General features: G+C 46.1%; 2 protein-coding genes and 1 long non-coding RNA gene across 3 annotated transcripts in view; all 3 read right to left on the bottom strand.

The window, feature by feature from the left end:
- The window catches only part of LOC128471423 (uncharacterized), a 14,303-nt gene extending 1,809 nt beyond the window's left edge, over nucleotides 1–12,494 (bottom strand). The window contains exon 1 of the long non-coding RNA XR_008346108.1: nucleotides 12,393–12,494. This is a non-coding gene — a long non-coding RNA (uncharacterized LOC128471423). The remainder of the gene's footprint in view (nucleotides 1–12,392) is intronic.
- Nucleotides 12,495–35,274: 22,780 nt separating this feature from the next.
- LOC128470938 (pancreatic secretory granule membrane major glycoprotein GP2-like) lies at nucleotides 35,275–38,229 on the bottom strand. Its single transcript, XM_053452788.1, has 8 exons — nucleotides 38,139–38,229; nucleotides 37,795–37,983; nucleotides 37,398–37,591; nucleotides 36,974–37,152; nucleotides 36,466–36,708; nucleotides 36,147–36,300; nucleotides 35,678–35,798; nucleotides 35,275–35,418 (listed from the first exon to the last, which is right to left on the bottom strand). Exons 1-8 carry the CDS (start codon nucleotides 38,227–38,229, stop codon nucleotides 35,309–35,311), a joined length of 1,281 nt encoding a protein of 426 aa, XP_053308763.1. The 3' UTR covers nucleotides 35,275–35,308.
- A 9,367-nt stretch (nucleotides 38,230–47,596) lies between these two features.
- On the bottom strand, nucleotides 47,597–53,140 carry LOC128471637 (1,25-dihydroxyvitamin D(3) 24-hydroxylase, mitochondrial). Its single transcript, XM_053453599.1, has 11 exons — nucleotides 52,865–53,140; nucleotides 52,488–52,678; nucleotides 51,780–51,873; nucleotides 51,182–51,278; nucleotides 50,562–50,653; nucleotides 50,019–50,130; nucleotides 49,695–49,840; nucleotides 49,303–49,469; nucleotides 49,131–49,209; nucleotides 48,013–48,210; nucleotides 47,597–47,716 (listed from the first exon to the last, which is right to left on the bottom strand). The coding sequence occupies exons 1-11, from the start codon at nucleotides 53,099–53,101 to the stop codon at nucleotides 47,606–47,608; spliced, it is 1,524 nt and encodes a 507-aa protein (XP_053309574.1). The 5' UTR covers nucleotides 53,102–53,140; the 3' UTR covers nucleotides 47,597–47,605.
- Nucleotides 53,141–72,089: the final 18,949 nt, after the last annotated feature.

The following is a 72,089-nucleotide window of genomic DNA, read 5'->3' as shown; positions in this document are numbered from 1 at the left end:
TTCTCATTCCCTCATAATCCAGACATGTCTCCTCACTCACTCATACAGACATGTCATCTTGCTCCTTCATATACCAGACACTTCAGCTCGCTCCCTCATACATCAGACACTTCAGCCAGCTCCCTCATACATCAGACATGTCTTCTTGCTCCCTCATACATCATTCTTGTCTTCTCGCTCCCTCATCCACCAGACAAAGCTTCTCAGTTCCTCATACACCAGACACGTCTTCTGTCTCCCTCATTAACCAGCCATGTCTTAAATCCCCCTCATTAACCAGACACGTCTTCTCTCTCCTTCTTTAACCAGACTCTTCTGATCACTCCCTCATAAACCAGACACCACTTCTCTCTCCCTCATACACCAGACACGGCTTCTCAGTCCCTCAGTCCCAGACACGTCTGCTCGCTACCTCATACACCAGATATGTCTTTTCCCTTTCTTATACAACAGACGTCATCTTGCTCCCTCAGACACCAGACACATCTTTTATCTCCGTCATACACCAGACACGTCTTCTCGTTCCCTCATACACCAGACACTTCAGTTCACTTCCTCAAACATCAGACATGTCTTTTCGCTCCCTCTTACACCAGACACATCTTCTTGCTCTCTTATACACCAGACATGTCTTCTCACTCCCTCATCCACCAGACATGTCTTCTCCCTCTCATACAACAGACATGTCACCTCGATCCCTCATACACCAGACACGCCATCTCGCTCCCTCATACACCAGACACGTCATCTCGCTCCCTCATACACCACACATGTCTTCTTCCACTCTAATACAACAGACACGTCAACTCGCTCCCTCATACACGTCTTCTCTCTCCCTCATACATTAGACGTGTATTCTCTCTCCCTCATACATGAGACACTTCTTCCCTCTCCCTCATACACAAGACACTTCTTCCCTCTCCTTCATGCACGAGACACGTCTTACCTCTCCCTCATACACCAGACACGTCTTCTCTTTCCCTCATACACCAGACATGCCTTCTCTCCCCCCCAAACACCAGACACGTCTTCTGTCTCCATCATACAGCAGACATGCTTCTTCCTCTTTAACACAACAGACTTGCCATCCCGCTCCCTCATACCCCACATACATCTTCTAGCTCCCTCATACACCAGGCATGTCTCCTCACTCCCTCGTACACCAGACACGTCACCTCAATCCCTCATACACCAGACACATCTTCTCTCTCCCTCATACACCAGACAAGTCTGCTCGCTCACTCATACACCAGACATGTCTTCTCTCTCCTTCATACACCAGACATGTCTTCTCTCTCCTTCATACACCAGACACATCTTCTCTCTCCCTTATACAACAGACATGTCTCGTCACTCCGTCATACATCAGACACATCTATCTCCCTCATACACCAGACACGTCTTCTCAATCCCTCATACAACAGACACATCAGCTCTCCCTCAGATACCAGACATGTCATCCCGCTCCCTCATAAACCAGACATGTCTTCTCTCTCCCTCATCCATCAGACATGTCTTCTCCCTCTCTTATGCAACAAATACGTCATCCCGCTCCCTCTTACTCCAGACATGTCTTCTCACTGCCTCATACAACAGACAAATCATTTCTCTTTCTCATACATCAGGCATGTCTTCTCTCTCCCTCATACACCAGACACGACTTCTCTCTCCCTCATACACCAGACACGTCTTCTCTCTCCCTCATATACCAGAGACGTCTTCCTCCCTCATAAATCAGACATGTCTTCTCACTCCCTCACAACCCAGACACGTCTCCTCACTCACTCATACACGTCTTCTCTCTCCCTCATCCACAAGACACGTCATCTCGCTCCCTCATACACCAGACATGTCTTCTTGCTCCCTCATACACAAGACACATCTTCTGTCTTCCTCATACATCAGACATCTCTTCTCGCTCCCTCATACACCACACATCTCATCACTCCCTCATACACCAGACACATCTTCTTGCCCCCTCATACACCTGACACATATGGTTGTTCACGTACATAACAGACAAGTCATCAAGCTCCAACATACACCAGACGTCTTCTTGCTCCCTCATATATCAGACATGTATTCGCCCTCTCTTATACACCAGACACATCTCCTCACTCCCTCATACACCAGACACGTCGTCTCTCTCTCTCTCATACACCAGACACATCTCCTCACTCCCTCATACACCAGACACGTCGTCTCTCTCTCTCTCTCTCTCATACACCAGACACGTCTTCTCCTTCACTCATACACCAGACGTGTCTTCTATCTTCCTCCTTCAGCAGACACATCTTCTAACTTCCTCATACACCAGACACGTTGTCTCGCTCCCACATACACCAGAGACGTTGTGTTTCTCCCTCATATTTCAGACATCTCTTCTTACTCCCTCACACACCAGAGATGCTGTCTTCTTCCCTAATGAATCAGACATGTCTTCTGACTCCCTCATACACCAGACATCATCTCTCTCCCTCATACACCAGACATGTCTACTCACTCCCTCATACACCAGACATGTCTTCTCATTCCCTCATAATCCAGACATGTCTCCTCACTTACTCATACAGACATGTCATCTTGCTCCCTCATATACCAGACACTTCAGCTCGCTCCCTCATACATCAGACACTTCAGCCTGCTCCCTCATGCATCAGACACTTCAGCCAGCTCCCTCATACATCAGACATGTCTTCTTGCTCCCTCATACATCATTCTTGTCTTCTCGCTCCCTCATTCACCAGACAAAGCTTCTCAGTTCCTCATACACCAGACGCGTCTTCTGTCTCCCTCATTAACCAGCCATGTCTTCCATCTCCCTCATTAACCAGACACGTCTTCTCTCTCCTTCATTAACCAGACACTTCTGATCACTCCCTCATACACCAGACACCACTTCTCTCTCCCTCATACACCAGACACGGCTTCTCAGTCCCTCATACACCAGACACGTCTTCTCTCTTCCTCAGAAACCAGACACGTCTGCTCGCTACCTCATACACCAGATATGTCTTTTCCCTTTCTTATACAACAGACATGTCATCTCGCTCCCTCATACACCAGACACATCTTTAATCTCCGTCATACACCAGACACGTCTTCTCGTTCCCTCATACACCAGACACTTCAGTTCACTTCCTCAAACATCAGACATGTCTTCTCCCTCTCTCATACAACAGATATGTCACCTCGATCCCTCATACACCAAACACGTCATCTCGCTCCCTCATACACCAGACATGTCTTCTTCCACTCTAATACAACAGACACGTCATCTCGCTGCCTCATACACATCTTCTCTCTCCCTCATACATTAGACATGTCTTCTCTCTCCCTCATACACGAGACACATCTTCCCTCTCCCTCATACACGAGACACTTCTTCCCTCTCCCTCATGCACGAGACACGTCTTCCCTCTCCCTCATACACCACACACGTCTTCTCTTTCCCTCATCCACCAGACATGCCGTCTCTCCCCCCAAACACCAGACACGTCTTCTGTCTCCATCATACAGCAGACATGTCTTCTTCCTCTTTAACACAACAGACACGCCATCCCGCTCCCTCATACCCCACACACATCTTCTAGCTCCCTCATACACCAGACATGTCTTCTCACTCCCTCATACACCAGACATGTCTTCTCCCTCTCTTATACAACAAAAATATACCAGACATGTCTCCTCACTCCCTCGTACACCAGACACGTCACCTCGATCCCTCATACACCAGACACGTCTTCTCTCTCCCTCATACACCAGACATGTCTTCTCTCTCCTTCATACACCAGACACGTCTTCTCTCTCCCTCATCCACCAGACATGTCTCCTCTCTCTCTTATACAACAGACATGTCTCATCACTCCGTCATACACCAGACACATCTTCTCAATCCCTCATACACCAGACACATCAGCTCTCCCTCAGATACCAGACATGTCATTCTGCTCCCTCATACACCAGACATGTTTCTTCTCGCTGACTCATACACCAGACATGTCTTCTCTCTGCCTCATCCACCAGACATGTCTTCTCCCTCTCTTATGCAACAAATACGTCATCCCGCTCCCTCTTACTCCAGACATGTCTTCTCACTGCCTCATACACCAGACAAATCTTTTCTCTCTCATACATCAGGCATGTCTTCTCTCTCCCTCATACACCAGACACGTCTTCTCTCTCCCTCATACACCAGACATGTCTACTCTTTCTCTTATACAACAGACACGTCTCTTCTCTTCCTCATACACCAGACACGTCTCTTCTCTTCCTCATACACCAGACACGTCTTCTCTCTCCCTCACAAACGAGACAAGTCTTCTCTCTACCTCATACACCAGACACTTCTGCTTGTTCCCTCATACACCAGACATGTCTTCACTCTCCCTCATATACCAGACACGTCTTCACTCTCCCTCATACACCAGACATGTCTTCTCTCTCCCACATACGCCAGACACGTATTCTCCCTCTCTCATACACCGAACATGTCTTCTCTCTCCATCATACACCAGACACGTCTTCTCTCACGTATACACCAGACACTTCAACTCTCTCACTCATACAACAGACATGTCTTCTCCCTCTCTTATACAATAGACACGCCATCCTGCTCCCTCATGGACCAGATACATCTTCTCGCTTCCCTCAGACATCTCTTCAACCTCTCTTACACAACAAACTTCATCCCGCTCCCTCATACACCAGATATGTCTTCTCCGTCTCTTATGCAACAAACACGTCATGTCACTCCCTCATTCACGTCTGATCGCTTCCTCATTTACCAGACATGTCTCTTTACTCTCTGATACACCAGACACATCTTCTGTCTCCCTCATTAACCAGACACGTCTTCTCTCTCCCTTATTAACCAGACATCTTCTCTCTCCCTCATTAACCAGACATGTCTTCTCTTTCTCTTATAGTACAGACATATCATCCTGCTCCCTCATGCACCAGACATGTCTTCTATCTCCCTCATACACCAGTCACGTCTTCTCTGTCCCTTATACACCAGACACTTCAACTCTCTCCCTCATACAGCAGACATGTGTTCTCCCTCTCTTATACAATAGGCACATCATCCCGCTCCCTCATGCACACGTCTTCTCTCTCCCTCATACACCAGACACATCTGTCCTCTCCCTCATACACCTGACATGTATTCTCCTTCTCTCAAACACCAGACATGTCTTCTCTCTCCTTTATACACCAGACTTCTTCAGATCACTCAATCATACACGTCTTCTCTCTCCCTCATACACCTGTCACGTCTTCTCTCCCCCTAAAACACCAGACACATTTTCTCCCCCCCTTATACAACAGGCAAGTCTTCTCTCTCTCTCATACACGGCTTATCAGTTCCTCATACACCAGACACATCTTCTGTCTCCCTCATTAACCAGCCATGTCTTCCATCTCCCTCATTAACCAGACACATCTTCCATCTCCCTCATTAACCAGACACATCATCTCTCTCCCTCATTAACCAGACACGTCTTCTCTCTCCATTCCAAACGAGACACGTCTGCTTGCTCACTCATGCACCAGACACGTCTTCTCTCTCCCTCATTAACCGGAAACATAATCTCTCTCCCTCATTAACCAGACATGTCTTCTCCTTCTCTTATAATACAGACATATCATCCTGCTCCCTCATACACCAGACATGTCTTCTCTCTCCCTCATACACCAGACACTTCTGCTCGCTCCCTCATACACCAGACACTTCTTCTCTCTCCCTCATACACCAGACACGGCTTCTCAGTCCCTCATACACCAGACACGTCTTCTGTCTCCCTCATTAACCAGCCACGTCTTCTCTCTCCAATACAAACGAGACACGTCTGCTCGCTCACTCATACACCAGACACATCTTCTCTCTCCCTCGTTAACCAGACATGTCTTCTCCTTCTCTTATAATACAGACATATGATCCCGCTCCCTCCTACACCAAACACGTCTTCTCTCTCCCTCATACACCAGTCACGTCTTCTCTCTCCCTCATACACCAGACTTTTCTTCTCTCTCCCTCATACACCAGACACGTCATCTCGCTCCCTAATACACCAGACACGTCTTCTCTCCTCCTCAAACACCAGACACGTCTTCTCTCCCCCTCATACACCAGACACGTCTTCTCTCTCCCTCATACAACAGACACGTCTGCTCTCTCCCTCATATACCAAACATGAATTCTCCCTCTCTCATACACCAGGCATCTCTCTCCTTTATACACCAGACACTTCAGATCACTCCCTCATACACCAGACATGTCTTCTCTCTCCCTCATACACCAGTTACGTCCTCTTCTCTCCCTCATACACCAGAAACTTCTTCTCACTCCCTCATCCACCAAACATGTCTTCTCTCTCCCTCATACACCAGACACGTCTTCTCTCTACCTCATACAGCAGACATGCTTTCTCCCTCTCTTATACAAAAGGCACGTAATCTCGCACCCTCATACACCAGGCACGTAATGTCGCACCCTCATACACCAGACGTGTCTTCTCACTCCCTCATACACCAGACATGTCTTCTTCCTCTCTAATACAACAGACACGCCATCCCGTTCTATCATACACCGGATACATCTTCTCGTTTCCCTCATACACCAGTCATCTTTTCACCCTCTTTTATACAACAAACACGTCATCTCGTTCCCTCATTCACGTCTGATTGCTCCCTCATATACCAGACATGTCTCCTCGCTCCCTCATATACCAGACAGTCTCCTCACTCCCTCATATACCAGACACGTTTCCTCGCTCCCTGATACACCAGACACGTCTTCTCTCTCCCTCATATACCAGACACATCTGTTCTCATCCTCATACACCAGATACGTCTTCTCTCTCCCTCATACACCAGACACTTCAACTCTCTCCCTCATACAGCAGACATGTCTTCTCCCTCTCTTATACAATAGGCACGTAATCTCGCACCCTCATACACCAGACATGTCTTCTCTCCCCCTAATACACCAGACATGTCTTCTCTCTCCCCCATACAGCAGACATGCCTTCTCCCTCTCTTATATCATAGGCACGTAATCTCGCACCCTCATACACCAGGTACGTAATCTCGCACCCTCATACACCAGACATGTACATACACCAGAGGACTTCTTCCTCTCTAATACAACAGACACACCATCCCGCTTCCTCATGCACCAGATACATCTTCTTGCTTCCCCCATACACCAGACATCTCTTCACCCCTCCTTTACAACAAACACGTCATCCGGTTCCCTCATATACCAGACATTTCTCCTTGCTCCCTCATATACCAGACATGTCTCCTTGCTCCCTCATATACCAGACATGTCTCCTTGCTCCCTCATACACCAGTCATGTCTTCTCTCTCCCTTATACACCAGACATGTCTTCTCTCTCCCTCATACAGCAGACATGTCTTCTCCCTCCCTCATACACCAGACATGTCTTCTCCCTCCCTCATACACCAGACATGTGTTCTCCCTCCCTCATACACCAGACACATCTGCTTGCTACCTCATACGCCAGATATGTCTTCTCCCTTTCATATAAAACAGACATGTCATCTTGCTCCCTCATACACCAAACATGTCTTCTCGCTCCCTCATAAACCAGACACGTCTTCTCTCTCCCTCATACAACAGACACGTCTGCTCTCTCCCTCATATACGAAACATAAATTCTCCCTCTCTCATACACCAGACTTGTCTTCTCTCTCCTTTAAACACCAGACACTTCAGATCACTCCCTCATACACCAGACACGTCTTCTCTCTCCCTCATACACCAGACACGTCTTCTCTCTCCCTCATATACCAGACACGTCTTCTCTCTCCCTCTTACACCAGACACGTCTTCTCTCTCCCTCATACACCAGACACGTCTTCTCTCCCCCTCATATACCAGACACGTCTTCTCTCTCCCTCATATACCAGACACGTCTTCTCTCTCCCTCATATACCAGACACGTCTTCTCTCTCCCTCTTACACCAGACATGTCTTCTCCCTCCCTCATACACCAGACATGTCTTCTCGCTCCCTCATATACCAGACATGTCTTCTCTCTCCCTCATCCACCAGACACATCTGCTTGCTACCTCATACGCCAGATATGTCTTCTCCCTTTCTTATACAACAGACATGTCATCTTGCTCCCTCATACACCAGACATGTCTTCTTGCTCCCTCATAAACCAGACACGTCTTCTCGCTCCCTCATACAACAGACACGTCTGCTCTCTCCCTCATATACGAAACATGAATTCTCCCTCTCTCATACACCAGACTTGTCTTCTCTCTCCTTTATACACCAGACACTTCAGATCACTCCCTCATACACCAGACACGTCTTCTCTCTCCCTCATACACCAGACACGTCTTCTCTCACCCTCATACACCAGACACGTCATCTCGCTCCCTAATACACCAGACACGTCTTCTCTCCCCCTCAAACACCAGACTCGTCTTCTCTCCCCCTCATACACCAGACACGTCTTCTCTCTCCCTCATACAACAGACACGTCTGCTCTCTCCCTCATATACCAAACATGAATTCTCCCTCTTTCATACACCAGGCATCTCTCTCCTTTATACACCAGACACTTCAGATCACTCCCTCATACACCAGACATGTCTTCTCTCTCCCTCATACACCAGTTATGTCCTCTTCTCTCCCTCATACACCAGAAACTTCTTCTCACTCCCTCATCCACCAGACATGTCTTCTCTCTCCCTCATACACCACACACGTCTTCTCTCTACCTCATACAGCAGACATGCCTTCTCCCTCTCTTATACAAAAGGCACGTAATCTCGCACCCTCATACACCAGACGTGTCTTCTCACTCCCTCATACACCAGACATGTCTTCTTCCTCTCTAATACAACAGAAACGCCATCCCGTTCCATCATACACCGGATACATCTTCTCGTTTCCATCATACACCAGTCATCTTTTCACCCTCTTTTATATAACAAACACGTCATCTCGTTCCCTCATTCACATCTGATTGCTCCCTCATATACCAGACATGTCTCCTCGCTCCCTCATATACCAGACACGTTTCCTCGCTCCCTGATACACCAAACACGTCTTCTCTCTCCCTCATATACCAGACACATCTGTTCTCACCCTCATACACCAGATACGTCTTCTCTCTCCCTCATACACCAGACACTTCAACTCTCTCCCTCATACAGCAGACATGTCTTCTCCCTCTCTTATACAATAGGCACGTAATCTCGCACCCTCATACACCAGACATGTCTTCTCTCCCCCTAATACAGCAGACATGCCTTCTCCCTCTCTTATATAATAGGCACGTAATCTCGCACCCTCGTACACCAGGTACGTAATCTCGCACCCTCATACACCAGACATGTACATACACCAGAGGACTTCTTCCTCTCTAATACAACAGACACACCATCCCGCTTCCTCATGCACCAGACACATCTTCTTGCTTCCCCCATACACCAGACATCTCTTCACCCCCCCTTTACAACAAACACGTCATCCGGTTCCCTCATATACCAGACATGTCTCCTTGCTCCCTCATATACCAGACATTTCTCCTTGCTCCCTCATATACCAGACATGTCTCCTTGCTCCCTCATACACCAGGCACGTCTTCTCTCTCCCTTATACACCAGACATGTCTTCTCTCTCCCTCATACAGCAGACATGTCTTCTCTCTCCCTCATACAGCAGACATGTCTTCTCCCTCCCTCATACACCAGACATGTCTTCTCGCTCCCTCATATACCAGACATGTCTTCTCTCTCCCTCATCCACCAGACACATCTGCTTGCTACCTCATACGCCAGATGTCTTCTCCCTTTCATATACAACAGACATGTCATCTTGCTCCCTCATACACCATACATGTCTTCTCGCTCCCTCATAAACCAGACACGTCTTCTCACTCCCTCATCCACCAGACACGTCTTCTCACTCCCTCATCCACCAGACACGTCTTCTCGCTCCCTCATACAACAGACACGTCTGCTCTCTCCCTCATATACGAAACATAAATTCTCCCTCTCTCATACACCAGACTTGTCTTCTCTCTCCTTTATACACCAGACACTTCAGATCACTCCCTCATACACCAGACACGTCTTCTCTCTTCCTCATACACCAGACACGTCTTCTCTCTCCCTCATATACTAGACACGTCTTCTCTCTCCCTCTTACACCAGACACGTCTTCTCTCTCCCTCATACACCAGACACGTCTTCTCTCTCCCTCATACACCAAAAACGTCTTCTCTCTCCCTCATATACCAGACACGTCTTCTCTCTCCCTCTTACACCAGACATGTCTTCTCCCTCCCTCATACACCAGACATGTCTTCTCGCTCCCTCATATACCAGACATGTCTTCTCTCTCGCTCATCCACCAGACATATCTGGAGTATGAGGTAGCAAGCAGATGTGTCTTCTCCCTTTCTTATACAACAGACATGTCATCTTGCTCCCTCATACACCAGACATGTCTTCTTGCTCCCTCATAAACCAGAAACGTCTTCTCGCTCCCTCATACAACAGACACGTCTGCTCTCTCCCTCATATACGAAACATGAATTCTCCCTCTCTCATACACCAGACTTGTCTTCTCTCTCCTTTATACGCCAGACACTTCAGATCACTCCCTCATACACCAGACACGTCTTCTCTCTCCCTCATACACGAGACACGTCTTCCCTCTCCCTCATACACGAGACACGTCTTCCCTCTCCCTCATACACGAGACACGTCTTCCCTCTCCCTCATACACGAGACACGTCTTCCCTCTCCCTCATACACGAGACACGTCTTCCCTCTCCCTCATACAGCAGACACATATTCTCTCCCCCTCATACACGTCTTCTCTCACCCTCATACACCAGACACGTCTTTTCTCTACCTCATACAGCAGACATGCCTTCTCCCTCTCTTATACAATAGGCACGTAATCTCGCACCCTCATACACCAGGCACGTAATCTCGCACCCTCACGCACCAGATGTGTCCTCTCTCCCTCATCCACCAGACACATCTGCTTGCTACCTCATACGTCATCTATGTCTTCTCCCTTTCTTATACAACAGACATGTCATCTTGCTCCCTCATAAACCAGACACGTCTTCTCGCTCCCTCATAAACCAGACAAGTCTTCTCTTTCGCTCATACACCAGATACTTCAGCTCACTCCCTCATACATCAGACATGTATTCTTGCTCCATCATACATCAGACATGTCTTTTCGCTCCCTCGTACACCAAAGACTTTATCTTGCTCCCTCATACATCAGACATGTCTTCTCATACCCTCATACATCAGACACGTCTTCTCTCTCCCTCATATACCAGACACGTCTTCTCTCTCCCTCATAGACCATACACACCTTCTCTCTCCGTCATACACATCATCTCTCTCCCTCATACACCAGACATGTCTTCTCTCTGCCTGATACACCAGACACACTTCTTCTTGCTTCCTCATACATCAGACATGTCTTCTCGCTCCCTCATACACCAGACACATCTTCCCTCTCCCTTATACACCAGACACGTCTTCCCTCTCCCTCATACACCAGACACGGCTTCTCAGTCCTTCATACACCAGACACGTCTCCTGTCCCCCTCATACACCAGACAAGTCTTCTCTCCCCCTCATACAGCAGACATGTCTTCTCCCTCCCTTATACAATAGACTCGTAATCTCGCACCCTCATACATCAGTCACGTAATCTCGCTCCCTCATACACCAGACATCCCTTCTCCCTCTCTTATACAACACGTCATCCCACTCCCTCATACACCAGACGTGTCTTCTCTCTCCCTCATACACTAGACATGTCTTCTTGCTCTGTCATACACCAGACATGTCATCCCATTCCCTCATACACCAGAGATGTCTTCTCGCTTCCTCATACACCAGACACGTCTTCTCGCTTCCTCATACACCAGACACATCATCTCTCTCCCTCATACAGCAGACACGTCTTCTTGCTCCGTCATACACCAGACACGTCTTCTCTCTCCCTCATACACCAAACACATCTTTTCTCTCCCTCATACACCAGACACGTCTTCTCCCTCTCTTATACACCAGACATGTCTACTTCCTCTCTTATACAACATGTCCTCTCACTCTGTCATTTATCAGACACATCTATCTATCTATCCTCCTGAATGATCAAAGTCTGACATCTCAAACGCTTGTCATGACATAGAGTATTCCAATGTACCTCTGGATTGATGAATAAATATCCGTGAACTTCTCTGAGACCTCTTTAAGCAACTGGTCAGCCGCCGGCCGACATGGTCAACCTATAACCCATTGCGTGTCAATAGTGAAGTGCATTAATGACCGTGAAATGCGTGTGTTATTCGAGCAATGGAACTCACCTGGGTATTTGAGAGACGGCGGAATAGTGTTTTGTATCCCATTCATCTTCATCCAGCACAGCGACCTTCCCAATCTCTGCTGATGACCACCCGGCTGTTTTAAACAAGAAAAAATGGTAAGACATTCATAAGTATGTCTGCATTCGTGCCCATCTGTATTTTTAATAATTTGTCCTACATTCTGCTGTCAGGAACTGTACAATATACGATCAGCATGCCCTGCCGGAGAATTAACGAGGACTAATTTCCAATACGTCCCTCCTGTTTAGCTCAGTTAACCGCGGAATGAAAATAACTGACAGCCATTAACGTTGGCTAAAGATTATTCGTTCACTGTTGCTGCTCACTTTCACTTGGCGGCGTTTGCCAGGAGGGATTTTTGGATGTAAACTCATTGTGCAGATTTAAAGCGATCTAATAAATATCAACTCTTATATTTTACATGTCATTAGCCTACTTAAAAAATGTAAAAAAAATAAGAGTGGGCCTGCGTGTCTGTCCTTGACAAGGAGATTCATTATTTTTTCCTTTGTTTCGATCTCTCGTATGCTTAAATTATTCATTCGTTTTATGTACAAATATAAAATTCATATTTATAAATCTTCTAGCAAAAAATGACGTGTCTAGAACGACCTTTATCTTACAGCCACCATTCGCCGTGGGTCTCTATAATCAATTTAAAAACAAACATTATTCCTGCCTCTTTATCAAGAGAACGTACGTATAACCAAACTGATGTTCGGGGGGGGGATAGGAAGGGTTATTAAAGACTTGGAGCCAAAACATGTAAAATAATGCATCTGGGACAGAGAACGTAAAGATATAATTAATAGCTACAATACTGGTCACAACAGCAGAGAAGAGACTATTGAGGCTACTCACTTACAATGTTTTCCCAAACAATAGGTTTGTACAGAGCAGCCAATGCTGGCCCGTTGTCGTTAACATCCAGAAGGTCTAGAATGACAGTTGCGCTTCCTGTTTGAACTGGGATACCCCGGTCTGAAGCTACAATGACCAGGAGGTATTGGGAAGTCACCTCCCGGTCTAGGGCTTTCACCACTTTGACAGCCCCACTTTGGTCAACATAAAACTGACCGAAGACATCAGACTCCGCGTGAATGCCATAAACAAACTGTCCATTTAATTCGGATTAGGCAGTGGGAAACTAAAGTAAAATCACAGTCCTGGACCTCGATGGTAAGGTTAAATCTCCGTTCCTCAGGGATCTCATAATCCAGCTTCTTATTAAGTTTAATTATCGCGTGTTTCTCCTTTTGGTTGCTTTCAATAGTGAATGCGTGGCCTGGGTCTCCTCCAACGATGCTAAATGACAATAAAGCGTTTTCTCCGTCATCTTCATCTACTGCCACCACCTGAAGGACGTTATAGTTGATTTCACTTGTCTCCCAGACGGTAGCATGCCACGTATCCTGGGTGATCGTTTATATCTAGAACATGAATAGTTGCCGTACCGGTGGAACTCATTCCTCCGCCATCTTCAACTTCAATAAGAAGAAAGTAAGTATCTGTCTCTTCACGGTCTGGGTTCCCGAGGGCTGTGTAAATAACACCGGTGGTGGAGTCTATGCCGAAGATGCTTCGGTTAAGCAAATCCAGGGGATTGTTAACGATGGAGTAAGTCAGAATAGCATTGGAACCCTTGGTTCAACTGCACTCATCTCCATGACGGACGCGTTGGCAGGAGCGTTTTCCAGCACATCTCCACTGCAGGTGTTTCTCTCGCAGATGAAATGCGGTACGTGGTCATTCACATCATCTACATAAATGATCACATCGGCAAATCCTGTGAGGCTATCTCCTTCTTCATCTGTGGCAAGAACCACAAACCTCCAGAGAGCGTGTTCCTCGCGATCCAGAGGCTTTTGGGCAAATATTCCTCCTGTCCTTTCATTTATGGTAAAAACATTACCTGCTCCGCTTCCATGCAGAGAATACTTCATGGTTCCTTGTTCTCGGTCATCTGGGTCTACAGCAGAAACCTTGACATACGTCAAAGAGTAAACACAGTAGTATTGTTATTATTGGCCAAGAACATTTGAAGAATACCCCTAACCCCCTTGTTCTGAGAGTTATAAGGAAGATGAAGTCAAACAAATTCTGGAAACATGTTCAAAGTACCAGTACCAAAACCGGTAAGTGTGACAGTTCTTCCATTATGTGACGTTGGTACTCGTTCTGCGAGAAAACCGGAGCCTCATCATTTTTGTTCAACACGTTGATCATGACCGTGGTATAATCTTCCCACTTCCCGTCCGACGCCAGCACAGTGAGTTCATAGACCGGCACCTCCTCGTAATTCAGTGGCTGGAAAATGAAGACAGCGCCGGTTTCTGGGTCTACATCCAGGGCTCCCCCGTTATTCCCAGCTGTGATCTGATAGCGGATCTTTGCATTCATCCCTGTAACATAAACAAACATTCCGAGAGCTTCTTCCAAACCAAACAGCTTCCCTTTAAACGGAATGACTTGTATGTCGAGTCAAATGAATGATCCGCATTACTGATAAGCACAGGAATGAGATATTACTAGTTACTGATAATTCCTTTGCTCACCAAACTTCCGTAACATGGACTTTATGTAGATTAGCAGTTTATTACCATTCTTTCCTCTTTTGAGAACTAGGGGTGGAAACCCCTGGTCTAGGGGTATCAGTTGAACTATCCTTGGTCACATTCCTAGACCCAGTTGAACTATCCTTGGTCACATTCCTAGACCCAGCTGAACTATACTTGGTCACATTTCTACATTTATAACTCTTTGGGGGCAGAGCTCTGTAACTCTCTTACAACTCGGTCACACTTATTTCACCTTCGTCAAGATCAGTGGCACTGACAAGGGCAGCAATGGATCCCACGTCCTGGTCTTCCTGCACGTTAACGTGGTAAGCACGCTGAGCGAAGGCCGGCTGGTTATCATTAACATCGCTGATGAAAACGCGCACGTACGCCGAGTCTGCAGAGACGAGAGGCAGGAGATTAAAATACTTCACAGAGGCGCTTCTGTCAGCCGCAATTCCTTAAACTGTCCGCCCGCATGCTCAGAACCCTGCAGCTCAGAAACAACTTATACAGCCGCGTTATTCCAAAGCTCTTGAAGATGAGATGAATGTGGACGGGAATTCAATGGATAACACGAGTATAACTGATGCCCCATGTCAATGGCTCATTTTAAAAAAAAATTATTTCTGGCCCAATCGCCCCAATAACGCATTTTATTGGGGTTAATTTGTTCTCATTTGCAAACCGTGCTGCTCTTCAGAAGAGCGTTAGGACGTAGATCCTCCTGAACACCATTATAAATTCATGATATTAGTGAATTTCATTAGCATTGCATAAAAGAATACATTTCATTTTTTGCGCATAACTTAATTTAAATACACAAAAAGTGACATGATTTGCATAAGCTTCTGGCAGCTTAAAGTCATTTTATACGAACAGAACTGCATGAGTTAATCCCGGGGTTTCTTTACATGTTGAAAGGTGTGCCCAACCCTAAATATTTAAAAGGTGAGGAGGTAACAGGGCTGAGTTACCAACGTAACAATTGACCATCCCTCTGGCACTGCAGCAGGATCAGACTTTGGGGTATCTCAGCAGGATCAGATGTTGGGGTAAAGAGGGTCATGGGCATCTCAGCAGGATCGGACCTTGGGGTATGGAGGGGTATGCGTATCTCAGCAGGATCAGACGTTGGGCTATGGAGGGGTATGGGTATCTCAGCAGGATCAGACGTTGGGGTATGAAGGGGTATAGGTATCTCAGCAGGATCAGACGTTGGGGTATGAAGGGCTATGGGCATCTCAGCAGGATCAGACGTTGGGGTATGGAGGGGTATGGATATCTCAGCAGGATCAGACGTTGGGGTATGAAGGGCTATGGGCATCTCAGCAGGATGAGGCATTGAGGTTTTATGGGCTATGGGCTATGGGCACTGCTTTGTGAACATACATTGGGGTGGTTTGTGGGCAACTTCGCAGGATCAGACCTTGGGGTAGGGAGGGCTATGGGTATCTCGGCAGGACCTTGGGGTGGGGATGGTTGTGGGCAACTATTTAGGAATAGATCTTGGGATGTATGCTGCATTTCGGTTGAGCAGTAAGGCCACTGTGCCAAAATAAACCCCATATTAGCCTCACCAGAATTGGAAAACCACTAATGCTCTTTGTTGCAAAGGCCTGGAAGCTTTTACTGAACATGTTCTGCCAGGACTACATATATTATTAACGTAACAGTAATGCCGGTGCGCAGGAAATGCTGCGATCCGATGAGCAAAAGGTCTGTCTGCTCTGCCGCGAACCAATTTAATTTCTCTTTATTATTTATTTGTGGCTTTAACTGACACGTGACCCCTCGACAATCAACAATCTGGCCCTAATACCAGACAGTGTTATCAGGCGAGAAAACCCCCCTATGTGGCATCAGTAACTCTAATTAACGTGCTGACCCCCTGATCTAGTGTAGATATTGGTATGGCCGTGTCCCACGGATCAGTATGGCCCTGTACTATGAACTGGTATACACCCCTCTCCTATGGATCGGTATGGTCCTGTGCTATGAATTGGTATACACCCCTGTCCTTTGAACCAGTATGGCCTGATCCTATGAATCAGCATTGCCCTGTCCCATGAATCGTAATGGCCCTGTGCTATAAACTGGTATGCACCCCTGTCCTCTTGATAGGTATGGCACTATGCTATGAAATGTTATGGCCTTGTCCCATGGATCGGTATGGCCCTGTCCTGCTGATTGGTATGGCCCTGTCCTGCTGATTGGTATGACCCTGTCCTGCTGATTGGTATGGCCCTGTCTTACAGCTTGGTATGCCCCTGTCTTACAGCTTGGTATGCCCCTGTCCTACAGATTGGTATGGCCCTGTCTTACAGACTGGTATGGTCCTGTTTTACAGATTGGTATGGCCCTGTCTTACAGATTGATTTGCCCCTCTCCTACAGATTGATATGCCCCTCTCCTACAGATTGATATGCCCCTGTCCTACGGATTGGTATGGTCCTGTCCTACGGATTGGTATGGCCCTGCCCTACGGATTGGTATGGCCATAAAGCACATTGTTTTACATGTGCAAATTACAGGAATATATGCTATGGCTAGAAGGACCAGGGATATCTGAAGAACATGCATCAATGGGTGCAGATTTTATAAGTTGGTACCGCATTTAGTATACCCAGGAGCACAGAGCTATAGGAGTCAGAGTGTGCGTGTGATGAGGTTTCACGTATGAACTCACCTCTCCATTCAGTCCGAGATCTTGGTCAGATGCAGACACCCGGAGCACAAATGTTCCCAATTCAAGGCCTTCTGTAACGGTGGCCTCATATATGGATGACGTAAAGAAGGGCACATTGTCATTCACATCTGCAATATAAACAAGTCCGGCTTCACATTTGCTCTTCTAGCAGCGCAGGCACAGAATCGATATCCGGAGATTCTACCTGTAATGTTAATGTACACCATAGTGAAGGCAGCCAATGGCACAGCAGCAACGGTCTGAGCTTGGATCCTCAGGATAAAAGTCCTGGTTGTTTCATGATCTAAAGGTTCAGCTACAAGAACGGAGGCAGAGCCTTCTTCTCGATTTACCGTCAGGTAGAAACGAACGGGCATGTTAGTCTCCGGTACCAATCCTTCCTCTAAATTGTACGTCACACGAGGGTCTCCCAGCAGTGAGGAAGCTTTAACGGTCTGTAGGAATGGCAGAACATTGTGTAATTAACAGTAAATTACAGTAAAAAGAAGCCCTCAACAGCAGGAAGTCCACTCGGAAATGACAGACATTAGAAGGGTGATTAAGGCTCCTTAGAGGTGATGTCTCCATACCCCGTTCCCTCTCACTAGCTTCATATCAGGCCTAACGGGAAGCAGATGTCTAGATGGGTATGATCCCTGGTAGCCGGGCATGAGGGAGAAATCCATCTTCAAATGAGATCATACACCAATGGGCGGAATCCTTCTATGACTCCTACCAATGGCTGGAAGCATTGTAAGGTGCCCAACCAATGGCTGGAAGCATTGTACAGTTCCCACCGACGGGTGGAAAAATTCCACTGGTTTCCAGGTCAGAGGTCACGTCTTACCACAACAGGCGTATCTCTCATGGTATTTTCGGAATCACCAGGTCATATCTTTCTTTTTCCCAGACCGGATGCTGATTCTGAGCATCTTCGAACGGCTACTTCCACCTGCGTGCTTCTATTTCCTCCGTCCGCGGTCGTGACCTCTAGTGTTATTAATGATTTCTGATGGGAAAAAAGGTTAAGACAAAAAAATTAATTACATTCACTTAAACCGTCTCCATTCAGCAACCTCCCCGACAAAAAAACAAACCCAAAAATGCTCTCCCAATTGATTTAAAAGCTGTGAGTGACAGATGGTTGAGGAGTTTCATGCACCACTCACATACTCTGGTACTCAAAGTGTTAATTAGTTGTATGGTACTTGTCCTAGAGGGTTTTTCATTCTATCACCCAACCGATTTCCAATTACAGAGCTAACCAGAGGCACGTAAAAAAAAAGACAGTGGACGACTCCCAGCAAACAGCTGGCATTCTGCAATGGAGAGTCTCATTTAGCGGTAACCTCGGGGACTCACACGGGGGCCTTCCAATCAGTGTCCAGATGTCGTCGTCGTCGTCTGGCCGCAGAGACTTTTGATTTCAGAAAAAGCAAACATGACAGCTTGACGATGCCTTAAAACTATCCAAAAAGCCCCGTTACGTCCCCACTTAAAAAGCCACCAGCTGTGTTTGCAAAGCAGAAAGTTGAAATATCCAAACACAAAGCTACTCGCTGTCATAAGAGATACATTGTAGTTTTGCAATATGTACATTAAACCGGTTACTTAATATTAGGAACAAAAGAGAGATACAAGTGCGCCATATCTTATTATTGCATTATATATATAGTGGCTTACAATCCTACTATAAGTCATATTGTATGAAGGGGTCTGGGGTCAGAAGGTGACCCCGCGATATTTTCGCTTGTTGAAATGTAAGTTGGTTCTCTAAACACAGCATGTAAACGCTTGCTACGTTACCCGAGATATTGGCTGGCGAACATAAAGCCACCCCGTAGAGGTGTTAATGCTGAAGGCCACTGGTTCCTCTCCAGGCACGGAGTACGTGATCGTTCCATTCACGCCATAATCGTCATCACGGGCCGCAACGCGGAGGAAGCAGCTTCCCACGGCAGCATCTTCTCTCAGGAAATCTGGGACAAGAATGGAAACATTTGAATTCTATGTTGTTCCCAAATACCCCATGGGCGTGCTGGCCAAGCTCTTGTGGACCAGCAGATCTAGGAAGACTCTTAATGCTGAATTCCACTTAAAGCTATAATTAGAAGAGGACAGAAGAACATGATGGGGACTTGGTGCTTGTAGAGATCTCATACTCTACCCACGGAGACTCAATTACATTCGTAGTGGTTGTTCTCAAAGCTGGGGTCGTTGTCATTTTGGTCCTGGATCTGTAGGTTGATCTGGCACAGCCCTATGAGAGGCTCGACCCCTGGTCTGTGGCTTTGATGGTGACGGGGAACTCTTTCTGCTTCTCCCGATCAAAGCTCTGAAGGGTTGTCAGGACTCCTGCGTGGGAAACGTGTTAAAGAAAGCACGGAGGCGATGTGACTGGCAATTCCTGCTATAACACGTGAAGAACATTTTCTCATAAGCTTTTGAGAAAAAAAGCTTGGCTGATTAACATGACCTACAACCATGGTTAAAACCTGCATCACCGAGCCTATCTGACCCACTGGTTTTAACAGAATCAAATGAAGCTCCATGTCGTCACCTCTGGCTGTTGACCCTGGGGTAGAAGGGTAGAAGCGTATACACCAATCCAGCAAAAAGCATATTAAAAACCTGGAACACAAATACACCGGGAGGAAAGTGTGTCCTCGGTCACCGTGCCGCAGCCCGTCTCTCCATGCAATGTTTAAAGGGCTTTAAGGTATAGGAGGCGGTGGCACCTGTGTCCGGATGGATGCTGAATGCAGGAAGAGAGCCCTCGCGATGAACGATCCCGTACTTCACTTGACCGTTGACGCCAACGTCTGCGTCTTTCGCCTCCACCTGCAGCACAAACATTCCTGGGGGCTGGTTCTCCAGGACTACGGCGTGGTGACGGTACTGGGCACACTGGAAATAATGTTAAATCCACACATTTCTTTTAGGATCTGGCTACATCTTGGAGCCAAGGACAGTTCTAACACGGCTTTAGTTCGTTGGCGTTCAGTAAGGGATTATTCTCCTAAGCGGTTTTCTGGAGTTAATGTATGAGGTACCTGATGGAAGATGGGCTTGTTCTGGTTGACGTCATCGACTCTCACGGCGACCGTAGTCGTGCTGGTGAGGCTGTAAGGACCCCCCGAAGCATTGTCATCTGTGGTGGTCACATACAGAACATACTCGGCTCCATGATGCTTTGGAAGCAGGTTAGAACCAAGACGGATTATTCCTGTTAAATGGTTTGAGGATAAATCAGTTCCATTGTTACAAATCCTTAGCCCAGGGTAAGCGATCCCCCTACTCAACTATTTAGGAACTTCAAGTTATAGTTACTGTGACGGAATTCTGGTGAGGAACTCGATTTTATCTCGATGACTAATTTTCTTCTTTATGTAGCAGAATATTTGAGAAATCGTCAGGTCTCTGTAAAAAGCATCGGTGGCATTGGGGGGGGGTAGTTATGGATGTATACAAAATATAGCTCTACGTACCTTTCTCGGAATCAATAATAAAGCTCCTTTCTTTATTTCCTTCCGAAATGTTGTAAGTCACATGATCTCCATCTGGATCAAAGGCATGTACAGTGGCAACCAGGGTGTTGGGAGCCGCTTCCTCCGATACAAACGTTCTGTATCTGGAAAACAGAGAAACGCTGCCAAGAGACCCATTCAGTGCTACCTCCTACCCCGAGGCTCGGCCAACACCAAACCTACTGGTCTTCTCACCGGCCCTGGCAAAGAAGTTATAGAATGAAGTCTATGCAGTCGCCTTTCATTTATGGATTGGGACAAACTCTCAAGCCTTCGTTGGGAGAGACCTGATGAACCGCAATGTATTACAATGTATTATAGGAACCTTTGGAAACATTAGCAGATATTTCTACGCAGAAACCTACTGGACACAACATTTTTTCCATTAAAATTATCAAAGGAAAGATCTGGAGGCCGGCTCTTAAAACTGTCAGTGTGAGAGATTCCGAGGAAGAGTGACATAGCCCGTCTGCTTCTATAGGAGCTTAACAAGATCTGTGAGCGTCCGGCTAAATAATGTGTGGCAAACATAATGACTCGTAGAGCCGGAAGCCGCTTACGATGTCATTTGTACGATGCAGTCTTTGGTGTATGATACCCCGGGGAGTTATTCTCAAGTACTATTTATTGAGGGGCATTACAGTTTATTACCTCTCTGAATGGGCTACACATTGAGATTGGCTGCCAGCTTTTAGACCACAAATCAGGCTTTAGATAACCCTCATCTTTCCTCTGTGTGCAAATAGATCCGGTGATATCTACGGCAATGAAATCTACAATCCCACTCGGCGAGATCAAGGTGGGGTATCCATAAAGACCTCAGAGCTCATGCAAACTCAAGCAGAACTGTCCGTCATCAACCATCCTCTTTGTAAAGCTCATAACTGCTGCAGATCCTGAGAAACCCGACTTGTAGTCCACTGCCGCCATCAACATCTTAGCTTCCAAAGAAGATCTGCAGCAGCTGTAGGGTTTGTCTGGTACAGCATTACAAACTCAACAGCCAGCAGGATAAATGCTTTAGAACCCAACATGTATGCGGTGGAACAATAGGAACCCTTAAGAACCCAACCTTGTAGCCCACTGCTGCCATCAACCTCTTCGCTTCCAAAGAAGATCTGCAGCAGCTGTAGGGGTTGTCTGGTTTGTGTAAACCATCACAGCGGGCCGCCATGCAGGGCAGGACCGCGGGTAGGCGCGCAGGGGCAGCGGATCCGCGGGTAGGCGCGCAGGGGCCGCGGGTAGGTGCGCAGGGGCCGCGGGTAGGCGCGCAGGGGCGGCGGGTCCGCGGGTAGGCGCGCAGGGGCGGCGGGTCCGCGGGTAGGCGCGCAGCAGGCGCGCAGGTGCAGCGGGTCCGTGGGCAGCGAGTTGGCGCGCAGGGGCAGCGGGTCGGCACACGCGCAGGGGCAGCGGGTCGGCACACGCGCAGGGGCAGCGGGTCGGCACACGCGCAGGGGCAGCGGGTCGGCACACGCGCAGGGGCAGCGGGTCGGCACACGCGCAGGGGCAGCGGGTCGGCACACGCGCAGGGGCAGCGGGTCGGCACACGCGCAGGGGCAGCGGGTCGGCACACGCGCAGGGGCAGCGGGTCGGCACACGCGCAGGGGCAGCGGGTCGGCACACGCGCAGGGGCAGCGGGTCGGCACACGCGCAGGGGCAGCGGGTCGGCACACGCGCAGGGGCAGCGGGTCGGCACACGCGCAGGGGCAGCGGGTACGCGGGCAGGGGCGCAATGGCAGCGGGTACGCGGGCAGGGGCGCAATGGCAGCGGGTACGCGGGCAGGGGCGCAATGGCAGCGGGTACGCGGTCAGGCGCGCAATGGCAGCGGGTACGCGGTCAGGCGCGCAATGGCAGCGGGTACGCGGTCAGGCGCGCAATGGCAGCGGGTACGCGGGCAGGCGCGCAATGGCAGCGGGTACGCGGGCAGGCGCGCAATGGCAGCGGGTACGCGGGCAGGCGCGCAATGGCAGCGGGTACGCGGGCAGGCGCGCAATGGCAGCGGGTACGCGGGCAGGCGCGCAATGGCAGCGGGTACGCGGGCAGGCGCGCAATGGCAGCGGGTACGCGGGCAGGCGCGCAATGGCAGCGGGTACGCGGGCAGGCGCGCAATGGCAGCGGGTCCGCGGGCAGGCGCGCAATGGCAGCGGGTCCGCGGGCAGGCGCGCAATGGCAGCGGGTCCGCGGGCAGGCGGACCCCTTGTACGCTCCCAGTTTTTCCTCCCCGGTCCCTTTCCCTCCAATTACTCAATCAATTTATCAACATTCCAATGCGGATTTCTTGCATCCAGTATCGGCGCATTATTATACAGATCTGCAGATACAAAGTTATAATATAAAGAAACAGATCTGCAGATATAAAGTTATAATATAAAGACACAGATCTGCAGATACAAAGTTATAATATAAAGACACAGATCTGCTGATATAAAGTTATAATATAAAGACACAGATCTGCAGATATAAAGTTATAATATAAAGACACAGATCTGCAGATATAAAGTTATAATATAAAGACACAGATCTGCAGATATAAAGTTATAATATAAAGAAACAGATCTGCAGATACAAAGTTATAATATAAATACGCAGATCTGCAGATATAAAGTTACGATATAAAGAGCCAAATCCAGTGAAAGTAACGCGTGGCCGAGCCAACTACCCACAGCCATTAATATTACATTTGTTGCACGAAGTCAGAATTATCCGGGGCAATTAAACACGGAACGTCCAGAACACGGCAGAGAAACGAGGGGCATCTAGGGTCGTGTGGGAGGCTTTAAATAACACATAGCAAACAAAAATGGCAGACGGCGTTATTACTATTATTATTATTACTTATATACACAATACATACAACGTATCAGCACCAAGAACTTGGAACGATCAGCTTTACACACATGAGAGGGTAACCGGCACGCCGCGGCCCAGCGAGCGAATCAAACCCCAGAACATGGACTTAAACTCTGCACAAAGAGTAAACAGCGCTACAGTATTAACCCTCTGTGTGCCACAGCGGCGTGCGGCCCATCGCCAGGCAAACACAATCGTATCGTTAAAGACATATAAGCGAGCGGCAAACATCTCAGATGCTACATCACAACAGCATAAAACACAGGGTTTAACCCTTTCGGCCCAGTTTGTAAAAAAAACCAAAAAACTATTTATTGATAAATAAAACCACATGCTTGTCTTATAAACAAGCCACTCACCGGCCCTCCGTGTCCTTACTGTAACAGTTCAGCCGGAGTCCAAACAATCCCTCCAGGGGGTAGATTTTGGTGTAATAATCCAGACCCCAGAGCTCTGCCGATCTGCAACCAATATTATATTCCAGGGCCTTGGCCTGCTGCTTGATTGAGCAGATAATTCCCCAATTCACCCCAAACAGGCTTTTCTTGGGGGGGCAGAAAGTTGACAGCAGCCCCCCACGCAAACTTTGGGTTTCCATTTCTTAATAGAAAGAGTGGATTAAGCGGCAACATCAAAGCAGCTCTTTGGAAATCACTGAACAGCCCAGCAGTCCTGACCCAGGTGGATCAATCAGGGCCGCCCTCTACCTGCAAGATCCACCTCCATTCCTACCAGGAGATCCTGACAGCCTGCAGGGGGCAGACCTCGCAGTAACAATACGTGAATAAACCGTGATATTCATCGGAGGACAGCTGCAGGAGCTGTAACAGGGCACCTACCGCAGGGAGAGGGGCAATAATAATCATTATTATGTGAACGATGTATAATGGGGCAATAGCTGCACTTTATGCTATAAGATTGGACTATAGTATGTGCTATATAAGGTTTCAGACATGGCATCTGTTCATCCTCACCCCAGCCTCAGGGGCACCGGAAAAATTATTATTATCGCCGCGACCCAGCGAGCGAATCAAACCCCAGAACATGGACATTCTCTGATGCCATCTTCTTGTCTCCCGGCTCTCTGATGCCATCTTCTTGTCTCCCCAGACTCAACTGCCATTTTTCGATGCCTTCTGCCAGTCTCCCCACAGAAAGAGCGTGATAGAAATAAATATATAAAAAATATAGAGGAAATTCTCATTGTTTTTCCGCAAACTACTGCTGCAAAAAGACTTAATTACTAATCCACCGGGGTATATGTGACCCTACTTATGTTAGGTATAGTGCGCTAACCCTGTATTATGAATAGTTTAGTCAGTAGGCAAGCACGGCCTTTTCCCCGTCTTTGTTTGGGGGAAGAGAATGCATATTAAATTACTAAACTGCTCCTTTAAAAAATAACCCAGAGTGGGAAGTGTTAATGTGTGTAACCATTGCATTGTGTATTATTTCTGTGTTATCAGCTTTGGTCATTGTGGGGACTCCCTGATCCAGACACCGTGCTAGATCACTGGAGACAGATCTGTTATCGCTCCTGATCGCGTGCGTTGCTGCGTAACTAGAAAATTCCTGGTTAAACTAAGCAGGTGAGCTCTTTATTGGGCAGACATGGCATGTTTGCTTTCCCGGGGTCTTGTAAACTAAGAGCTATTTCTCTACTCTCATGCTCTGCTGTCTCTGCTGCCATCTCTCAGTCTCCCCCCGTCTCTGCTGCCATCTCCCAGTCTCTGCTGCCGTCTCTGTCTCCCCCTAGTCTCTGCTGCCATCTTCTAGTCTACCCCCAGTCTCTGCTGCCATCTCCCACTCTCTGCTGCCATCTCCCACTCTCTGCTGCCATCTCCCACTCTCCCCCCAGTCTCTGCTGCCGTCTCCCTAGACTTCTCTGCCATTTGCTTGTCTCCGCTGACGCCTGACAGTTTCCCAGGAGTCGCTGCCTTTTGCCAGTCTTTTCAGACTCTAGTGCCATCGGCCTTTCTCCGCTACCGTCTCCCTACACTCCCTACACTCCACTAAGTTCTGCTGGTCTCTTTATAGTCCCCTACCATCTGCCAGTCTCCCCAGACTCTGCTGCCTTGTGCCAGTCTCCCCAGAGTCTGCTGCTGCTCTGCTGTCTGCCAGTCTCTGCTGCTGTCTGCCAGTCTCTTCTGCATCCACATACACCTTAACCTAACCACATACACCTTAGTCCTACCAGACCCTTTTCCCGCTACCCTGACACTGCATGGACTGTTATTGATTCTGCAAAATCACATTGTCATGCATGCACACAGTCACTGCTGTTCAGGTCACCAGAGAATGGCAGCTTCCTGTGTCACCAGGACTGGCTTTTAAGTGTTCAAGCTACCTGTGCCATCCCCCTCAGTCCTTTTGTCCCCTCCATCACAGTGACGCACCTCTCTTTTCCTCCACCATATATTTGCAGGTATAAAGTAAATAAATAACCCAAGGAAACACAGCATTGGAGGTACAGATTAACTGAAAATCACACGCAGATTCAGTATTCAAGGTATAGATCAAAAATATGTGCGCCACCTGCTGGCAGAAAGTCGGCACTGCAGGCTGTATGTGGGATATGCTGCCACCCTGTAGACAAAATGTAGAACTGACTGAGCGCGATATAAATCAGTAAATATAAAATTTAAGAGGAATTTTTTTGTTTTCGCACAAATTGTACCCTGTATGATGTATATTTCAATTAGTGAGCTAACCCTGTCTAAAACATAGTTTAATCAGGGAGCCAGCCCTCTATAATGTGTATTTTAATTAAGGAGCCATAGTTAAATTTTTGAGTCAACCCTGTGTGATTTATAGTTTCATAAGTAGGCAAGCACAACTTTTTTCTCTTCTTCCTTTGGGTAAGAAAATACATTTTAAATTACTTTTAAAGTATTTTGATGTGCATTATAATTGGTGGGGCCCTAAAGTGTTCCTTTAAAGTCAACCCAGAGAGGGAAGTGTTAATGTGTTTGTGAAAGAATGACCTCTCATACAAGGCCCAAAGGTCGTCAGATATGGCTCCAGCCTGGCTTCCATACACAGATTACACAGGCAGGAACTCCATTGTGTAAACTAATCCCATTAACAGGATTGCTGCCAGGGGGAGATTCAGTAGCTAAAGGGGATTAAAGGTGGGGTTGTCTACATGTACCTGTTTATCAATGTTAAACATTGCTGTTTTCCATTAACCACTGCCTTCTGCCTTTATCCTCAGACTCCGCTGCCATCTGCCAGTCTCCCCACACTCTGCTGCCGTCTCCCCGTCTCCCCGTCTCCCCACACTCCGCTGCCGTCTGCCAGTCTCCCCACACTCTGCTGCCGTCTGCCAGCCTCCCCCCTTCCGCTGCCGTCTGTCAGTCTCCCCACACTCCGCTGCCGTCTGCCAGTCTCCCCACACTTTGTGAAAGAATTACCTGTCATACATGGCCCAAAGGTCGTCAGATATGGCTCCAGCCTGGCTTCCATACACAGATTACACAGGCAGGAACTCCATTGTGTAAACTAATCCCATTAACAGGATTGCTGCCAGGGGGAGATTCAGTAGCTAAAGGGGATTAAAGGTGGGGTTGTCTACATGTACCTGTTTATCAATGTTAATTTATGTTAATGAAGTTCTGTGGCTATATGAGTCTATGTTTTACATCAATAAACTGTTCATTCCTGCTGTATTCAGTTCAAGGTAGTTGTGTCTACTTATTGGGTACACATAGCAGGGTTTCAAGGTGTGCATGCTGACTGGTGCTGGAAGTTATTCCAGGGACAACAGGAGGATACATGTGGGTGATCTCTGGGACTTATTACAGTTCTCTTGGTGAACCAATTACAGTGTTTAACCATTGCATTGTGTATTTTTTCTGTGTTATCAGCCTTTTTTATCGCGTGGTCTCCCGAGCTAGACACCGTGCTAGACCAAAGACAAAACTGTTATGGATCCTGATCGCGTGCATTGCTGTGTGAGTAGAAAATCCCTGGATAAACTGAGCGGGTGCCTTTGCCCATCTCCGCTGCACTCTGAGAGTCCCCCCACACTCTGCTGCCATTTGCCAGTCTTCCAAAACTCTGCTGCCACCCCCGACTCCACTGTTGTTTTCCATTAATCCCCACACTCCGCTGCCTTCTGCCAGTCACCCCACACTCCGCTGCCGTCTGCCAGTCTCCCCACACTCCGCTGCCGTCTGCCAGTCTCCCCACACTCCGCTGCCGTCTGCCAGTCTCCCCACATACCGCTCCCAGTCTCCCCACATACCGCTCCCAGTCTCCCCACTTTACGCTGCCGTCCTCCCCACACTCCGCTGCCATCCTCCCCACACTCCGCTGCCATCCTCCCCACACTGCCATTTGCCAGTCTCCACTGCCTTTTCCCTGGACTCTGAGGCCATCTTCCAGTTTCCCCAGACTCCATTGCCATTCGCCCTTCTCTGCTACTGCCTGACAGTCTCCCACACTCCACTACCTTTTGCTAGTCTCTTCAGACTCTACTGCCATCTGCCGGCATCCCCAGACTGCATTGCCATTTGGACTTATCCACTGCCATGTGCCAGTCTCCCCCAGTCTTCAGTTCCTGCACTGGGAGTCCTACCAGACCCTTTTCATCCTACGTTGACACTGCATGGACTGCGATTGATTCTGCAAAATCACATCGTCATACACACAGTCACACACAGTCAGTCACTGCTGGTCAGGTCACCGGAGAATGGCAGCTTCAGGTGCCACCAGGACTGGCTTTTAAGTGTTTAGGCTACATGTGCAATCCCCCTCTGCTGCCACCCCCCCCGACTCCACTGCTGTTTTCCATTAACCGCTGCCTTCTGCCTTTATTCTCAGACTCCGCTGCCATCTGCCAGTCTCCCCACACTCCGCTGCCGTCTGCCAGTCTCCCCACACTCCGCTGCCGTCTGCCAGTCTCCCCACACTCCGCTGCCGTCTGCCAGTCTCCCCACACTCCGCTGCCGTCTGCCAGTCTCCCCACACTCCGCTGCCGTCTGCCAGTCTCCCCACACTCTGCTGCCGTCTGCCAGTCTCCCCACATACCGCTCCCAGTCTCCCCACTTTACGCTGCCACCCTCCCCACACTCCGCTGCCATCCTCCCCACACTGCCATTTGCCAGTCTCCACTGCCTTTTCCCTGGACTCTGAGGCCATCTTCCAGTTTCCCCAGACTCCATTGCCATTCACCCCTCTCTGCTACCGCCTGACAGTCTCCCCACACTCCACTACCTTTTGCCAGTCTCTTCAGACTCTACTGCCATCTGCCGGCATCCCCAGACTGCATTGCTATTTGGACTTATCCACTGCCATGTGCCAGTCTCCCCCAGACTCCACTCCCATTTGCCAGTGTCCGCTGCTGTCTCCCAGACTCTGATGGCATCTTCCTGTCTCCCCAAACTCCACTGCCATTTGTCTGTCTTCACCGCTTCTCACACCCCGCCGCCTTCTGTCAGTGTCCCCAGACTCTGCTGTTGTCTCCCAGGCTCCGTTGCCATCTTACCAGTCTCTGCTGCCATCAAGGATGAATCCTAAAGCTGCAGCAGACACCCATCTGCATCCACAAACACCTTAACTTAACCCTGACCTTTCTGCCCTATGCAGGAGTTTTATCCCGAACCAGTTCCTGCACTGGGAGTCCTACCAGACCCTTTTCCTCCTACGTTGACACTGCATGGACTGCGATTGATTCTGCAAAATCACATCGTCATAGACGCACGCAGTCACACACAGTCAGTCACTGCTGGTCAGGTCACCGGAGAATGGCAGCTTCAGGTGTCACCAGGACTGGCTTTTAAGTGTTTAGGCTACATGTGCAATCCCCCTCAGTCCTTTTGTCGCCTCCATCACAGTGACGCACCTCTCTTTTCCTTCACTGTGTATTTTCAGGTATAAAGTCAGTAAATATCCCAAGGAAATACAGCATTGGAGGTACAGATCAACTGAAAATCACACGCAGGCGCAGTATTCAAGGTAAAGCTCAAAAAAATGTGCACTGCAGGCTGTATGTGTGATATGCTGCCACCCTGTGGACAAAAAGCAGAACCGACTGAGCGCGATATCAATCAGTAAATATAAAATTATAGAGGAATTTTTTGTTTTTGCACAAATTGTACCCTGTATGATGTATATTTCAATTACCCTAACCCTTTTTTCACACAAATTACTTTTGCACAAAGGCTTTAATATGAATTCACTTGGGCCTATGTGTTTTATTTAATTTTCTAAACAAATTGTATGTGCGAGGTAATAAAATACACAAACACTTACACACATTGACACTTCCCTCTCTGGCAAATGGCGGCCGAGCGTGGGGGAGACTGGCGGCCGAGCGTGGGGGAGACTGGCGGCCGAGCGCGGGGGAGACTGGTGAGACTGGCGGCCGAGCGCGGGGGAGACTGGTGAGACTGGCGGCCGAGCGCGAGGGAGACTGGCGCTCGGCCGCCAGTCTCCCCCGCGCTCGGCCGCCAGTCTCCCCCGCGCTCGGCCGCCAGTCTCCCCCAATCTCCCTCACGCTGTGTTTCCTGTCTCGGAGTGTACAGCGCTGCAGAATGTTATGCAGATGATTCCGCGACGTGCGTTTTGTAAATGCCAGCAGGTTGCTTCCGGGAGGATCAGGTTTACCTGGATGGAATTTTGCGCATCCTGCGGCATGGGCACACCATTCATTTCCACCTTTTTGCTGATCTTGGAAAGGTAAGTGTTCTCAAGCTTCAAGCTCAGTAAGCCTGGCCTCGCTCCTTGGTGTGTGAGAAGAGACTCGCTCGGCTTCATTATGGAAATGTGTTCCACGCATGTCCTCCTACTTTAGGTGTCATATGAAGATGTAGAAGTTCTCAGGAAGTTTGCCGCCTTGGAGAACGTTCACATTGCCTCCTTCACACAAGACCTGCTTCGACACATCATGACCAACCGACCGAGTGACGAGGAGCTGCAGCAAGTGATCCCAGCCTGAGTCGGAGGGAACGCTAGTAACAGCCTACGCCTGTGCTACCTGCACTGCGCCAACTACAAAATTGTTTGGACTGCTTGATGGAATAGGCACCGGGGCAGCCAATGAAAACTCGGACGGACACCAAAGAATCCTTCCTCTGCTGACAGCGTCATCTCACACCACAATAATTACAATTAGCTGTTAATTAGCTTAGTGGCCCCAACTTAATTTCTAGGGGCTCGTGGCCAGCACCATGCAGTATTCATCGACGGATACTGGCATAAAGTCCAACCACAGCAGGACTTGTTTCCAAGGCCGTCTCGTGTCCCAAGCCTCAGCTTGCTGGCTGCCCAGTCCCATGTTTGCTGTGGATCACCCAGGGCATTTCCGTGCGCTGATCCTGCTGCACTCTCCTGTGGCCAATTCAGAAAGGGGTGGAGATTTTGCCTGTTTTTGTGTGTTTTTTTACAGAAATACTTTGATACATTGAATGGTTTCTTCGGTGTTTGTTGCCGTGCCAAAATCCTCATCTAGAAGTTCTAAAACAAATCTTTTCCAACCTGATGACTTGTTTGCTCCGTTAGTGAGCTTTTTACACATTGAAGCCAAACCGTTTATTTCCACATAAAGAATGTTCACATTTCTGTCTGGCATTAAATAAATCATAAATATTATATATAACTGTATGTCGTGAAAATGCTGACCCCTGCTGGTCACTGGTGCGCATGATGGTTCCATTAACAATATTAAGTAGGAATTTGCTGTACTTTTGCGCCGTCCTGTGGACATACTCTGTAATTGCATGTCAGGTTACATGGTGTGAAGTTAGGATTTGTTATCCTTTGGCATCATCATGTGGACTGAGCGTGAGTGAAGTACATGTCAGATATGATATTACACCATATACTGCATGATAACCTATGAATACATTGATATTTATTGGGTTCTGATTTACCCCGTGACGTCATTATTTCCATAATCTGTATGCTGCATGAAGAACACTCACTATTTATTTCATTTACCAGCAGCTTCTCTCAGTGCAATGATCATCCATCCCCACCAGAGGGCAGCAAGGCCCAAATATATCTTATATAACTGTATGTCGTGAAAATGCTGACCCCTGCTGGTCACTTGTGCGCATGACAGTTCCATTTACAATATTAAGTTGGAATTTGTTATAGTTTGGCGCCGTCCCGTGGACATACTATGTAATTACATGTCAGCTTTAATGGTGTCATCGTGTGAAGTAAGTGTGAGTGAAGGGCAGTGAGTGGTACCCTTAAGAAGATGCTGAGTGCATGTAACAAAACCCTAACCCTCTACGCCACCAGATAGCTAGACTGTGTGGTCTAAAAATACGAGGAAGCAGCGCGACCGGGTGAACGATGCTGCAGCGAGACGCTCGGTGCAGCGCCGCAGGTTGGGAGTGTGCACTCGGTGAAGCGTGTGACATCACGCCGTTTTGTCATTATTGAATCTCCATGGTTCCTGCAGATACCCGGTTTGTGGACTGTGAGATTTCCGTGCTGGGCCAGTTGCTGGATAGGGCCGGTGCTGTTGGCAGCGGACTGGGGTGAGTTACCCGTCGTCAGGAAATGGTGTGTAACGAAGAAGGAATTTCAGGAGGTCGGCGTGTTCCTCGACTAGCTGATAAGCTCCCGCTTCCTTGCATCGGCTCCCATGGCATCGATGACTCGTGTTTTCGTGTTTATTATATTTTTGTTAGTAAATAGTTAACCTTTGCACTGCCAAGCCGGTTAAGTGTTTTGCCGCTCGCCGTGGTTCAAGCTGCCGGGCCAGCGTTGTGGATCGGTATGTTCTGGCAAAGGGCTTGGTAGACCCAGTAAAAGGGGAGGAAAAACAACCTTTTAATGCCTAGCATCAGAGCGAAAGCCGCAAATTACACCCGGAACTGTCATAAAACTAAATTTCTCCCTCAAAGCCAACTGGCGGCGTAAGCGTGTTTTGGTAGAGGCCAGACATTTCTTCTTTATCTTGTTTTGTCATTGAAACGTGTACCTCCATGCGCAGCTGTCTTCCATCCCAAAGGACATGGGGGTCTCCGTGTCACTGCCCGTAGAACTGCTGCCGGAGAAGGTTCTCGTTCCCAAGAAACTGCACGTGGTGAGAGTGCGCGGGAGCTCCCTGTTCCAGGTACGGTTACCGCTCCCTCCCGTCGTCCGCCTCGTTATCTGCCCCTCCGCAGAGCCTACAAATGATCTCCCTGGGTTTTCGTAGGATGCAGCCAACAGCACAATGCTCGGTGAACACGTGATCGGGATCAGTGTAGAGAAAACAAAGATTTCCAACCTGCTAGTGGTTTTATTCTTCTGGCATCTCCCTGTCCAGGTAACGTCCGTTCTGTGACAAGCGCATGCGACGTGTTAACGCACACTACAGGAAAGCGGGCATTTTTTGTCTGTGTATATTCATAGATTATTTCACAGTCCAGGTACGGCTCTTTTTGAAGAAAAAGACAGTTTATTATATAAAATTATATATTGTGGGTTTATCACAATAATTCACGTATCAATATCAAATATTGCATGTTGCAAAAAGGTGAATACTGTGAATAAAAATCACTATTTTATCCCCAACCTTGGTTTAGCTGCCCCCCAAGTTACCCCCTTTAAGCTGGACACGTTCGGGGGGCCGTGTTTTCTGCCTGCCTGTGACACTGTCGGGGTAGCCATGTGTTCTGTGTGCATGTAACACTGTCAGGGGGGCCGTGTGTTCTGCCTGCATGTGACGCTGTCAGGGGGGCCGCGTGTTCTGCCTGCATGTGACACTGTCGGGGGGGCCGTGTGCTCAGCCTGCATGTGACACTGTCAGGGGGCCATGTGTTCTGCCTGCGAGTGACACTGTCTGGGGGGCCGTGTTTTCTGCCTGCGTGTGACACTGTCAGGGGGGACATGCGTTCCAAATGTTACCCTTAAAGGTGTCGTATGTTCCGCCTGCGTGTGTCACTGTGGTGTGTGTGGAGGGGAAACGTGTGTGGCGCTGTGGGGGGTGGTATTTTACACCTGTGTGTGAGACTGTCAGGGGGGGGTCATGTTGTTCACTGTTTCAGGACCTTGCTGGTGGCTCTCTTATAGCTTCTCGCCCAGGGCCGTGCACTCAAACCCCACTCTGCAGATCCACATGCAGTTTCTGGCCGCCTTGTTCCTGCTGGGCATAAGTTTTATGGTGAGCACTGTGCTGGGGGCAGCGAATCTCCCGCTTCTGTGTAAGATCTCCGCCATCCTCCTCCACTCAGCCCAGCTCTGCACCTTCCCATGGATGGGCATCGAGGGCTTTAACCTCTACCGACTGGTGGTCTTAAATTCCTCGTGTTTGACCACCAGAAAACTGGCTGTGGTGGGCTGAGATGAGTATGCCCCTGCATCTGGATCCACACCCCGGGGGGAGAAGGTCCAGCACTGCGTGATCCTGCTGGGATTGTAACCCAGTGTAATTGGTGTTCTTCTCCTTCAGCATCCTCTACCTGCCCGTGCAGCACGCATTCAGCATCTTGAACTACTATAAGGTGAGCGGCCGGAGCAGGATATAGTCCCTGTAAGCGCATAGCGAAGCCGCAGTGTACTCCAGAACCTGAGCACAGCTACTCAGCGGGGGTGGTACTTGTCTGCACATTGCTGCAGTCCATGAACACTTTTACTAGCCTGCGGCTCATTGGAAGGCCTCATTGCTCTGCACTGGCGCCCACGGCTTCCACTCCCCACTCTACACTTCTGGCTTTGGCTGGTGGAGTGAGGCCGCGGAGGGCCAGTGCCGCTGCAGACCCTCCATCGCTTGCCATGGAACAGAGATGCAGTTAATGGGCACGGGGTGCAAATGCTTGACCAGCCTCCTGAGTTCTGGCCTTAGTGGAGGCTCCCAGAAGTCTATAAACTGCTTTGCGTGCTTTAAACTCCTTTCCGTTAACGTCACTCATTATTGCTCCTGCTTTTTCCTCCTCATAGGGTTCTTCATCTTCCTGTGGTATTGGGCATTGTCTCAGCCCCATGGAAAGGACGCTTCACGTTCTTCGTACAGCACTGCTACAACCCCGGTATACCCCCTCACCCTGGACAGCACCATACAGCCAGAGGACACATATCCAGGAACGCTCCTTCTCCTGCCTGAGGTCCATGACAACTCCTGGTGTTAGTGGTCCACAGAGAGCTAGCCAGACCTATGGAATTAATGGGGGGGGTCAATAAATCCCCAGTAGTTTGGAAAGCACAGCATTTCCATCGCCCTTCCAAAGACATCTCGTAGAGATAAGCAACGCAGGTTACTGCTTCTAAAAAGAGACAGGAGGCAGCAATGGCAGGTTTAGAGTATTTATTGAGGGGTTTGTGTAAGGATTTCATGGTCTTAGTCCTCTTCGCTTCAAGGCTTTAGCAACCGCTACCAGACAGAGCAGAAGCAGCATGGCGCCTGCGGCAAGGGCTCCCGGGAGCACCAGCGGACTGACGTCTGTCAAGAGAAACAGGCACTTAGTAGAGCACCCCCTCCATCCCCTTACATGAAAGGTCAGTGCAGAGCGAGATGGCATAGGATGACCGAGCATGGCTATCAAACAGACGGGGTGACCGGCTCATCCCCGAGGGAGGAGGCTGCGCAGGGCAATTAGACTAGCCACCAGTGTAATATAGCTGCTTAAACACAGGTGTCTAACACTCGGCCTGGCAGCAGCATTGTTAATATATTAAAGCCCAGGCACCAGAAAGTTTACCGGAGTCCAGTTTCCCGACGCCCGCCACCTTCCTTCTGGCCAGTCTGATAGGGCCACACGAGACAACTTTCCTGTAGGGGTCAATCAAGTCTCTCCGCTTCCGCTCGGTGCTTGCAGTAGGCTGGAAAAGTCAGCGAAAGGATTACATTACGGCATAAAGCGTAAAGCCGCAAGATTCAAGAGCATGAGATTGGGCGATACAAGGCAACCTCGTCAGGATGGGCGAGGAAGCAAATGCTCCCCACAGGAGGCTGGGGGGGGGGGTCACGCCAAGTCGGCACGCATGGAACCTGGGATCATTCGTCACATACGAGGCTTTCAACGTGCCGGCGTGAGCTTTCATGGCCGTTGCAGCGGCTCAGGCGACGATGTCTGCACCGGCCTCACTAGAAATGGGAAACCTGTTGCAAAGCTAACGGTGATTAACGGAAAGGGACGTCGCTGCTGCGTTCCTCCTGACTGCCGGTACCTTCACGCAGCTGGTGCCATTAGCCTGGCAGAGCCGAACACGGCAGTGGAGATACACCTCCGGGTAGCTGACGAAGTAAAACATTTGCAGGGAGAAGCGGGTCAGGGTGTTGTCTTTAGACGTCATTCTCTCCGCGGTGACATCTGTGCCAGATCTGCAGGAGACAGCATGCACTCCATCAGCTCTCCCGGCAACCGCCACGGATAGAGTCTGGGACCCGAGATACGACCGACCCACCCCAGAGAGTGGCATTGAAACCAGATTATCTACCCTGTGACAGCAATATCAGGACATGCAGTCCCTCATCATGGCGTCTCACCCATTGGAAATGATTGGGTGGTGGGTGGCGTCGCTGTGGTTAGCTCCGGGGGTGGCCCAGCACTCCTCCAGCTCCAGGGTGAACGGCTTTTGTACTCCATGCCCATGGATCTGTAGCTGAACATAAAGCTTGTGGGAAACCGGGATGGTTGGGGCCCAGTCGTAGGGCTCTGAGAACTCCGGTGAGGGGTAGAGGGTCATGGTGACATTGAACTCTCCCTCCTTGACTATGAAGGTCACCAACCTGCATGCAAACAAAAAACAAGGGATCAACTACGTTACAGCGAACGGCTGGAAGAAGCCGAAGCAACAGCCACGTCTCTGATACCCAGTCTGTCTTCTGGGGCCAACAACTCTCAAGAGTAAGCACTTCGCAGACAAGCAGCTGCGTGACTGGTTGGCCCCTGCCAGTTACATAAGTTCACCCGTTCTCATTAAACCCTCTCGCTCTGGAGCCGTGTGCCCGCACTGGCCTTTCCAGGCCCTAGAAGTCGTATCAGGGTACGTACGAGGCACTGGTCAGCAGCGGGAACGGCAGGGAGACGACCCGGTTATAGGGATACACGCAAGCGAACTTGATGCTTATGTCAGGGCTCCTGGATATAGCTCCCCCTGTGATTGGCTGCATGTTCACCAAGCCTGTCGCCGTCCTTATCTCATTGGAGTAGACCAGGTGAGAGCCGTTTACCTGCCAGAGAGAGACCACGTCAACGAGCATAATTCTCCAAATGCATCAAAGTTTAACATTCATCTATTCAGCGTCACAGCAGAAGGAGGGTGTAGTTATCTGCTGAAAGCCATGGCTGGCGTGTACGGTGCATGCACAGCCACATTCACTCTTCTAGTTCACTTGCAGCCATTTAAAGGCCAAATAGAGCAGAAGAAAGTCCCGACTTAATACGGCATATATCCGTGTTTAGAGGCAGCCCTTACGTGTACGCGGGTTCCACAGAAGGTTTGGTTAGCGTGTGTCAGGGTCGCGGACGCGTACAGCTCGGAGGTCTCCTCCACTTTGCATCGTGGATTGAGCAAGTGCAGGAGAGACACGTTCACCCCGATGTAATGGAGGGAGCTTTTCAGTATCCACAGCTGCATGTGGTCCTCACAGTCCAGATGAAAGCTCATCTCTGAGGAAAATCAAAGCACGTTAGTCTCCAACCAGTAGACACGAGTGCCCCGGCAGCCTGTGCCCATTCCTCACGGCAAGTCTGACGGCATTAATATCCGACTAAGACTTAATCACCCCTGTTGCCACATGGCCCACACGTGTTCAACGTGCCCTGTCTGTTTGGGAGCGCAGGACGGGGATAGGATCAACCCGTTACAGTACCTTGACAGCGGGGGCCAGTGAAGCCCGGTCCACAGTGACATTTCGCCTTTCCTTGGACTACCCTGCAGATGCCGCCATTCCTGCACGCATCAGCGGTGCAGGCCTCAGCCAGCACAGACTCCACACCCTTCGCATCCGCCGTTGTGAGCCATGGGTCATAATAAAACCTCTGGACGTTCTCCTCGTGGTCTACTCAAAGAAAACACACAACATCACATTGTAACCAACGGGGAGCCACCGCATACCAGAAGGGAGTATATACAGTGTTTGGATCCAGCAGGGCCACATCAGACCGTGTCTGAAACCGGCGCAAACAATCAATTGGTGGAGTAGCCGAGACTTACCTGTCAGGGGATTGCTCGAGCCGCAGGTGACAGGAGGCAGCAGACTCGCCAACACAAGGACCGGCAGCCAGCACTTGAGACTTTGCTGCATCTCTAGAACACAGTAGTTCCGCAAGTAGTATGCGTTTTGGGACAGATCATCCCGGGGTGGGGATAGGAGAGACTAGCTGTACCTGGGGGTTAAGGGCCTACTCCCCCAGGTAAGAGGATCTGCACCACTCTCACATAGCCTGCCACAGCTAACTCTGAATTAACTTCCCTCCTTCCAGTTTCATAGAACAGGGGGTATCAGAGACATGTTGTTGTGGGGTTAGTATTATGCAGCAGCTCATGAAAAGACCCCACATGCCACCGTTTGGCACAATTTTATACATCCAGACCCTCTTACCCCACAGCAGGGCTTCTTCTTTTCCACACAAAAGGACACGTTCCCTCCTCCCTTAACCCCTATTAATAAGCTCACCAATTAACACAATTAACCCCGTGAAGACGCACACACCTGATTTCCTGCAAAGCAGATGGAAGCTGTGGCTCTGGAGTATTTCATGCAGTAAAAAGTGATTGAATGAGCTACACGCTTCTCATGGAAGGGGCAGAAGGGCAGAGACGGACTCCAGCAGTAAAATGTTTAGGGGCGCTCATACTCCTTTCTAGGGAAGCGAGCTGTGACATTTCACTCCGGGGCATCACATGCATTCTTTCCACTCGGCTGGGCCAACCCGCCGATGACCATCGCCGCTGCTGACGGGCTAGCCTGAGGGCAACCCGCTGGCCGTGTTTCCTGGACCCGCATATAAATGCTGATCATCTGGTGCAGAGCTGCCCCCTGCAGGGTATGAGAGGTACACTGGCTTCCCTTTGCTATATTTATACATGGCAGGGGGCAGCACTTCACCGGCGCCGTCCAGCAACATATGAAATGCACACGCGTGGCTAATGTGCCCAGTGTGGGCAGCCTAGTGGCCTTCATTGCACAACAGCTCAATAAAGCTTCCATCTGCCGCAAGAAACGGAAAATATAACCGTTGGTTTAAAAAGCAGTGATGTGGAGCACAAAAGGATATGGTGCTGCGGTACGTGTAATGTGTCCACATCTCCCCCCTTTCATCCCCTGATGCCCCTCTCTCCGCCCCTGAAGCACCTCTTTTCTAGGAGGTCAGAATGTTTGTTGGGTATGAGAGTATCGCAAGGTTCTACTGCCCTAAAAGCCAAAATAATGTGTATAGAAAAAGCAGGAAACGGCTTTATAAATCAAACAGGGTTAATACAACCCATTATTCTTCTAAATACCCCGTGATAGGGCACAAAGTCTGTGAAAAAGCCAGGGTGAAGCCCGTGTGTATGGCGTGAGGGTTTGAAGTGCTGGGAGGTATGAGCTGTGGTTACTGGGTATACTGGAGAAAACAAGCTTTTATTTAATAATCCGACTTGTTACAGAATTACTGCGACTCGGTTACTGTGGATAACAGAACTACACCTCCCAGCAGCCCTGGCAGCACTTCCTGCTGCCTGTGTTAGGTTGCCTTGGTAACAGCAGAGGTACAGACAGTGTGGAGACTTAACAAGGTATTTCTTAATACAGCATATTCTCTGTGAAAAGATTATGGAAAGCTTGTATATATGTACAGAGCATGTGTGTAACTTCCCTGTGTGTATATGTACAGCATGCGTGTAACTTCCCTGTGTGTATATGTACAGCATGCGTGAAACTTCCCTGTGTGCATACGTACAGCATGTGTGTAACTTTCCTGTGTATAAATACAGTATACGTGTAACTTCACTGTGTGTATACATACAGCATGCATGTAACTTCCCTGTGTGTATACATACAGCATGCATGTACCATATGAAATATGCTTTTCTCCTGTACTTCAGTCACATCCCTGTTTCTCCTGTCTCCTCGAAGCCGCGCATGTCCCATTTCAATATTCAGATGGTATTATTAATTAGCGTGTGTTATGCATGTTTCATTCCACACGTCACAGCAGCTCTTACATGACGAATCGTGTAATGGACCTGCCTGCAGAAACATACCCAAAGGGTCCGGTTGTGTCCTTTGCAGGTGTTGGCCAGCGGAGACGGAGGAGCGGGAGATGTACGTGACGGAGAAGGAGGAGCGGGAGATGTACATGACGGAGGAGCGGGGGCAGACAGACGGGGGATCGGGGAGGACCTACTGACTAAAGACGAGCTGAGTGATTTGCAGGAACAACTGTCACAGGTTGAGCTGCCCGCCTCCGGCCACAGGTAGGTGGGAATACCACCCGCGGGGCAGATACGAAACCCTGTGGCGCATGAGGGCAGAGAGACCCAGAGTGGCATCATGGATGTGACATGACGGGGACTCGCCTCCTGCTTTCTTCATATATATATATATATATATATATATATGTAAACTGCGCACTAAATGTCTGTGTGTTGGTTTTGTGTTTCAGCGAACCCCTTCCCCCTGACGATGACATCGAGTTCCCCTCATCCTACAAAACCAACTCCCACAAGGAGCAGATCTTCCTTGATCTAGCCGAAAACTTCTGCTGTCAGTACGCGCAACCTCTACCCACTCTTCTGGCCCCGTAATGAGTGTGGGGTGGAGGAGAGTGGAGGGGTTATGGGCTGCGTGAGTGTGTGGGGTGGGGGTGAGTGGAGGGGTTATGGGCTGTGTGAGTGTGTGGGTGAGTGGAGGGGTCTGAGGGGGTGACTGAAGCGGTCCCAGCACCCAACGTAGGGTAATGTATTGAGTCGGTCGTATCACCACCTCGTCCTGGGAGTTCCTGAAACCACCCAATTTAGGCGAGAAGGGCGCATGTGTCACTCTGACTCCAGAGACCTGTGTCTCCTACCAGGTGACAGGGGCTTTATGGGCAGATTGGGTTTAAAGCTCACATTTAGGTGACATTTGTGAGGACATCTGTGTCTTTATAGGTGTACAGAGGGCCTTTATCACTCCCATCACCCCTGTGTTCCAATAGCCTCTTATCACTTGCTGCCTGCCCTGACCTGACCTTTGCTTGTGACCCCGACTACTCTTTTGCCTGACCCCTGAATTTATTATTTTTGTTCCTGTATTATCTGAGCATATCTACGTTCCTGAGTCTGCTGTTCTCTGCTAACGTTTCCGTTGCGCTGGTTGCTGAGCTCTCCATCTCCACTAGGAGGCGCCATTTCCAATTTCTGCACTGAACTATAAAGGAGGTGATGCCAGCCATATTTACACAACACCTCAGCCAGGTACCTGTCCATCATAATGCTGGCTGAGCATCATTGGAAGAGTAGTCCACAGCAGCAGAGATTTGTTTATTTATTTATTAAAAAAGGCTAATGTTAGCCTCCCTCCTTTGATTTTGGAATCAAAACATTTGCTACTGCAAACATTTTTAGATGAAAAAGTTCAATTTTATTCAGTGGAACAAAACAGCGATCGCATTATTCTTCACGATATATTTCTTTATTAATTCATGTAAACTATGTTTTCATATTTAATAAAAGCTATGATTAAGACATTTTTGTTTATGGTTCATTTTATTTGCCAACCTGCCCCCCCCCCCGTTATGCACATTTGCCTGCAGAAATGCCTTATACCACCCTATATGACACTGTGCCTCCCTGATATGCCTTATACCCTCCTATATGCCGCTTTGCCCCACGATATGCCTTTTAACCACCTAGATGCCTATTCCCCCCTATATGGCACTCTGCCTCCAGAAATGCCTTACACACCTATATGCCACTCTGACATGTAGGGGGGTATAAGGCATTTCTGGAGGCAGAGTGCAATATAGGGGGGTATAAGGCATTTCTGGTGGCAGAGCAGCATATAGGGGGTTAAAAGGCATTTCCAGAGGCAGAGTGGTATAAAGGGGGGTTGAAAGACATATCATGGGGCACTCTGCCTCCAGAAAAGTCTTATGCCCCCCATATAACCCCCCCCCGACTTACCACTGCTTCCTGATGTCTGGTGGGGGCAGCGGGTAGAGGCCATTCATGAAATTAAAGGGGCCGGTGTTCACGCACCGCGCCGCCCAAAGGCCGTGCCTCAGTGGGCCAGGCCAGCCCGGCCCTGGCCTTACCCTTCCTCTGCCCCAGTAGAAAACATGAGCAAATTTGGACCGCTGGCCTCAGGTTTTTGCCATAAAATTAAAAGAAATGTAAATACACAAAAACTTCAGGAAATCATTCTTCCTGCACCCCAAATAGCATCCCAGTTAAACGGAGTGGTATAGGAGGGCTGCTTTGGATGCTACCTGGGAGAACCGATTTAGTAGAAAACCTGAAAAAAAATTAAAAGACACAAAATCTTCAGGAGATTATAACGCCTGCAACTCTTTTCCTCCACCATGTATTTGCAGGTATAGAGTAAATAAGTAACACAAGAAGAGACAGCATTGCAGGTTCAGATCAACTCAAAATTACTTGTAGACTGAGCATTGAAGGTATAGATCAAAAAAATGTTCCCCCTGCTGGTGGAAAGTCAGCACTGCAGGCTGTATGTGGGATATGCTGCCACCCTGTGGACAAAGAACAGAACCAACTGAGCACAATATAAATCAGTAAATAGGAATTCTCATTGAGAGGAAATTCTCATTGCTTTCGCACAAATTACTGCTGTAATTGGGCTTTGTTACTAATCCACCAGGGATATGTGTTTTATTTAATTTCCTAAACACACTGGGTCTGCCTGGTAGTAAAATACCTGCTACCCAGAACAACACCTAATATCCTAATTATAAAAACATACAGTGAGGTCACACTCTCCGGTCAGGTGTATGGATATTACCACAAAATACAAATATTTAATAACAAAAATTGTTCCCCTCCTTCACTTTGACAAATTCCTCTTCCCAGAATTGTGTGCATGCGCAGTATCGCCGACAGCTTGAGAAGCTCTGCCTTTGTAGAGGTTGGGAGGTATGACATAGGACTCGCCCAGCACCCGGATTGCATCCACACATTTGCTTGCTCTTAGACATACTTGCCCTAACATGGGAACACTTTTAAAACACAAACACACTCTCTCTCCTTTCTCATAATTTCCCCCCTATCTTATTATAGCTCATCTTTTTCATTATCTCTGCCCATTTCTCCCCTTTCCCACTACCGTACTTCATCTCTGATGGAGAGATCTTTTGTTCTCCCTAGCCAGTGACTCTGGCAGAGATGCAGAGGAGGCACCGTAAAGCTAGCCCTGGATGTATCCCCCACTGATGGTGTCACCTCGTGAGGTCCAGCGCCCGCCACATCCCCCAGTGACGTCACTGCAAGGTACAGATTGTTTTTGTGTTTGTGTTTCCAGGTCTGCTTTAAATCTCAGTTATTCGTCTTTCCCATGCTAAAGTTCAGCCCCTCACTAGGCTGGTGAGCTGGTGGGATCACTACCCTGGCACTTTGTTACGTAGGTCCTTCTCCTACAGATGTTTTCTGAACCTTTTGACCTAAAGACCCCATAGAGAGAAACAATTCAATGCCAGGAAGAATAATTCAGGGACTTTACCTTGGTTGAGGTCACATTCTGCAAAGTTCGAGTTAAAATAGATCGGATAATTTTGTGATCTGTTAATAATTAATTAATGTCAGGAACATGTGTTGTTTTTTTGGGCCGACACATAACTTCTATTTATTATTTAACCCCCATACAGGTTCTCCTGCGTCATGGCTTCTATATTAAGGAACCAAGGGCTAAACGACCTGTTTACTTTCATGACATTTCCATTAATAATTTCTATGCTCTACAACCAGTCGGTGATCCGTGTAGGAGCTGGGAACTCATTAAAGACTTCTTTCACTCTTTGAGTGCCTTTAATATAGTAGTAATTACATGGAAGCTGCTGATGGTTCCTTTCATCCGGTTTAGGTGAAGTGAAAATGCACCTGAAGAAGGAACCTGGTCGTAACCAATGGTGGTGGCATCTTTTCTAAATGGGCTTTTTGTTAATTCCATACTTTTATCCTGTTTACCAGTTTATTACAGATGAAATATTTATCCCTTTTATATGACTGCACTTATGGTCCCTCCTGTCTATTATACTGTAGACTGTGAAACTCTGAGCACATTGTACACCCAGATGGGTCTATTCACTAAAGGGAGAGTCTGCCGGATAGCTGTGGTTTCAGCGCGCTCTCCTCATTGTCAGGTTCCTCCAGTGTGAAGGGCTGAGCTGGCTCCGTATAATGTATAATTCCGGGTAACGAGACTGGCCTAATCATATCCCCAAGTCTACCTGGGCTTAACCTCTATGGCTTTAATATCTAAAAGGGTCCCAGAGGGTTTTTTCTATTCTAGCGGGAGTTGCCTGGACTGGTCATCTGGAAAACTGGGCAAATAGCCAGGTCCAACATGGTGCAGATATTTTGCTTATGCCATTGCTGCTGCTCATGGCAGGTGCCGCACCGTAACGCACAGCCACCGGCTGGATAGACACAGTCTTGCGCCTCGTGAACCATTCGGTCGGGGGCTGTAAACATTTAGTGACCGCTGGCCTTAAAGAATGAGTGTTTGGTTAGGGTTTGATGTATGGTTTGTACGTGCAGTATTCATTATGCATCATGAAGGGCCATCCATGGTTAGTTTGTCCTGATCTGTTTTACTTAATGAATCGTTCATTGGGTAGAAGAAATCTCTTCTTAAGGTTAAGGTTTGGCCCTTTATACGGTTTAGGGTCAGTGGGGATGGCCCTTTACAATGTAAAATATTTATTCAATTAACACATCAAGAAATAGTAAAGGAGTAAATCCAAACTCGCTATTTACAGAAATGTTTATTAACATACATTGTTTCAGTGTTTCCCACAAAATCTACATGTAACACATTAGAAGCAGCGTGGGGCCAGGGAGTCGTCCAAATACTCCCTGCAGGGCCAATCAGAAGCAGTGCGGCCCCCTGGGCCAGCTGCTCTGGGCTGCCACGTTAGGTGACCCTGCGGTGAAGCCCGGGACGATGAGCCATTTGAAGAAAGTGAGCACGAAAAAGTGGCAACCCTCCCCTAAGAAGTGTGTTTGCATAAATTCAAGTAAAACTTGTCATGTTTTACCATAAAGCTAAACAGTTAACAGCCAAAATCCCCGCGGGCACCAGGGGCAGCCCCCAAATAACACAAAACAAGTATTAGGAAGTTAGAGAAGCCACTATAATGTGACATTATACATTATATAATGTAACTATACATTAAACCAGACCCCGCGTTTTCCTGGAAAGAGAACAAACATCCCCAATTCCATTCTAAATAATGTGAGTGTCTGATGGGTCAATAAAACGAGATGTGGCAGCCATTACTTTACAATCTATGACTTCATTACTTTAGGAGAAATATTCTACCTGAGTAGTCAAGGTTCACGTATTCACCTATATAACCTACACCCCGCTATACAGCCCTGCGCAGCCTACGCGTTTCTGGTGACAATTCCCTTTTTTGTCATTTAATATTATTTATTATGGGATTTGGCATGGATCGACCTTGTATGTCCCACTGAGGGTCACCTCTTCTGTGGCTTAATGTCAGGAGCTGGGTCCATACAGACGACTGTAGTGACCTAGAGCGCCCAAAGATTGTGTTCAGGAGTTATTGTGCAGTAGCGGAGTTGGACAGGGACTAGTGCAGACCGACTGCACTCACCCGAGTGGGCATCTAGGGTTGTGCAGCCACATACCAGCGCCCTGACATAGCAGCGGATGTTGTCCAGAACAAAACAAAGTCATACCCTGCAGGCACCCTGGAGCAGGCATGAAACATAGCACAACAGACAAATGTGCAGGATGCTGCAGGCTGGGAGTATGGAAGCTAAGCACAGTATATAACGGAAACACAGCAAGCAAGGAGGACAGAGCAAGGAACATAGGAAGACAAGACATACCTGGTACAGAACACAACTAAGGACAGGGAACAAGGCGAGGAACACAGGGGATGGGGTGAGGAGCCAGAATCCTCGGACACTCCTCCTTTAAGCAAGGATAGGATATCTTAAGTGGGACATGGGGAGAGGAGAGAGGAACTGAACTCCTCAGATGTTTCAGGGTAGGAGGGCAAAGGTACACAAAACACTGACACACGTAAATACAGGAACTAGCCTAGGACTATAAGATAACAATTGGAGATTCTGTCACATCATATGGCCATAGTATGCTTAGCCCACCACTACACCAAAGTACTCCAATATTCAGTGGGTCCTAACAGTAAACCCTGCCTACGGAATTACTAATAAATAATCTAAACACAGAACAGAGATCAAACCACACCTGAGACTGCTGACTGAAACAAACAGAACAGATGGGTGGGACGCACCTTATAAAGGAAACAGGAGCTGAAGCAAAGAGCAGGACTGGAATCCAGGAATCCGAGGTTCAGGACAGAACATACAGAAATCCAGGAATGGACCACAGGAAGACAGGAAAACTGTAGCAAGACAGCAATAAACAGAAACATGCAGCTCCGCAGCCTGGGGAGAGTGTGACACTTAATGAATATACATAACTTGTCATTCATATTTAACCCTTTCTGGACAGATCTAAGCGGTCGCTCTCCAGGGTAAACAGGTGTGTTGTTTTAATCGGAGTACCCTGTGTATGTTCAATGTACAAGGTGCGTGTTTTCTATAACGTCCGGGGCATTCATCTCTGCGAATGTCCTATCGGCACCTACTGCCCTTGACCTAATTCAGGAAAATAAACATGGAGCAGACCTTTTTCCAAACACCCCCATGGCTGCTACAAGCGGAAGCCTCGCCACAGCCCCGCGGCCTCCGTGTGCAAATGGCTTCTCTATGTCCTACGTCGCATGTTCAAGGCCTTTTAGCCGCGCTGTCTGTGAACGCCAACGGTGGCCGTTCTGTAGAGATAACACATACAAGGTCACGTGCGCTAAAGCTGCAGCAGCATGAATAAAATATGAATGAATTACGTACATATTATAATCTCCTGCAGAAAAGCCAAACTTTAGCGGAAATACTGAAAAACTGCTATTGGCGAAACAATTTATACAATCTGAGACCAGAAATGATACTCAAAATACAAAGCTAGAAGGAAATAAAAAGGGATTTAACAGATGGAATGGAAGGAAGTTTTGCTTTACTGAAGGGGTGGGAGGTAAGTGGAACAGGTTCCCAGCAGAAGTGGTAATGATTAATCCAGTGTGGGAATGCTATCCTGTATCTAAGACCAAGACCAAGTAAGATTTGAGATTTTTTTTGTGGTTGGTAATAGGGGCAGATTAGATGCAATCGAGGTTTCTGACCCCTGTCCAGTTCAGGGACTGTGCAGAACATAATTTACAAAAAAACATTATTTTCGCTACTTCCCCCAGGCCAGGTTTCTAGGTGTAGAAGAATCATGATTTGATGCTTCATCTCCAGTAACAGAATTTGGCCCTGGCGGCTCTGCCTGTCTGAACCTGCAGGAGCCGAGGCACTGAAACCTGAAAGAAACTCTAACAGCAACATGTCCAAGCGATGGGAAACGTAGAAAGTGAACCAACCTTCAGCTAGCGCCGGATGAATGCGACGGGCAGCTGTCTGCTGGGCATTAATGTCCCCGAGTGTATTGTCTCCACCGGGTCCGTGTCGGTGGCTACAATGTTATATCTTCTGACAAGCTACAAATTCAAAAATATTCATGTAAGCGACTTCTCTTGGCTCCAGGAAGCAGGTCGTATGGACCGGTGTAAAAAAACAAGATTCTGCGAATCGGCTCCAATGAAATGTTTCATACAAAGCGGTGAATCTGTACAGACGGCGCCAATGGCCCTGAGCCCGTGATGTCATATTTTAAAACTGGAACTGCTGAATACAAACATGGTGTGTAGAGACAGTTCCACTCAGCGAGAGACACTCTCTGTCTCACACTCATATCTGTTTAAACTTCACGGTGTAAAGGACAAAAGCTACTCACCCAACAAAGAGTTAATTGCAGCTGTAGTTCGGCTAGCCGTCTGCCTATACACATCCTTTTCCCGATACCGAAGGGAATGTGAGAAAAAGGATTGATAGAGCTCTTCTCCTGAAGCCAACGTTCTGGTTTAAATGTTTTCCAGTCATCAAAATGTTCCTCGCTGGATCCCAAAACGTGGCTGTTTATGGTCAGAACCGTCTGAAATAAAACAAGTAAAACCCTGAATCGTTAAATCCCTCTCTGTGCTCTGCGTGGACACCTTCCCCACCAGCCGCTGATTTCCAGTTTCCATTTTAATAGAAAGACAAGAAAGCAAAACGCCCCAAAAACACATTCCCTCAGCAACAGCGTGAATGTGGAGACGGGTCAGGTTTAGCTCTTCCTGATTGTTAATGATTTTAGAATTATGGAAAGATTTTTGCCAGTACCATGGGTTTTAAGGCGACCCAGGACTCCCATAATCCAGTAAACCTCCTCAAAATGTTTAAACCAATAAGAAAACAGCAAACGGGGAGCTGTAATTGTGAAGACGAAATCTACCGGGTGTATTTAATTTAACACTTGCTATGTCTCCCCACATCCCCCCACATTCTGCTACCACTCAACCCTCTCCTGCCACCATGCATTCTGCCACCACTCAACCCTCTCCTGCGACCGCACATGCTCCCACCACTCAACATTCTTCCACCACGCATTCTGCTGCCACCTAACACTCTCATGCCACCACTCAACCCTCTCCTGCTACCATGCATTCACCCACCACTCAACCCTCTCCTGCCACCACTCAACATTCTCCCACCACTCAACATTCTCCCACCACGCATTCTGCTGCCACCTTACACTCTCCTTCCACCAAGCATTCTCCCACCACTCAACCCTCTCCTGCCACTATGCATTCTCCTGCCACTCAACACTCTCCTTCCAGTGCCCAGTGTTCTCCCGCAACCACACAATGTTCTGCAGTCTCCTGAAAAACCCATGAGGTTCTTCTCCCTGTGTGACCCCATTTAAACACAAAGCCATGATAAGAATATATTGTAATTTATATTCCTCAATAGTGTACCCTCCATAACCAATCCTACTTAGACATTTTTACAGTATAATCTCCCATTACTCACGCCTTTGGGCAGCATGTATTCCCCCAGAACAGTTTCTTTATCGAGAGTACGAGTTGTGAACGGCACAGAAGGGGTTATCCTGTAAAAAAATCAAACAGAATTAAAAACATTCAATCAGGATCTTCTGATTTTTGCAGAAGTAAGACTTTGGCAATCAGACGGCAGGCAGTACCTCATAGACTCCTTCATGCAAGCCTTTAGGAGAGGGATATTTCTGATGTCTTCTGCACTTGGTATTTGATCGGGTGCCAGCACATGCTGGATTTCTTCATAAAGTTTTTTTTGGAATTGTGGGTTTCGGGAAATGTTAAATATGGCCCAAAGTAAACTATTGGCAGTCTGAAAATAAAAATGAATATTAAGATATTTAGGATTTGAACATAGATACATAGGGGCAGCAGTCATGGTGGGTCCAACCAGAACAGAGCCCTGGAAAGACCAAGACGTTTTGGTTTGGTTCCGACGGGGCGGGCAGCTCTAATAATCACAATCTACAATAAGTGTATCCAATGGAAAGGAAATCACAAACGACACAAATTTACAGACACAGAAAGCATTTCTTACAGTTTCAACGGCTCCGATCAGCATCTCAGTGATAGTCGCATAGATCTCTTTCTTGGTTAATTTGCTGTCGTTGTAAATGGTGCAGAGGAAATCCTCCGTGTCTTTTGACAACAGCTTCGTCAGTCTTCTGTCTATGTGACATTTAGCTGCAGTGACAGAAACCAGTTAAAGACCGTGGGAAAGTGATTAGGCCAGCAGCCACTCACCGCCGGCTGCTGTCTTTAGCCGTTAGCTGACCTTAAGTTGGCATCACTCTGATGGAGTGCCAAGCGCGGCTACCGATTTCCATGGATATATTGTTCCGTATCTGAGGTGAGGCTGTACCTGTTTGGAAAATACTGTCCCAAGCGCGGGTGTGCTCCTTCCACACTCTGGTGTTCAAACTTTGATGGAATTCGACGGGTGTCACCATCATCATACCGAACGTGCTCATCATCTGCAATATGCAGCTCCCGGTTAAACGGCCCAGCAACTCAATAAAACCCAAATAGAAAGTGCTCTTTACGTGTTCATTCAACTATTTTTCACAGATACCAGAACCCACCGGCAGATCGGCCCCGTTCGGCCCTCTTCTAGTTGCTGGTTTCTCCTGCTGTAACAACTCAAACCTTAATCAGTCGTTAGTCTTGTCTTAGATTCAGGAGCCGTGTGCCTATCTCATGCATGTTTAATACCCTCACTGTATTACCATCTACCACTTCTGCTGGGAGGCTGCTCCACTTTTCTACCACCCTCTCAGTAAAGTTAAACATCCTTCCGTTCCATCTCAGCCTCTGACCCTCTAGTGTTAGATTTTGGCCTCTTGTTGAGTCTACACAGTCACCTTCCCGGCTAAGTTTATTGTGTTTGATGCAAGACGAATCTTACGGTTTTTATGGCTGTGATGACGTTTAAGGCTTCTTCTCCCAGATTTGGCTCCAAAAATCCAAATCTCTTCTCGTAGAGAACGAAGCAAATACCTGAGATACAGAAAGTGATTTATAGACGACCGTCTACGGTCTGATCACAGCAGATTCGCAATAATATTTGGCAGTTTTGTAAAGTAAATCAGTTGTTTTATGAACCGCAGGGAAAGGCGTCAATGTTGGGGGACGGGAAACAATTTAACTCCCAAGCAATGGAGCAAAAGCGAACCCGTAGGCGAATCTCTAGTCTGCTGGGCAACCCGCTAGAGAAGAGGCTTGAATGCTTTTGGTGTTTCCCTTCCACCCCATCCCAAGAAATGGCCTTTCATTAGCGGGGAAATAGGAGACAGGAGGCCTCCAAACCGCATCTGATGATCACTTTAACACCAACGGCGTGTGAGACAATGAGCGGCACAGGGACGTTATGAAAAGCCTCCTCCGCATCACTTCCAAAACGAGACAGAAACGCATCCTGTAGGCGAGAAGCCGCTGCAGAGACACTTTTATTGGGTGGATTTTATCCGCCATCTTTGTTAAGGGGCCCTTTATAGAAATTCTTATAATCGAGTACAAAATACTCACTTTCGAGGGACCATTTATTTAGTTCACAATACAAATCGTCAATTCTTCCATCTTGGTTACAAACGCTGTCAATTCGCTGAACAAAGTCCATCAAAACCTGGTTAAAAAAAACAGCAAAATCAACAAAATACCATTGTAATAAATATTGTGAAGCGGCAGTCGTCGTTATCGTGGGATTCGCTTGGCAAATAGGAAAGGCAGTCCTGCTGCGGTTCTAAATGTAATTGATGAAGGCGCAGGAGTCATATCTAAGGTAATATTTAGTATTTATATCTAAGGTAAGGTTGAGGATTCACAGGCCAAAATGTTAATGAATGAAGACAATAGAAAACCAAGGAAAGAATGTGTGAGAAGAAACAGGCTAGCAAGTCTACTACTCACAGGTTAACAGCTGCCGCCCCGATGCTGCATTCACACCCGATAATCTGCCCCTGTGTGCGCGACAGGTCATGGAGCCATCCCGATCTCCCGTGGCATCAACCAAACATTCTCAGAAATTCCCCTCCTTAGCGAATGGCCTGAGAACAGGTTGGTTTTCGCCGCTTATCTTTTTCGAGGGGCAGCATTAAGCTCTGCGGGGGGCGTCAGGGTAACTTACCTCATTAATTTTGGAATGTAATTTGCCAACTTCTGCCGGCTTCATTAGCTTCTGCTGGAAAGCGCTTCTCACCCTCTGCCAGTCTTTGCCTTCTCTGGTTTAAAAAAAAGAATAAAAACGTATTGAGGCTCGTGTTCTAGTCCATCAGGGCCACATGACGGATTATTTTAACACATTCCTTGCTGGATGCTCCTGTAGTTACTGTATAAGCTGTAGATCTGGGATAAGCCGCAGATCAATCAGGGCGGACTCGTGACGAGATCCCGTAATGGATCCCCTCGGGGGGGGGTATGTTCCTACCTGTTCTATTTGCAATGATTTAGAGGCTTTTTGTTTGATTTAAGTCCAGCACGAATGGGAATTAAGGACAAGTCTTCACATCCGATCGCTTGTTACAGTTTAATTAACGTTATCTTCTGAGGGTAATATTAATACCTTCAGAAATAACTAAGGGCTTTGGGGTTGTTTTCATATGAAGTTGACATTGGCAGAGCCTTGCTCCGGTCTAACTGTCCCGCTAAATGAGATTCATTTGTTCAATGGCCTAGAGGGAGATTCCACGCATTCATCAATTCCCCCACAAGCAGAAAACACTGGGGTGTACGAATAAGAAGTGAATTCCAGAACAACAATAAGAGTAACCCCATCAAGCCAAGTCCCAGTCTGCCAGCATCCCCTCCGATATACAGATCTAGAACAGCTGCTTACAGAATGAGAAGTCCGTACGCCTCGTCGCGATAGTCCCGGTAGGCTTTCCATGGCTTGATCTCCAGTCTCTGCGGATAGTTGCTTTCCTCTCTGTAGAGCGCTTCCAGGAGACATGGGGCTCCAATGTGGACCGAGTCAAACGATCCAAGCTTCATACGGAAAATTTTACCAAACTGCCGGTGGTAACCTGCCTAAAACACCACGGACAGAGCGTTTGTATGACAGCAAATTGATGGCATTGGTTTCTGTAACTAGAATGTGGAATTATACAATTCATCTTGAATTCGGGGTTTATAGAAACGGATCAGATTTGCGTCACGTAGAAGCCAAAGAAAGAGACGCGATGCGCCGCCATTCTGTGCTGCACTTTTAGTTACCAGCGCCTTGTGCTGCCTTTTCAGGCCTCCTTTTCTTAAGATATCCGGCAGACTTCCCAGAAGCGGCCAGCTGGTGGGTCCGGGTAAAGCAGACACCGAATGGGGGTTGGAGAGTTGAGCCGGGGGCCCCTCGGCTTTCAGGGGACACGCGGTAGGCGATGGGATACTGTGCTGCACACTGATACATCGGGATTTCAGAAACGCTGCTATCCAATTCGCCTTTAGCTTTGGTGCCATGGTACTGACTGAAAGACGGACAGACAGATGGACAAGCAGGTAGGCAGACAGATGGATAGACAGGCAGGCAGACAGATGGATGGATAGACAGGCAGGCAGACAGATGGATATGCAGGCAGGCAAATGGATAGATAGATAGATAGGCAGGCAGGCAGGCAGGCAGGCACTGAGCACACTGAGATCTGGAGCACACTGCAGTTTGCTATGGTATATATAGGCTGTGTGTTAGATGTGAGCCCTGGCCAATCAGAGCGCAGGGTTAACTGGTGTGTGTCCGGCGTCACGCAGGTATAAAGGTGCTCCGAGTTCATTGTGAAGTTGTTGTCTTGGCACGAGAAGCGGAGGCAGCAGCCAAATCCTGCAGTGAACTCTCTCCGGGGCTCCGGACGCCTTCCCTCGGCTCTGTTTGTTAGTAAAAGCGTTTTCCGTCAGTGCAGCTCATTCAGTGCCGTCTATACATTAAAAGGAGAGCCGTGCCTTTAACTCCTTCACGTCATCCCTGATGAAGGGCCTACACTGGCAGCCCCCCCCCCCGCAAAAAGGGCTGAGCTGGCGGCGTATAATGTATAATTTAATGGTTGAGGAGACTGAAGAAACCTCACTGATTTAACTATACATTATACAGGGGGCCGGCTCGCTGATTTAACTATACATTATACAGGGGGCCGGTCACTGATTTAACTATTCATTATACAGGGGCCGGCTCGCTGATTTAACTATACATTATACAGGGGCCAGTCACTTATTTAACTATACACTATACAGGGGGCCAGTTACTGATTTATCTATACATTATACAGGGGGCCGACTCACTGATTTATCTATACATTATACAGGGGGCCGGCTCACTGATTTATCTATACATTATACAGGGGGCCAGCTCACTGATTTATCTATACATAATACAGGGTCAGTATTGATGCCTGTAATGGGCAAGCAGAAAGCCAGCATTAAAGTCACGCTATATTAAGCCTGAGTGGTTTGGAAGGACATGGTCGCTTATCCTGGATCTTTCTTTCTTTGGCTCATAGTAATACGAAGTGTAAGTTCAGGATGGCGGTGAGTGCCCAGGGCAGGGCATTGTTTATAAGGAGTCCATCTGGCCGATTCCTTGTCACCTCGGACTGAGAACAGAGCTTTGTGGAGCTATCAGATTCCAAAACAAATACATCGAGACCTAGAAACAGATGTCACCAAAGATGGAGCTCGGCCGCTACAGCCAAGGCAGGACGCAGCTCATTAGACTGCTGCCGGTGTGACATCATTAGACTGCTGCCGGTGATCACATACTGTGGAGTGGGCAGGGGGAGACGGTGCTGGGGATTTGAGAACAGAGAACATGGTGCAGATACGCAGCCGCGAGACTCACGAGGTGTTGTGGGTGACTCGAACGCTCCTCTTCCCAAGGAGAGTGAAATATTTTGAGGGCTGCAAGATCCGTTATTAAAAACAGTTTGTGTTGCAAATATATTTTCCAGCCCGGGCAGGAATGAGTTTGTAGGTCACGCTGTCCATGCGGGCCGGGCGCTGTGACGCTCTCACGTGTTTATCAGGTGTTTTTGTTTTGGAGCTGAGCTCTCTGTGTAATCGATGTGTCCCTGACGTGTGAGTCACTCCTGAGGTCAATAAGTCTTCTTTGCTATTAAAACACAATCTCAGCTTATCTTCTGGGATCAACACGATCAGCAGGTTCAGAGAGTGCACTCCCCGGCCGGCATGAGCGAGGGCTCCGTCAGGGGTAAAAGGGCAGGTGAATTTATTGGCACATTCTTCTCATATAAACGTCTCTCTATATACTTTACAGCCCCCCCCAGGAGCTAAATCATCACAATTTGGGATAGTTTAGATTTCCGTTTTGTTGGCCTTTCACATTTTTCCGTTCAGTAACATATAAACAGTCTCCGCTTGGCGTTTAGCTCTGCAGTCTCCTCCGCATTTCACATTATTCTTTTTGGGACATTTCTCTGCCCCGTCGCTGGAGGCACCCAGGGATGAAACGAGGCATTAAGCAGCTTTGAAGCAGGGATTCTGTCGGGACTGGTTCTAGTGCCAAACATAACCCCTGAAATACAACAGAGCCGGCCAACAAAACCCTCCAAAACTGTGACTTTTGGATTCGGGAAGGAACGTTGGCTTCAATAAAACAAAATTGGCTCCTGTCTTGTATCAAACTACGTCCATTTCAACCCTTTCACCAGAACATGTTCGCTCCAACGCCCGATGAGTCCAACGAGGAACGAGGGATTGTTTCTATTCATCTTCTTCCACCCAATAAAGCTCCAGAAATACGGAGAAACATCTGCTAAAAATAAACATGAGGAAAACGGAAAATGTCACAAAATGGCAATTCGTGTCCATAAGAGCAGTTTAGGTGGCATGTAGAAATAGCGTCACAGTCGGGTTTGGGCAACCGCCGGGAGCAGAGCACTTGGCCGACTTTCTTTCTGGGTGAAAGGTAACGCGTTTATGGGAACTTGTTTTGTTAAATTATAGTAACCCTTGTCTAGCGCTGAGCCCTGTGGCAGCCACGGGTTGTAAATCTGGAATTGCTGTGATGTGCCAGAACACGGGGTTAAATGTGGGGCTTTTTGGCAGAGCGGTAATAAGTACAGGCATTTTCGGGCAGACATGGGCCATTACGTACACTTGGGATGGTAACTTGTTTTCACTCCAAAGCAGGGAGCACCTTACAGCAGATGGGCACTGCCCGCAAGAGGACTCGGAAAGTGGACGGCGCAAAATGCCTAGTGCCATGTATACGTGGGCTGCACACAGATCAGTAACCTGGGGAAAAGTTTACAGGGAAAGTCCAACAGCTGATCGTACAACAGAGAAGCCCTGGGGGGTAATCTGCCCCTCAACATTGTCAATGAAACGGATCTTCCTCTCCACAGAGCCTTTGTTTTTCGGGGGTCCCAGTGAAGCCCGTGTAGGAGGACCCTCCTCACATGTAGTGATGCTCCTCCACTGCAACGCACTGCGGGCACCGTCTGTGCACAGCCCCCCACACAAGCAGGACTGTCCCTGGGGGAGACCTCCCTGGATGGCCATCCATTCCATGTTCCTGTGTCTACCGGCCAGCCCACTCGATGCCACGTTAGTCCAAACCATCTCTGCTGTGGAATCTGCTGATGGGTTTAATGATCACTCGATGGGACCCCAAGGCCGGTTTCATAAACATTGTTACATCCAAGTCCCACGTGACAATATATAAAAAAATCCAGCCCCTGGCTCTTCAGGAGGGCGAGCCGGGCTGCCGAGTGTGCCTGTGGAGCCTGTGTGTTCAGTGGGGAGATCTGCCCCCAATTGTATGGCAGGGGGGCAACTGCCATCTGGACTTCTCGCCCCTGGCCAGAGTACAGAGCCTGTGATAGGTCCCAGTTACTGTTTTGGCTGCAGCCCCTAAAATTCTGGTGATTTATCAGAAGTTTAGTAAGCACTGTGGAACTCTATTAATGAGACAGCGGGAGGAACACGTTTCATCTGTGAGAGAACCAAGAACTGAAAAATGTGTGAATTCTGGGTCTCTGTCTACATGCACCTGCGCAGCTATCAGTCTGTCTCTCCCTCAGTGTGCAGTCTTCCTATCGGTTAACCACTCTCTCTCACATTGAACAATGGCGAATACACAACAGAGATAAAGGGATTTGGCAAGTAACACTTAAACATAGACTAGATGGTTACATAGTTACATAGTTACATAGGCTGAAAAAAGACATGCGTCCATCAAGCTCAGCCTTTCCTATATCTGTTAATTTGTTGCTGTTGATCCAAAAGAAGGCAAAAAACCCCGGCTTCGCTCTTTCCAATTTTGCACTAACCAGGGAAAAAAATTCCTTCTTGACCCCAAAATGGCCGTCAGAGTTCTCCTTGGATCAATAAGCTGTTTCCCCATAATTAAAGATTATATCCCCGAATATTATGTTTTTCCAGGTATCCATCCAGTTGCAGTTTAAACGTCTGTACAGACTCTGATAAAACTACCTCTGCAGGCAGAGAATTCCACATCCTTATTGTCCTTACTGTAAAAAACCCTTTCCTCTGCTTTAGAGGTGAACATACAAAATATTATAATTAAACATCTGTAAATCAATGTAAACTTGTAGTCCCAATAATTTTCAGGACAACTGCATTGATATAACACTCAACACCAATTGAGTCACCATCCTTTGGGAAGCATATTTGAAAATAATATTGTTTGACATTGGTCTTCAAGTCAACGTCCATAAATTTAACTACACCGTAGTAGACGTAGTAGTTAACTACACCAACAGCAGTCTACTTTATGTCCTGATGTATATGATTCCATGACTCTACAAAAATACCCTCAAGTACTGCTGTTAGTTGCTTTTTCAATGAGCCAGTTTGCTTTTTTCGCCTCCCTGTGTTGACTTTGCCATCCTAGATCTTAAGAATTTAGCTCCTTGTTATCCAGTTTATCAGCACTCTGCCATATACCTTAAGGCTCCCTCTGTTCCAAAAAGCCTCAGTCTTGCATACACTTTTCTTTAGAAACTCTTCAACATGAAATATTTGGCATTGCATAAGCCAGGCAAAGGAAAAAACATTTGGCTTTGTTATTACACAATGTATACATCTCTGAATTATTTTAATCTAATGCAATGGGGAAATAAGAAAAGTGGAAATCACTATACAAGGCAAAAAAAAGTAGGAGGAAGTGAAAAGCAAAAAAAAAGAAAATAAGAGAAATCATTAAAGGCAACGTAACAAAAAATGAATTACTTGAAAAACATTTGGGAATTGTTGCTTAGAACCTTAGTGTCTGCATAAGGTTCTAGTTCAATAACCTAACCTTACCAACTAAATTATCAGCCAAAATGCTTCCCACTGCCTCTCAGGTACTCTAAAGCAATTGTAGAATTCTGGATAATGGTCAATAAACAAGTCTATTGATTGACATTTATGCTAGCATTGTGTACTTTTATTTTAAATGTAAGATTAAAAGGGCAACATATATTTCTTGTGCATGTATGCAATTTACTGAATGCCCATATGGATTTCAGTTTATTTACAGTCATTATGCTGTGAAATAACACAGCATATTTGTTACCAAAATCTAGCTGTAATGCATACACTGTAATGCCACAGGTAGTTCAGGGTGTTCTGGAAAAACTCTTTAACACCTCTGCTTAAACCTTAGAGCTATGATGCAAAATGTGGCATCCCTGTTCTACATACTGCATGAAAATATTAATTTGCGATCAGATAATAGCTGTAGGTAGAAGATTAATGGAAAGGACTCCTTGTTATAAAAACGTAGCCTTCCGTGGGTGTTCTACGTCTGGCCGTATTACTATGTTGGCAACTAACGTGGCAGAGGCTGATACGGTGAGGGGATATAAACATGTATGGGATAGACATAAAGCTATCCTGAATCTTAGATAAGACCAAGGACTGATTATGGTCTGAGTCTTTACATTAGGAAAAAAGTAGATGAGTCTTCAAAAAAGGATGAAGTAAAGGACACTAGGCAGATTCATTATTTATTTATCTGATTTTATTGTCAACACACACATAAACCCCTAAAGAATTGAAACAACCCATAAAGCAAAATGAAGAACTGCATGGTTATTAGCAAAGACAAAGTGTTCTGACTTTTACCAACTTGGCAATTATTTCTGTTATATTTAAGCAAGCAGCTATCAAGGTCTACTTTATGGGCTATTATATAATTAAATGAAAAAAAGAAGACCTAAAGTCACGTGAACGTGTTTAAAGTGAAAAGTAAATATGTGTTTCCCAAATAAAAATGCAGCTATCCACATAAAATACACTCTTCCTTAAAGTGTAAATAATCCAAATGAACACAAAAGTTATGGGGCGCAAAAATATATATGGGAAAAAAACTTGAAGTGAATATAGTGTCTTTAATAAATATAAATATACATAGTTATAAAAGTATCTGTAGTATAAATAAAATAAAACTTGATCTGACCAGCAGAAGAACTTACATTAAGTCCAAGCACCCAAAGTGCATTAGTGCATAAATGTAAAACGAGACCACTGGTTCCAGAATAGATAGAGTTCAAATGAGTCCTTCCAAACGCGTTTCGCCAGTTGGCTTCTTCAGTAGAAGTTTTCAATTCAATAAGTAGTTTTCTCCTGTTTCTCTAAAGTTCTTATATCGGTATATCCGGGTAGGTGTTGTCTCACGTCGTCCTTCTCTCGTCCAATAGTACAACATCGTGTTATGTACGTCATCGCGTACTACGTATCGTCCGTTTTTTCTTTTCTTTAAAAGTAATTGTGTCGTGTATACCCTAATTTCCGTACACGTCATCACGTTACGCCACCGCTTGTATTTGTCATCGCGCACCACCCGTCTAATCACGTCTCGTCATCACGCTCCGTCGTACGTTGTGTGCGTCATCACGCACCCCTCATTCCTTTTCTGTAGTAACCATCACGTCTCATGTATTTTGCCCTCGTTTGGGAAGATCGCATAGTGGTTCTCTCCATGCGTGGGGGATAAAAGGATGCAAATGGTTAAAGGTGACCTAACAGGTAAGTGAATTTCTAATCAACCACTGTGTCGAAAAAACGGGTCGATTTGAAGAAAAAAAGAGAGACGGAAAAAAAAGAGACGGATAAGAAAAACTCAAATTTTCTCTCTATAAAAACTCCTGGGTATCACAAGTGCGGGAGATGTAAATTGTGTAGAATATGTGGCCCACAAGAGAAAAAAAGTTCGACTTTTAAGTGCACAAATACGGGGAGAGAGTATAAAATCAAACATTTTATTAATTGTAACACTACTAATGTGATCTACATGTTGGAATGTCAATGTGGAGCGCAGTATATAGGGCGAACCTCCAGAAAATTAAAAATTAGGGCTCTTGAACATATAGGAGGCATTAGGAACAATAACCCTAAACATAGCGTGCCTAGACACGCAAACAACTGTAAAGATTTCTCTCTTGAAAATTTTAATATCCTAGGGATAGACATTGTCACCCCACATTGGCGGGGAGGAAATATTAAAGAAATGTTGGCTAAACGAGAGACTGAATGGATCTATAAGTTCCAGACACATAAAAAAGGGGGACTTAATATGGAACTGGATATTTTAGCATTTATGGATTAATCTACAAACCATTACATTATAGTTCCCTTCTATCCACCAGTCTTTTATTCATGTTATATACCTCTCATTTATATTATACAAAATATATTTTTAACTTTGTATTTTACATGATATATTTTAAATAATATTTTAAATAAGTTTATCCTATTTTTAATTAATTTTTTCTATTTTATATAATATTATATTTACATTGACGTAAAAAACATTATATCGTATATTGGGGTAATATTTATTTATAACTTCCATATCCAATACACATACACCATACACTATAATATAGATTATAACAAATATTGTATATTAAATATCTAAAAATTTATATTTATATTTATTTTAAATTTTATTTTGGCTATTTATAATATTGGATTAATCACAATATTTTATCTCAATATTGTAATATATAGTAATATAGTATATATTCCTTTATCTTTTAGTAGGAAAATACTAAATCCTCACTATCTTAATCTCTATATATATGTATAATACTTCCTCTATTCTTATTTAATATTCTTATTATTTAAATATATGTTTCATTTTTATCCAAAATATGTCCCATTTCTATTTCCATCCTTCTTCTGTTTCCATGATATTTTATTTCATCTTCTCCATGATATTGAACATCCAATTTATTCTGGATAACGATTTGGTCCTTTTAGAGGTAACACACATTTATATAAATATTCATAAATTTAGACACTTTATTTATTTATCAATTATTTATTTATTATATATACATAAAATAAACGTAGACACTTCACTTTATTTCATTTGACTTTATTTCATTTGTATTACATCAGAGTCACTAATCATAGTAACAATTTATAAAAAAAAAAAAAAAAAAAAAAAAAAAAAGCATCACACTCTATGATATCTTTACATAAATAAATCAAATTAATCACATAATCCCTTTGAATAATAGTTATAAATACACGTAATTTTTTCAATTTAAAAGGGCTACAACATATCCAGGATATCCGTTCTTCTTCTGTATCTTTAAGTTACTTCTTTCCGTCCCGTTTTTTTCTTCAAATCGACCCGTTTTTTCGACACAGTGGTTGATTAGAAATTCACTTACTCACGCATGGAGAGAACCACTATGCGATCTTCCCAAACGAGGGCAAAATACATGAGACGTGATGGTTACTACAGAAAAGGAATGAGGGGTGCGTGATGACGCACACAACGTACGACGGAGCGTGATGACGAGACGTGATTAGACGGGTGGTGCGCGATGACAAATACAAGCGGTGGCGTAACGTGATGACGTGTACGGAAATTAGGGTATACACGACACAATTACTTTTAAAGAAAAGAAAAAACGGATGATACGTAGTACGCGATGACGTACATAACACGATGTTGTACTATTGGACGAGAGAAGGACGACGTGAGACAACACCTACCCGGATATACCGATATAAGAACTTTAGAGAAACAGGAGAAAACTACTTATTGAATTGAAAACTTCTACTGAAGAAGCCAACTGGCGAAACGCGTTTGGAAGGACTCATTTGAACTCTATCTATTCTGGAACCAGTGGTCTCGTTTTACATTTATGCACTAATGCACTTTGGGTGCTTGGACTTAATGTAAGTTCTTCTGCTGGTCAGATCAAGTTTTATTTTATTTATACTACAGATACTTTTATAACTATGTATATTTATATTTATTAAAGACACTATATTCACTTCAAGTTTTTTTCCCATATATATTTTTGCGCCCCATAACTTTTGTGTTCATTTCTATTATATAATTAAGATGGTAAACATGAACCAAACGATACATATGGCATGTGCCAGCCCACCATAAAAACACAAGATTTATTATTTATTTTGCCTTCGGCCAAATACAGCACATTCTTCCCACTATATTAGCTCATAGCACCCACCTCAGAGACTGAACAATAGCAGCGTGTGTGTAAGCTTTTAACACCGGCCTGTTAAATATTTTATTTGCTGTCACCGGCTCCCTGCACCCAGGCTCATTAGGTTACACGATAGCAATTAAAATAAGTGAAACTGGAAAGAGGTGAACTGTATGTGCCAAAGGAAACATCAAGCAAAAGATCCTTGCATACAAAACTCACACACACATATTAGTCAGACATCCCTGATCCTAAAAATATTACATTATCAAATATACATATCTGAAAAATAGTATATGTCTAATCGATGCAATTGCATAAAAAACATTGCTGTTCAGTTAATTTTTGAGTCTGCTAAGAAGATTTTGAGTCAGCAATCTAGTGGGGCAGCTCCATTGAAAGTAATGGTGTTTTGAGCCAAATCACATGATACAAAATTCCAAGTTCTGGTTAATTTAACCCACTGCTAATTTAACCCACTGTAGATATGTTGGAAGTTGAATTTGCTTTAGTGGATAGACAAAAAGCTAATTTCAGCCAACTTAATTGAGTTGTGCTGAACAACTGGGCAGAACTGTCAATGTGACCCAGGTCAAGGGTTTATGAATAGACAAAGGAGAATAGACAAAAGCACAAACCTTTATGCAGAGGCAGATTACATTGGTAGTGTTTGAACCTCTCTAATAACTTTTAGCTAAACAGTATAGTTAAATTAAAGTATTCTCAAGTCGCCTGGTGCCATGTAGGCAATTATCAATGAAAGACAGCTCAAGAAATGGCAGACACGTTCTAGACACAGAGGTTCCTATCAGCAGACCAGCAGCAGCCACTGGAAAAGTAAGCAAGCAGCTTAAGTGACAGCTGCTCGTTTCACTGAAAAATGGACAGCTAGACTCCTTAAGGTATTTCAAATGCTATTTTTTTTTTTAAGAAGTATTTTTATTCGGTTTTATATCAGATATACAAAGCAAGATTTCCAGAGCAGGATGTATTCAACATTGCAAGGCTGGTTAGGCAGAGATACATCAAGTCATGTGACATGAAAAGTTGAACAATCGCAAAACAAGTATGGATAAGGTGCTCAGCTCACACTAGGGCCACCGCGGAGCTGAGAGATATGGGATACATAAACAGCGATCATAAAATACAAAATAGGCATAAGGAAGCCAGCATAACGCAATATATATCTAATACTGCCACAGCGCTCAACACGAGCAATGGAAATCAGCAGGTAGAGAGGGGCCAAAGAGGCACAGAGAGAAAGAGAGAGAAGAAGAGAGAGAAGGAAGAGGGTGAGAGAGAAAAAGAAAAAAACAAACAAACAAAAAAAAAACATTAAATGACGCGACTCAGATCCAGGAGACAGCGGCGTGAGGCGGTGCAAATTTGTCTAGCCAAGGGTCCCACGTGGGGTAGAAGAGGTGCGACGTGTTATGTAAATATGCCGTGATTTTTTCTAGCTTAAGCATGTCCCAAATTTTAGCGTCAATAAAAGGGATGGCAGGGACGCCCGACTTCCAAATCATGGCAATAGCTAGACGAACGGCCGTGCAAATCCGAAAAATCAAACGGTGAGCCGGTATAGTCAAAGTATCCAACGGGTAGTTCCTGCAGAGGAGGGCAGTCCACGGGTCGGGTTGTAGGTGTACACCAAGGGCGTCACTCAATCTGTCAAAAAAGTGAGACCAAAGAGACGCGACCTGAGGGCATGACCACCACGTGTGTAACACTGTGCCTTCTTCAGCGCAGCCTCTGAAACAGAGAGGGGATTGAGACGGCAACATGCGGTGGAGTCTGGAGGGCGTAAGTTGCCAACGAGAGAGTACTTTAAAGCAGTTCTCCTGAACCAGAGTGCATGCCGTGACCTTCCAGATGTTTTCGTATATCTCCCCCCAATCCGACGGTTCGAGCGAGTGTCCCAGGTCAGCCTCCCAACGTTGTTCAAACAGAGGCGGAGACGGAAATTTGACCCCCAGCATGTGATTGTACAGTTGAGAAATGGCTCCACGTGGTTTGTGAGGGAGGCGGCTGGCTCGTTCATAAAACGTTGGTACATGTTCTGGGTGGTGTTGCAGAAAGTGGCGTACAAAATGGGAAAGCTGATTAAACCGGAAAGTTTCGGCCTCTTGAAGTCCATGGCGAGATAACAGCTGGTGAGAAGAACAGGGTTTGTCATTCAGAAGCAGGTCCCCTATTGTTACGATGCCTCTCGAAATCCACCACTGAAACGGGCGGAGTTGACACCCAGAGGGGAAGTCCCGATTCTCAAATGCTATTTTAACCCTTTCCATTCTACTACCACCCTTTGTCAAACTTTTTATGATACAAATTGAACTTCAGGTATGGTACAATATGTTACTGTCACACAACACCCCAATATGTGTTCAGCAACATCTCCCGAGTACAGTGATACCACCCATGCATGGGTTTGATGGGTCGTTTGGGAAGTAAAACGCCACATTTGGGAAGTGCGCATTTTTTCAACTTGGAGCTTTGACATATGGTCCTTCTGCCACCATGTCCTGTTTGAGACATCTTTGAAGACGGTCAGTTCAATTTACTTCATCAAATCATATATTTTTGAAAACTAGACAACCCAGGGTATTTTAAATGGTGGTATTTTCACTCATTTTACCACCAGCCTTTGTTAAAATATGTACACACATTGTAGTTCAGGTATGAATTTGCTGGTATATGTTATTGTCAAACAATACCCCAATATGTGTTCAGCAACATCCCTTGAGTACAGTGATACCACCCATGCATGGGTTTGTCTGGTTGTCTGGGGACAAAAAGGTCACATTTGGGAAGTGTGCTTTTTTTCCATTTTGGTCAGTTTTGGTAAGTTTTTTTTATATTTTACTAATCACATTGTGTTTAGAAAGCTGGGCTTCATTGACTTGCATGGTTGAATGCAGTACTTGTAAGGGGAGCCAGAGATCTCAGGAGATCTCTGGAGAGACCCTCTTGGAAACTTGTTTATTTTGTTAAAGGACACCATCATCTTGCGAGAGGCAAATTATTTCCTGATTCCGATCTTGGTGTTGCTGTAATGCCCTGAGGGCTGTTTAACCCCTTCAGTCCTCTATGGACGTACCTGTACGTCCAAAAACGCATCCCAAGAATCCCCTATAAACGCAGCGGCAGGCATCGCCGGCTTTCTGCTGTCTGATCTGATGTAACAGAAAGCCGGAAAGCTATTACATTTTAAACTGCCCGAACGGGCATTCCCTTCCGGGTTGCGTCACTGCTGACGTAACCCAGGAATTCATCGGAGGACAGGATATCCCCTGCAGGGGATATCCTGTCCTCTGATGAGGCACAGACACTGCGATCTCCTCCCCGCGATCCCCCTGCACAGATCACACTGTGATCTCTATGCAGGTCCTCGCAGACATGCATAGAGATCACAGTGTGATCGGTGCAGGGGGATCGCGGGGAGGAGAGTGAGAAACCGTGTCTCTCACCCTCCTCCCATGCTGCAAAACGAAAAAAGAGAAAAAAAACGGTTATTCATTTAAAAAATAATTTTAAAAAATCATTAAAATAATAATATAAATAATAATAATAAAAATAATAAAGTGAGCTAAGTGATGTCATTGTGACATCACTGGCATTAATAACATGTTCAAGAGGTCCTTAAGAGGACCTTTAACCATTTTTAAAAAAAATACATATATAAAAAATACAAAAAAAGAATACATTTAAAAAAAATATATAAAAAAAGATAATAATAATAAAAAAAAATTTGTTAAAAACCTTACATCCCATTGCCGTAGCATAACATCTACCCAGTATAACCCTCCTGCCCCCGTTCACAACCCCCAAACCAGTTAAGCCATAAACATAAAAATTCTACAAAAATGTACACCTTATAGTATGTTCCCTGGTGCTGGAAAAAAGTATGGAAAATCTATATAAGTTAGGTATCTCTGAAATCAGGACACCTGAATTGATAAACTTGGAGGGGATTTTCCATCACTTTACCTAATTTTGTGAGGATTCAGAGGGACAATTTAAAAAAAATTAGGTGTTTTTTTCTAATTTTCGCTAGTTTTTACTAAATTTCTCATTCTAAATTTTCAGCTAATCATCCAACTATGGTATCAAAAGAAAGCGCTATCTCTCCTTGAAAAACCAATATATAGTTTACATGGGTACACTATTCACAGGAAAGGAGAATAATCGCTGAACCGATATAGCGCAAAAATAGCAAAATTGCTCCGGGACTTGAGGTACCAAAAAGGGGTTAATCAAAGAAAGTGATAGTAGATCGCGTTCTAAGCTTGTTTAATGCCATTACGTGCCAGACACGTCATTGGTCATTAACTGACCGTGTTTGCATGACATACCTGGTCGTCATTGGTCGTTAAGGGGTTAATAATATAAAATGCATTTACTCACACTTACTGAACAGTGGATTCTGGTATTTTGAACTCTTCCTTAAACAGTTGCTTTCATCCAGCAGTACACTTTTCATTTACAGTTTCATATGTATGTATATAAAAAAAAGTGCACCACTTCTTGGCAACCTCAGACTGGCTCATTGTTTGACCTGTTTACTAGACTTGGGCGCAAGGCAAGTCTTTGTGTTTGTCTTCCTGTTCCTCTTTGGGTAGAAAAACCCCTTTGTATTCCACGAATATTCGCCCTTTCCTGTGTTTGTTTCAGGCGAATATTCGCGTACGTTCTTCATGTTAATTTTTCTCTTCGTTTTCTGCAGGTTTTCTAGCAGGGGCTAATACGAGGTTAACGCGGTAACAGTTAGCAACAGCTTTAGTGACAGTATTTTAAAGGTCTGTAAGAGCAACTCCATTGGTCATCGGCAGGGGCCTTCTCTGGCAGCACACAATTAAGGGCGTTGGTTGATGCCGGACGAGCCCCCTGGCGGCGACCCATAGAGTAGGTCTTACGGACCTTTAACTCCTGACTCAGACTAAGACAGCCACTCTGAGCAACTTGGCCTGGTAGAAACAAGGATTTGAGTCCCCCTGGCAATGGGCAGGGCACAGAACACCTCGGAATAACTTGGCCTGGGAAGACCAATAACTTTGGCGCAGGATATACATTTTAAAGGTCTGTAAGAGTGACTCTATTGGTCGCTGGTAAGGGGTTCCTCTGGCATCAACCAATGAAAGGCATCTGCAGGTAGGCTAGAGGCTATTAAAAACAGGAGAGATATTTACAGAAATTAAGATTCTTCTTATTGTTCTTCTTCGCCTTCGTGTACATTTATCCCACCATATTATTTTATTTAGTCTTGATTCGGCTTGAACAACGAAAACATTCGTGAATACGAATGCTCAAGTCTACTCTTAACTGAGACTGTTGGTATTTGATGAGCCAGAGCTTCTGTCCTGCAATACATTTCATTAGCGGTAAAGTTAAACAACACAAAAGATTGCTTATAAGGGCCACAATTTTGCTACAAGCTTTTTTTAAATAAATGTATATAAAAGTAACACATGCAACACAATGCACTGTGCTGTGATACAGAATGCATTGCCCATATTGTATTCCATGATACATAAGAGAGCATTTTGAGCATAAGCTGAAGCTGCCCATTGCAAGGGTGAGGAAAAGGCTCTGTTAATTACCTTCTTTCCATAAAATTGTCCACCACTTTTTTTTTTGCATGTCTGTACCGCATCAAGAATATTTTTGTTTCATAAAAACATGACATATTTGTCCTAAACAAAGAAAAAAAATACAATGGGAAGCATGGTTATTTTTTCAGAAGTAGAAATTTAACTCCTACGTCTCTCCAGCCATATTTTACCTAATGCTCTCTATTTATGTGCTATTTTATGGCCAGATGACTCTAATGACAGAATATCTAACAAGGTGTCAAGGGTGTAGTAAGCACTCAAATACTGTTAAGCAGATATGAGAGCAAAAGTCCACTACCATTATTTCAGGATCACTGGCCATTTCATTTCTGAGTTGGCAGGCTGATATTCGTTAATACATGAACAATTATTTCCATTGCTTTGTAGAGCTGCGGAATTTGATACCCCCCCAAACAACTTTCCATCGCTGAAAAAAAATCATCTAATCATTGATTTCTACCACTAGGAGGCAGATTTTTAATTGCTCTGTTTTAAATCACATTTTCCAAAACATTGTCCAACTGCATTTCTGTGACTTATAGATAATATTAATACAAAGAACCCACACTTCTTAGCTTCAATCAACCTGATTAAAAATTGCAAGACTGGTGGTCAATATATGAATTCCCAGAATGACCAGATAACTCTATGAACCAAGGTTGCCTAAACCGTATGTAAGTTCTCTAGCAAGATCCACATGGATAAAAATAGATGTATTCTAAATTGTAAATGTTCACCTCTTTATATCAGATTCTTTATATATTGTCATTAGCCTCTTTGTAATTACCCACAGATTGCAATTGGATATTTTGGAGATTCCTAAATAAAAGGTGGCCCCTGTCTTTCTAGGTCCCCAAGGACCAATGGGGACCTGCAGCACTGCATTGCAACACCTGCCAGTAATTTACTTAAAACTTCTTCCCAGTCCTATGTTTCAGTCCCTTCATTGTCCTGTTTAGGATACATATATGACCTGGTAATTTATCTGTTTATGAGCTATGTGCAGGTATGCAGCTCTGGCAAAATGTGCAAACACATCTATCATGGTCATATCTGTCAAACCAAATATTCTCTCTCCCACAGTCATACATATACATGTGAAAACACTGCACACATAACATAGACAAACAAAAACATACACAATTTCATAGCTAACCATACCAGACAGCTTACCGCTTTCATTCGTGTCTCAGCTTTATTGTGTAAAGCTGGTAATCGCTGGATCTCCAAAGCAGTTTTTAATAGCTGAATGGCTTGAACTGTGTAGTTCTGTCCACTATCCAGTCCAGTAGTTCTATCCACTGTTCCCTTCCATTCAGTGTGAACCTCAGTCAACATGGTCCATACCTGTGCTCAAAGCTGACATCACCACACATTTAATTACAAGACACTACATGGTCCTTAGATGATGTTTGCTAGCACGAGGATAAATTCCTTAATTTTGGGACTGTTCCATGATATCTGGGACACATAAGCGCCATAACAGTAACCCATGCCAGCTTGCCTCACCCACTTTATGACAAAAACAACATTCTCCAGCACATAAGCGCATTTCCCTCTTTCTTTTTGTCTCCTTCCTGTTTACCAGGCACATTCCTTTTCATTTTGCCTTTCTCCACCACCCTTGTTTAGTTTCCCTTGGTAGATTTTTGACAGCGTTGTACTCTTCAAAGATATATTGATCCTCCCTCTCATATATGCCACACTCCTTAATTATTTCCCTGGTAAAGGCTGCTTAAAGGGAAGTCCCATGGAAAAATAAGAAACATGATGTAAAATGTATTTTTAAAAATATCGGCAGTTCCCCTTAACATAGCCTTTTTCCTCTTTTGAACTTTAACATTCCAGATAATTCTCACCCTAGTAAAATAAATAAATGTTTTGCTTTTATTTTCACATATCAACATAAAAATACCACTTATATGTCCTTATTTGTTGCATGTGGGAGCTGCAATCTTTTTGCTGTATCAGATGTTCAAAACCTGTAATCAATGTCACAATAGATTTAAAAATGAACTACATGTTCGTAGGTGGATACCAGAGCTGGGATTAAATTCCAGACATGAACGTTTTCTTTTAAAGAAGTAATTACGCCCATTTTTTGGCCTTTTGCTGAGAAATTCCATTAGTCAAGTAGGATAACTAAGTTGATGTGCATAAATACATTCATGCTCTATAAAAGCATTTTCTACATAAAAGTGAAGTCATAGAAAGATGGGGAAGAGCAGCTCTTCACATACTAACACTGCAGGTTGCTTGGAGACTGAGGGGCTTTAAACTATTTATCATATTCAGGCACTTTAACGCAGTGCAGACTCCGACCACTTCCCATAAGCGTACCAACTAAGATGACATCATATCCTAGCGCCCAGGACTGAAGCCTCACGCGGTGCGACGGAACAGGGAGACAGGGGCCTGCAGGAACTGAGAAAAAGGGACACTAATGAGATATAGGGAGAAAGGGGAAACATAGAGAGACGCGAGAGAGATAGAGATAATGAGATGTGTGCTGATGTTTGTTTTTATCTGTTTATCTTTCTGTTAGATTACATTACATTTATTTATAAAGCGCCGGCAGATTTCGCACCGTAGTTAGGTCAAAAGGACAATTTTGAAACACATACAATAATAAACTGGTGCAAAAGGAGAAGAGGGCCCTGCTCTTGCTAGCTTACAATCTAGTCGGTGGTTGAGGGGAGTGAGACAATAGGAGAGGACGGCTTGGATGGGGATGAGCTGATCTGATTAAGGCTGTAAAGGCTGTTGATTGTTCAGATGGCTTGATTATGATAATGGTTGGAAGTACTGGGAAGAAATGTTGTACTCTTCCCTGAACAGAGGGGTTTGAGAGAGGTTTTGGAAGTTGCGTACGTGGCAGAAAGTCTGACGGAACGGGGAAGGGAATTCCACAGGAGGGGTGCGGATTAATATATTGTTTTACTTTTCAGCCAATAATATAAATCAATCAATTTGTTGAATTGTAATCAAATAACAAATAATAACATTTATTTGTGAAATATGTGGATGAAATTACAAATATCTGATGGTATTAGATGCCACGCAATTGGAGAGAATGTACTATGTAACTTCAATTCTCTGGCATATAATACTTTCTATGGTCCATTGGCAGGGTAACATCGTAAGCGGTATAATGTGTTTCTGCTTGTCTGCAGGGTGCATATAATTTCTTTAAGCTATGTCTTGTGGATTTTAGGCATAAAAGTTCTATAGTATCTAGTCCAAACCATGCACGTAAAATGCATCCATTTATGTTGCGCTAACGCTCACCCAGCTAAATTGCTTAGTAGAAGTTGATTTTAATTCCACCAATTCACATCAAACTTTTTCAAACACCATTGCTTTAAATCGTTTATTAAATCAGCAAAATGCAGTATTTAAGCAAACACTGTATGATCTGTTTGCATTCTCCATTGGTTAATATTTTTGCAGATGACTTTTAAATAAAATGCAGTTATTTAAAAAGGAGCATACACTAAAATAATGTATTAGGGTCTAAAGCAGTAATACGTAAGTAATACAGTATAAGGTCGAAATGCTCTACTAGAAAAGTCCACTGATGCTTTTGAAACGGAAGACAAGGGATGGTAAATTCATTTTAAGTATAATCAAGGTCACAGCTTCTGTGAAAGTCATTGTTTTCTGTATGTTGCAGTTCCTGTGACATTCACACAATAGCTTACATGATCATGTTGTAAATCAGTTTGCCCCAAAGGACACATGACATTAAATAACTTTATACAAAGAAAAACAGGATGGCTTTTGGTGTGTGACATTAACCCAGTCGCTGCTATTACATCTATTCATTCAGTCATGCCCAAGAAAACGTATTCCTTTGAAGTGATCCCCTTCTGTCAACATAAATGTATTCATCAGGTTACCATGCTTAGCATATCAGAGGAGACGCTGGTGCAGGGCAGGACACTGTGTCCCCACAAGAGAATGTCGTTCGGTTTCAGAAGAGCTCTCCCCCCTCGAACAGGTTCCCCCTCTTGTTAAGCCTTTTGGGTTTTGGCGACCACGGGAGTTTCTGATGATCCTGCAAGCCTGGGGGGAAAAAACTCTAAGGGTGCACAGGACAAGCCATAGTCAGGGAACCAGGGTCAAACACAGAAACAATAGTAATAAACGTACTAGGACAATACAGTATATACTATACTATATCATAGATAGACTGTCATAGAACTACAGTAAGGACTGAGGAGGAGAAACATTCAAAAGGAGTGAGGTTACTCCATTCTAGCTGTACGCCTGTGGCCATCTAGTGTGTGTAGCGGCTGCATGCAAGGCCACAGCCGACCACTGTACTAAGAAGCAGAAGAGGAGCCCATCAGTGGAAGCAGCTGGAGGAGGATCCCTCCAGCAGCGTGAGACACAGATGGTGGACATGAT

Source organism: Spea bombifrons, chromosome 13, assembly GCF_027358695.1.
Source record: "Spea bombifrons isolate aSpeBom1 chromosome 13, aSpeBom1.2.pri, whole genome shotgun sequence".
Classification (NCBI taxonomy): domain Eukaryota; kingdom Metazoa; phylum Chordata; class Amphibia; order Anura; family Pelobatidae; genus Spea; species Spea bombifrons.
This window is presented reverse-complemented; position numbering and strand designations above follow the sequence as displayed.

Bases quoted from the DNA above. Each gene is read 5' to 3' on its own strand.
- LOC128470938 (XM_053452788.1), bottom strand. From the start codon at position 38,229: ATGCAGCAAAGTCTCAAGTGCTGGCTGCCGGTCCTTGTGTTGGCGAGT. The intron at 36,301-36,465 runs GTGAGACGCCAT...TGTCTCCTGCAG, and splicing joins CACCCAATCATTTCCAATGG to ATCTGGCACAGATGTCACCG. The intron at 35,799-36,146 runs GTACCGGCAGTC...TGACTTTTCCAG, and splicing joins ATGGCACCAGCTGCGTGAAG to CCTACTGCAAGCACCGAGCG.
- LOC128471637 (XM_053453599.1), bottom strand. From the start codon at position 53,101: ATGGCACCAAAGCTAAAGGCGAATTGGATAGCAGCGTTTCTGAAATCC. The intron at 52,679-52,864 runs GTAACTAAAAGT...GTGGTGTTTTAG, and splicing joins AAAGGCAGCACAAGGCGCTG to GCAGGTTACCACCGGCAGTT. The intron at 47,717-48,012 runs GTGAGTAGCTTT...TTGAATTTGTAG, and splicing joins TGCAATTAACTCTTTGTTGG to CTTGTCAGAAGATATAACAT.